A 72089-nucleotide genomic window follows, 5' to 3' on the forward strand; every position below is an offset into this window, starting at 1 on the left:
TTTGAGAAATACATTTCAGTAATATCTCATACCCTATTCAGACCTTTCACATTCACCTCACAAAGACATTAGAGAGAAGCCTGTTTAATTTTTCATAATGTTTTAAACAGGTTTATTGGGAAAGGCATTCTCAGTTCCACAGAGCTGCTCTTTAGTCTTCACTGCCCAGAACCTTGCTTCAGAGGGAAATTAAATCAGAGATGCTAAGGAGTAAGTGGATTACTGAGTTGCCTTTATGATGTCTACTGAAGATTATAAAATATTATCTAAGGCCTACTATGATTTTCTTCAATTTTGTCGTGACCCAGTAAATCATTATATGTGCAGTTGCCTTGGATTCTCAGCAAAGAAAAACTCCATTTAAACAGACATTTTTGTTTTATACTTCAAGTAGGCATCTTCATTTAACAATAAGAAATTAATGTCATAAAGGTAGACTTTTACAAACAAAGAAGAAAACAGTAGTATTTCACTCTAATTCCTTATGTAATCCATTTTAATATAGCAGAACATTCATTATTCTTTGGAGAGTGTTCTCCCAATGCTTATGATAATTCATTGGATACAACATTTATCTTTTATCTACTCATAATAAAAATCCTTCTAGGTGAAAACCAAATTAAATGAAAGAGATATTATGTCAAAAGAAAAATTTTCAGGCAATTTGAAACCATTATTTTTATTTTTACTTTTAAAGATTTTCACTACAATTAAATATGAATAAAGCATAATTAGATTACATTTAAATAAAATAGTTTGAGTTTAAATACAAGACAGATTAAGATGAAGCCCTGTCAAAATATTGATGTGAAAAGTATGCAGGGTTTTTTTTCTCTTTACAAGTACTGTTTTCATAAAGTGATATTTTCTGATGAAATTAATATTTTCCCCTGAAAAGAAGATCTTGCTAGGTCTAATTTCTTCTGAAATTACTTCTGCTGTATAAATCTGTGGTCCAACTTCAATTAAATTATCTCTTTACTGTCTCTCACAAACCAGAGGACAGATGGCATTATTATCATCTCTGTAGGACAAGCTTCAAACATTGCAACATCTTTATTAAAAAATAGTAATTAATTTCTCTATAAAATTTTCCAAGATCCAGTTAAATAATTAATTTGAACTATAAAATAAAAAATGCATGCAGAATATAATTTAAATATAAAAATACTTACTTTTATCTGTTTCCTTATAAGTTTGCAGAGAAAGTTGATATAATGCCATGTTGTAAGATAGACTCAAGTACCATAAAAATGATAAAATATCAGTGACCAAGCATAGGAGTCGTTCATGGGATATAACACCAGGAAAATGAAAGGTTAGAAATGTTCAAATTGACTTCTTTTATTTAAGTCAAGCAGCAAAAGCTTGTAAACACAGGTTAATGAAGACCTAAATTTCATCTTTTTACAAATATCAAACAATCAGAGCTTGTTTAAAATGTTATAAACATGACTGAATTTTAGAAACATAGCTGTCATTTTTGTCATATGTATTCTGTTCCAGCCTGAATGTACTTTTGGATTTGGACTGTCCTATTGGTATAATAAGTCTTGGGAAGAATTTATTACCATTATGAAAGCAGCAGTTGTTCTCTGTGCTTTGCTGCATAAGAGAGGCCCCTGCACTTCTGAAGAGCAATCCTCTCTCCTTCTTATGCCCAGTGTTTGCCAAGGTGGTTGTTGGGCTTAATGTGGGCTATTAGGATTGCCATGTGTATACTTCCTGCTAAATATTGGCTTAAAAAGCAGCTACAAACAGTTTTCAGCTATGCACAAACTCCCCAAATCTGTTATCAGCAGGTATTACTCTTATGCAGCAGTCATCCATTCCCTATTTTCCCAAAACTTCTTTTGAAGATTGGTTTTGCTCATCTCTCTAGTCCTGGTTTAATGGCTGTGTTGGGGTTATATAACCCCCATTTCCATTTCAGATTTAACAGAAGGGGAAAAAAATTCTGTCAAGAGCAGTGCAGGTTTACACTATTATCATGTGGATGACAAAGGCTGCAAGAAAAAAATGCAGAAGGTAAATAAGGAGAAACATGTCTGACAGCTGTATTCAGACAGGCTGCCATGTTCTCTATGCTCAGTGACACACAGAGGTTCTGGGAGGGGTTAGCAGGTGCCTCTTGTGGCAGAAATTTGGGGTTTGATAAAGAAAAATCTCCGATTTTCTTTATTGTAGCAAAATGTCCTTCTTTTTTCCTTGAGCAACCAGCCACGGGAGACATGTCAACCCCCACCTTCTTCACATCAGGGTCTGATTCTTTTCCCCAGTATACTGACAGTTTTCCAAGTTTTATAAAAGATCCACACTACTTTGGGGACTGCAGCCCCAGGAGTCATATGACAATGATGGGGCATTCATTTTCATTCTCTAATAAACTTGTGGAAGTAGGAAGTAACAGGACACATTAAGTGATCTCTACCTTCTTTACATCTTCGAGTTTGCAACAATTTAGGGCATGTTTGATTAATGCATAGCAACAGCATTATAGTCAGCTCAGGTTTTCTTTGTTCTTTGCATATAACACTTGTGGTTCTGAATCTTTATTGAGCATGAAATTGAGGAAATGGTAATATTTATTATTTCAGGCCTTCTCCAGTGTATTCTAGCTTTCTCTGCTACTTGAGACATATTGTCTTATTTCAAACTGAAACATATGCTGCTCTAAACACAGAGGTGCTGCACTGGAAGGACTTCCTACTACTAAAGATTGATCATAAATATTGTCTTCATGGCATTTAAATATAAAAGAACATGTAACCTGATAAACCAGCATACATTATGTTTATGGGGATATAAATTTGACTGCCTGAGCTAACTCTCTAGAGAGAGGTAGATTGAGTCCATAAACTAACTGATTTTGCTCGCTTTCTGCGTACTCCTTCCTTTAGCTGTGGATGAAACAGAGCTGATCTGAAAATGACATTAGAAATGCAGCAGAAGCTATGTCCTCAAGAGGCGGCTGACAGTCTGGGTAAGGAGACATCAGGGGCTTATGCACAGATATGGGGGAGAGGACACAAGCTGTGACAGCTGTCAGTCACTGTCTGGCTCCTTGTCATGGAGCCATTCCACCACACTAATGAAAGATAACTGTCAGTGACTCCAGAAAACCAGCACCATGAAGCTCTGTGAAGGGTCTTGCTCTGCTGCCCCTGCATTCTGATGCTGAAGGTCTTGTTTATCTAGACCCAAGTTATTATTACACTCTAAAAGATGCCCTCATATCTTACTAGTGCCGTGGGACTTACTGGTGGTAAAGCAAGTTAGTGGTGGTAAACCAACCGCTGGCGGTGTTGAAACAGATTTAGGATTTTAGTTATAGGCTAGCTGTGTTGAGATTAGTTGGAATAGGAAAGAACTTGGGCCCAGTGAGAGTTAATTAAAATAGTTAGGAGAGCTGGACCTGTAATGGGTTTTAAGACGTTAGCAACTGATTGCCAAATAACTCATGATCTGTCATTTGCATGTTTGCTTAGCTGTGCTTAGAACGAGGAGTAGAAACATTGATAAGTTGGTGTAGGGAACAAGGACAATTACCAATTTCCTCCCTTTGTGGGAACCAGTCCAAAAGTCATGCAAGGTGAAACTTAGAGGGCACTAAAGTAATTAGGATTGTTAAAGCCCAGAAAGGCAAAAAGGTCAAAATGAGGAAGATGAGTTACTTCATCTTTTTTAGGACCACTGACCCAGTTCAAGACCACCAACTCAATTCAGAGCACACACTACGCATGCTTAATGACATTTAAGCTCATTTCCATACGAAGCAGAGAATGGGAGGTGTTAACATTATGAATATGCATTTGTATTTTGGATATTCATAATATTTGGAAATAGAAGGTATTGTGTTTGTTTGTATAGGGGCCCTGCGTCTTAGGCAGCTATCCCACGCAGAGCCTGGCGCCAAATAAAACATATACTTTCTAACTCTAAACTGTTAGAGAGTTTTTGTCCATCTCAGTTGGATATTGATATTAGATTGATATTCAAATTTTGGTAAATCAGTGTGGTATATAAAAATTTGTTAAGAAGCTTCTATCTGGCCAGAAATTATAGCTCAGTATGAATGAATGGGCTTCCAGGCAGTCCACGGCCTGTCTTGCTAGTTCATGCCTTTAGACTCCTTCTACTTGGAACTGCCTGCAAATGTTTATTTTAACCTAAAGTATTTATGTTGATGATGACCTGCAGACCTTGATGTAGCTTCACATGAATTAGCATGGATAATTGCCTGGCTGATTGCTCAATAAATCTGCTATCTGAATGTCTGGACAAAAAGGCTCTGTTTTGTTTGGGTAGTATGGCTAGCCATAAGATTTCAGTGTTCACTACTGTTTTAAAGTATTATAATTCACTTTACTACTTTGGCTAATGGGCCTGAACCTTAAAGTTGGAACATCTAATAGAAGAAACTTTAATTACATATGGAATAGCTGTAAATTTATGCTTAAATAGACATTTAATCAGATGAAAACTGCATTGTTTAGAAGCCACTGAAATGCGTCTCTTATTAAGACACGTTAAAATGAGGAAAAAATTCTGCTGAAGTGGAATGTACAAGTGAGTGACTGCTTCCAGGCCCAAGGTAGAAAACTGAAAAGTGTTTTAGATAAAGAGATGAGATCAAAACAGAAACTTGCATAGGACTATGAAAGACTTAGAGAAGTGGAGTTTTTTCAGGAAATGCTTTTATAGCTGAAATTCAGAAAGATGCCATTTTTCTTCATTCAGTTGTTCTAGAAAGATAAAAGACTCAAATGAAGCCTCAAAATTTATTTTCCTTATTCAGAAAGAACATCAAGAATGTCAGTGGATTCAGCTTTTATTTCACCTCCTGTCAGTTCTTTACCACACCATGACATATCATGGGATGAGGTAATAAGCTGAGGAGAACCTGAATTTAGTGAATAGAAATTTCACAGATTCAGTTCAACAATTAATGAAGGTCTAGGAAGTCAGATGGATCTTTTGATTTAGTTCTGGTTACCAGGGGTGAAGGACATCACTTCAAACAGGGAATTTTTCTCTTATGGTTTTTCCATACTTTGAATATGAGAAGGCAAATGTGGCTCACTTCTTTTCAGGCTACATCAAATGTCTCATTCTTCTACAATAAGCTAACACTATTTTTCTGCTGACAGGAGTCCCTTGCATAATTTCTCCTGAAGAACTCAGAAATTAAAGTTCTCTAGAGAGAACAACATAGCTCAAAAGTTTAGTTATTAAAATTTGCCCCTACATTAGTCAAACAATCATAGAAAGTTGGAAAATGAGGCATCGGATTGTCAGGTCACAGACTTAGTTTTAGAGAAGTAATATATAAAATCTATTCCTTTTGAGTATGCTGTACTTGGTAAATTGAGCACCTCAGAAATTTGCCAGAGGTCTTTAAAAAAAGAAAAGAAAAAAAAGATGTTACTCTGTAGCATGATGATTAAGGAAATGCAAATTGGTCACAGCGATTCTGAGTCTTCCTCTGAAACTAAAATTGCAATGTGAGAAGAAAAAACTTTCAGACCATGTTGACCTGCAAGCATTCACTGAGCAGAGAAAACAACATATTAGCAAGCATCATTTGCCTTCTTTAAATAAAAAAAAGTCTAAATTGCAGGCAGCTATAGAGTGCTGGTGCCGTTCAAATCTAGTTCAGTTATCTGTCCCACTCACTGAACCCCTCTTTCATGGTCTATTTTCCCGTGTTTTGATCTCACAGAAACCATAGAAACATAGAATGGTTTGGGTTGGAAGAGACCAGATGGATCACCTAGTTTCAACCCCCAGTGCATTGGGCAGGAACACCTGTCACTAGACCAGGTGTCTCAAAGCCCCATCCAACCTGGCTTTGAACACTTCAAAGGATGGGGCATCTCCTGCTTCTCCAGACAACCTGTTACTTACCACCCCCACAGTAAAGAATTTCTTCCTAATACCTAATCTAAACCCACCCTCTTTTGGTTTAAAACCATCGCTCCTTGTCCTATTACTACATGCTTTGTAAAAAGTACCTCTCTGGGTTCCTTGTACCCTTTAGGTACTGGAAGGTGGATGTCAACTGCATCACACAGGCTGGTGTTGTCAGCAAACTTGCTGAGAGTGTGCTGCCCATGTCACCAATAAAGATGTTGAAAAGTGGTGGTCCGAGGAACACCATTCCTCACTGGACTTCACTTGGATATCAAGCCATTGACTGCAACTCTTTGAGTGTGACCACCCAGTCACTTCCTTATCCACTGACAGGTCTATTCTTCAAATCCATGTCTCTCTAAAGACAAGGATGCCATGTGGGACAATGCCACTGTAAATGGCCTTTTTACCATGAGGTTCAAGTGGAGTCAAATAAACAGTGATTTAGGGAAATTTTGAATTTGATGATGAAATATAAACAAGCCAAAAAGCTAACTTTTCATTTGGTATAAAGCCACAGTATGTTTTACAAATGCTATTCCAGCTGAAGGTTCAGCCAATTAACATGGCAGTTCATTAAAAAGATTGATTATTATTGGAGTGAGAGAAGACTGCTAAGTACCAGTTTCAAGCTACCTTTAAGAGCCTCATATCTGTAACAGATGCTGGTTGTCAATTCTCCTGGGAAATGCACAAAAAATATTCAACACAACAAATGGCCCTTTACAAAGTGTACTCTCCAGCCTCTGGAAATCGATACTGTGGAAAGTTTTTAATGGAGAATTTTCATTTGTGTTGTCAATTAGAGCTGATGCTTATGCCTCACTTAAAAAAAAGTAGTGCTTGCATGTAAGATTTAGAGATGGCAAAAAAAAAAAATTGTTTTTTTCTAGTTGCTATAACATTCAGCTCTAAAACTGAAGGAAAATACAGAGAAGGGAAGTGGAAAGAAGAGATTACTTAGAAAAAGCATGTTACACTGGAAGACTATAGTTTATATTATTATCCCACAATGAATCCCAGAAGACCCAACAGGGATCCAATGGGTGTGGAATGATATGAGGCATGTACAACATATTCTTCTCATGATGTGGGATTTATAAAATATACTAGCAGTCTTAGAAATTAAATAGATGATCAGGCATTCTGTTCGAGTTACATAGGAAGAACAAACGAAGGAATTAAAAAAAAAGGGTCAATCTGGAGATCTCTGAAGGACACACTGTGCTCATTATTATGAGTACAATTATTATTATTTCTTGTTATTTTCCCAGAAGACCAAATGCACAAAAGGAAGGAGGGTTAAAAGCAGAGTCCTCAAACACTGGCTGTAAGTCAAAACATCCTCAATAAATGAAAGCAAGGGGATGTGGGGATGACTGACAAAACAGCAAGGTGCAACACTAAAGAGGAAGAAGGAAACAAGCAGCAATGGAAGGATAAGGCTTTAAAGCATCTGCAGCAGTGAGAGAACCCAGTGAGCAAGAGGAGCAGCTCCCCAGGCTGGCGATGCCGCTCCAGGTGGGAACTGCAGTGCTGCTGAACAACTCCTGCCAATGCAGTGATGAACAGACCTAACAGAGGGCCTGAAAAAGAGATTCATTTCAGCCCACGTTATCCGTCAGATTTTAAAGTATTAATTTTGAGATGCAGTTTTCACTTTTGTGGTTGAGTGATTGTCCTCTGCATTATCAAGTCCCTGGATTTCCAGGCTCTCTGGTGCTCTTGTGACCTGCACTAAATCATGTCCATGAAACCTCTGGCTCACAGCTGGCTGTAGTGGTCCATGCAAGGCTCTCCTGGGGACCTGGGGCTAATGCTATCTTACTAAAGCCATCTGAGGGCAGGGAAGTTGCACGCTCTGGCAAGGATTAGGCAGCCCCCAGCATTTGCTGCTCTTCTTGGCTCTCTAAACGAGCCTTTCAACATTACCCATCAAATAATTTCAAATACAAACACAAATGAGAACTTAAGCTTTTCCACTTTTACTTCTCTTCAGTTTTATTTGAATTAAAATAATGGCTGAATTTTTTTGAAGTACGAAAACATTTACACCTTTAGAAGTGTTTAATGTCCAAGAGTTTTTTGCTTTCTCCAATTCTACCACTATTTCCACACAGATGAGCACCCCCAAAATCTTGTCTTACAAAATTCAGAATTATTTTGAGATCTCTGAAAGTCACTGAAGCATAAAACCAGTGGTTCAGGTTTCTTAATTGTTACACTATTCATTTTGACATCTTAAAATATGTTATTTGTAATATTGTTTACAAATTGTCTTATTTGTAATATTTCCAAAGTTATTTTCCTTACATTGAGTCTTACATTGCAACTTATTTCCTTCAGTCTTTTACTTAATATCCAGTGCGTTGTTTTAGAGAGAAAAAAAAATTTTTACATTTATAAATGAATATAGAAAATCATTTATACATTAATGAAAATGTATTTTTGGTGTTATTTCATTATATTACTTGTCTCTTTTTCCTTCTTTTCTATCATTCTCCTTCTTTCTTTCTACTGTGATTTCTTATCTCTGTTTCATCTCCAGTATTGCTTTCTTCTTCTCTGTCTTATTTATTTCTAGTCCTTCATGCTTTTTTTTTTGTTTAACTGCACAAAACTCAAACTATTTCATTAATGAAGAAAATGTTTGGACTGTTGTGAGTCATATGGACAAGTAGATTTGAGAAGCTTCATACTCTGCTTTTATGAATTTATGAAGTTTAGATTTAATCCAGCTAAAGATCAGATATCTGCTCCAAAATTTCTGCAGAGACAGACTGGGAGACATCCTGTTCTCTGAAGAAGATTGTGTCATTTTCCAGAAGCCTGGCTCCCATTCACATGTAAACAATGGGCTGCTTGCATAGAAAAGTAAATGATGTTTCTGCACAACAGAGCCATAAGCTCTCACCCCTGAAGACGAAGTGCAGTGAAATCATTCACTCAGCAACAGCCTTTGCCAAGACACGGGAAATCTTCATCCAGATTCTATACTTCTATATTTGTCTGCTTCCCTTCCAGCATTTTCCTGTTCAAAAAGAGATTATGGTGAGTTCAGGATGAACTGTAACACACACAGCAGAAGCTAAGACCAGTTCACCATAAGAAGTGATTTTATCAGGCTGCATTTCATTTGTGAAATGTATTAGCGTTGGTCACCACCCTTCATCATTTCATCAGTTCTATATCTGGAAAGAGAATGGTGAAGTGACTCATTTTAAAACAATTAGCTGATAAATGTTTTGGGCTGATTAATCATGAAAAATAGGCCTGGCAAATACAAACAAAGCTAATGATTTGCTATAGTAATTTTGCTATTTCAGTCTGGAATTTTTTGAGCAACAAATACAGTAGAATAAGAGGCAAGGCCTGTACTCCTGTTTACAGTTATGGCTATTATAATCCCTTTTTGGCCTTTTGCCATCCTTGCCTAAAAAGCTAAATGAAAAAACAGCCAAATTATAAATATTTGAGGGGGAAAATCCTTCCAATAGTGAGTCAGTGAAGGGATAGTAAGCTTGGACAAAGACTTTGTATTAACAAGAAGGATTTCCTTCCAGCCTTCAGCTCTCCATTGTTCTACTCGAGGTTGTGAAATGTGAACACGCATATCTAAGAGTGCATAAAATAATGATTGGATTGACCATATTTTGTACCTTTAATAAACAAGGAGTATCAGATGAAACTTCACACAGGTTCAAAAAAACCATAGTAAAACACCGCATTCTCAAATTCCATCTATGGATAGAAAAGTACAAAGAGCAACATCTTTCTATTTTTCCTTTGTTTTGTTTCCTAGATCAGTGAGAAAGAAACAATTAGAGACTCTTTTTATAGTGTGGTGACTATACAAACCACTTCTTCGGACATGACATCTCAAAATTATTTGTTCAATAAAACTACAAAACAGATGCTTGTAGGAGACTTCAAGAGACTCCATTCTCTAGCTGACAAATAAGACGAACTTCTAAGATCTCCTGTAGAAACTAAATGGTTATAAACCCCCAAAAAACCCAAAATATACATCACTGTTCTTCACTATTGCAAAACACAGACACAACTCCGAACAAATTATTTATATTACTAAACAGGATATTTACAGAAACCTCTGAAATGCAGTTGACCAAACATTGTTGTTAAATTCAACACCACTTTTAAAAGAACTAACTTATGCTTCAGTCATACTAAAAAACAACTGTGTCAGCAAGCTTTCAGTGTGATAACCTTACATGTACAGAGAACTTAAATATTCGGAGGTACAGAGAAATTTAAACTTAAAAGGTAACTGGAATGTTGACCAAATATTTTGATGAAGGATTTGATACAAATGAATATAAAACAAATCCCAGTCACTCAATATTTGATATGTGATGTTTAGAAAATTTGGAGTTTGGGGAATCAATACTGAACAATTTGAACATTTTAAACCATAAGAAGTTGTTTGAAGGTAAAAAGGATGACTGGAGTTTATAATAAAACCGGGAATTGCCTCATCTATGAAAGGATGGGTTTTGCCCTTTCGACCTTACAAGAAAATCACTGCAAGGCTGTTGATTTTATAATTCCAGGGAAGATAGGAAAACTCTCATAAATTGATATAGAATACTATAAATTATATGTATTATTCCATTTCCTATCAGTTCAACCACAGCAGTACTGATTTAAGAATGCCAGTTATTTACTCTGAGTTATAAAAATAAGTCAATTATATGGGCAGCCTTGGCTTGAAAAATAGGATAAGGAGGCAACTGCCCAAGGCAGAAGGCTGGGAACAAGGACCTACACACTAGCCTTGAAGAGATGACACTGGCTCTTCCAGACTAAATTATCACACTCAGTTTCTACCACCATTGCTCCTTACTGTGGTTGTTGCAGCTGAGGGAAGGCTTGATCTGCGCAGGACCTACACCATGGAGGGGAAAGAAGCGACTCCTCTCTGCAGAAGTCAATGGGTCCACTTGAATTACCATTTTTTGACTCACTTCATGAAGTGAGTCATGGAGTGCATGAACTGCATTTTTTTTTGGGTGACACTAAATGGTAAGCTTTGTTCCAAGAGCACAACTAATGCTCTCCAATTGCTAATGACAGTTAGTCCATGGGATGTGACTAGAATAAAAATAGGGAATGGAAGCCCAAATATAGAAGAAAAGAAAGAATCAAACATAAAATCCGAGTTCTGACTCACCAGAGTTTGTCCCACACTCTCCCTTATGCTTGCCAACGCACTTGCCAATGCAGACATAGCCATAGATCAAAAACTCTCACACTTGAAGGTGGGTCAGATCTCTGAAGTCGCTCTTTGGTTTCTCCAGTCAGAAAGCCATTCTTTCATACTCTTTTGGGTGATTAATAATGAGATTTCTCCTCAGAGTCATTACTCTCTACTAGGAGAAATCAGGATGCCAGTGGTTATTTAATTTGATTCCTACACCAAAGATGTCTATTTTGTAAGCTGAAAGAAACAGCTTTCTGCACATTACACTGAAAATAGAAAGTTCTAGCTTGGGAGAAAGATGAAAGGATCAGTAATTTATGTTTGATCCTTCCTTATATATGACAAAGGTGTGATCTTTTAACCATGGCACTTTCTCTTGCTGTGCTGCGTCAATGAAAAAATATGCTTCAGATGACAAAAGGTTTGGTTTCAAAGGAGTTTTTTTTGTTCTCCATGAAGTACATCTTTAAAAGTGAAGAATGGATGATTCATCTTACTGGGGATCCAAAGAATACTGTAACTCCAGGCTTATTTTAACTCCACAAGCAGTCAGCTTTGTTGGCTTTTTTTCATGTTGATGTGCTACACATCTCCAGGCTTCCAGCACATACAAGAGAGGGTTTGTTTAAAGCATAACAATGCAGAAGCCTCAAAAATCAATTTCATGATTGTGACTTCTTGAGGCACCTTCTTTTGGAAGTTTTGATTTGATTGAACAATTTTGTAAACCATCATCTTTAACTACAGCTATATAAATAATATTCTTTCATGATCTCCAGCTTTCTGAAGGAGATGTGGTCCCTGGATTAAAAAAAGATGGCAAATAATCAATCCCACTAGATTGGACACTCAGTTTTCTTAACTGAAGTCAAATGAATAACTCTTGCACCACTCCTTGATGCTTTTTCCTTTGCTGTTAGAAGGCCCAAGGATACAGCACCATCCACCTGCCAGCAAAGCTACTGTCAAAAGAAGGGCAGGGCCATTCACTCAAGGAGTCTGTTTATGAGCATAATGAAGCAAAATGGTACCTCTGGTGAAGCTCTCAGAACTAAGGCATTCACTTTGAGGTGTTTGATTGTACTTAGTCACCAGCTCTCATACATTTCCTCTTTGGGGGTTAGCAGTCTGGATGCTGCAAAACAGACTAATTACTGCAGTCAAGACAACATCTCCATAGTCAAGCACCTCTCACCTCTTAAAAATCAGGACAGGAGAGGTAGGGAAATAATAACAAAGCACAATAGTGTAATTAGGGCCTTCAGGATATTTCACCAACCAGTTGTTTCGCTGAGTCTCACACAACATGAAAAAGCCAAAGACTAAGCCAAACACGTATTTCCACCACTATCTCTGGCACAAGATAGTAATTTTTTTGAAACAAGTTACAGTCTCAAAACTGCCAAGTACTCCACAAATCTACAAGCTTACCTGATGTAAACTCTCAACTCTTCATAGTGACTTTTTTTTGTAAACCACCAGTACCCCTTCCTGCTCAATACACACCAACAGCTCTACCCCCTAGAGTTTTTACTTTTTATCTGTTTTCACCACTGCTGCAATCACCTTCATAGCAAATAAAATCTTGTGCTTTCACCCTGTTTAACACAGCTTGAGCCCTTCCATTACTGTAGCAACTCGCCTGTTCCCCTAGCCTCTGAAAGGTCTCTATTTTAAACCAACATTAAACACAGTTCAGGTTTTGCAGCATAGTCTCACGGTGCCAAAAAAGTCCAGCTGTGACAATCAAAGTTCTCATTTGCCTCACTTTTGGTGTCTCTAGCTTGGCCTCGCAGGGGCTTTCCCTGCTTTGTCCTGTGTTTAGAATAGAGATGTTTTACAAAAGTTATCTTCACTGATTGCCCAGGGTTCTTTCCATTGCCTGCTTAGATCTCTTTGTTTGTTACTCTTTCCAGCTTTTAAGAAAAATCTTCAAAAAAGACCAAAATTAAGTTACCTGAACTGATTTCCATTAGAAGCCTATGAATTTATGCTGGAGTGATTTTCTCAGTGCAACAAAGAACTAACTTGTCTACTGCAATTAGTAGTGACAACCCAATATATCTTAGCAGAGGGTGCTTTGTCATCTTTTATGCATATTTCATATGGGAAGTACAAAGCATTTGGGGAAGTTTACCTCAGAAGCACTGCATTGTCAGGCTTCAAAATCACTGAGAATCTTTAATGTTTCACAGAAAGCATGATTTCTTTTTCCTATGAATAATTTTTGTTTCATTATTTTTTTATAATTGCTCAACAGATGGATAAGGGTTTAGAATACCAAAATAATATCTTACTTTAGAACAGCACAAATTAAATGAATGTCACAATTTGAAAAATAAAAGTGTTTGAGATAGCCTGCAATTAGTGAAACTTTCCATGTTATGTCAACCTAATACTGAAATCAAGTACATTTTGGAGTACTTGATATTTTACTTTTTCTACTTATTTTTTTTTTAAATTATGCATTTTTGAAATTAAATTAGAAATACTGAATGTAAATCTATGTTCATAAACACATTTTATTAGAAAAGAATAAAAGGAAAAAGGAGTTGCCAGGGGAATTTATATACCATACAACACAACAAAGTAAAACTGGGCCAGCAGAATGAAAGAGACATTGCCTGAGTAAAATCAATATAATAAATCCCCTAAATGATTTCTGAACAAATTATGATGAATATTGTTTAAAAGCTAGCACTGTGGTGATCCTGACTGGGATACTATACTACATGGAAGAGTTAGTGGTCAGCAAAATAGATTACCTGAGTAAACCCAGTCCCACGCAGTCCTGTGCTGCACACCCAGGGTGCCCTCCCAGCCTGTGCTGGGCTGCACAAAACCCTTGGCTGAAGGATCACATCAGCTGACATTGCCACAGGCTGCTCCTGCTGGGTACCAGCAATTGCAACACCTTCCTGCTCTTGTCTTTATCCAGAAGTGCAGCAAAACTTTATGTGAGCATCCCTTTTTTCTGACAGCAGAAATAATGAAAAAATTATCCTCATTCAAGAAATTCCTATAGCAAAGGGGGCCACTCTTCTCATGGGCAGGGTCTGGACAATTTGTACAGAGTATGTATCAGAGATCTGTTCAAAGCTGCTCAGCTAAGGACTCTCAGCATCTGAAGGGACATAAGATTGTCTATATTCTTTCTTTCTCTCTTTCCAGTGTTACCTCTAATACATAGTATTTGAAAGGATACTTTATAGAGCTTTAGTGACTTTTTTACTGAGGTCATAACAGGCCTAAATGTCCTTGTGCAAAACAACTACTTAAAATTACTATTTGAAGACAGTAGGACCATGTAGACTGCAAATGGAAATCTGAGTTTCTCATAACAGCCTTATTTCTATTTTTCTTTTCTGTATTCATTGAAAGTACAAGGGCAACTCTTTGAGTAAAGGGTTGATGCCCAGCATGTGTACAGCTACTGCTGAACTTCTGATTGGCTCTGAAATACAATTTCCCTGCTCTCTCCCCAGGAGCACTTTCAAGAGGAATTGAGGAAATTATCTTAGACAACCTGCTCATTCCAGTTTTAGGAACCATTTTTGATGCAGTCAAATACATGCAAATGACATACAAAAATATTCTTTGTGAATCTTAAACATTCCAGACGTTTAGTCCAAAATGCCTCCGTAGCAATTACATATAGCCATTATGGGATGTAATACTGTCCTTAGGGCCCCTCAGTGTAAGCCCTAAAGCTCAAATTGACAATAGCATTAGCAAAATTCTCCAACTACTTGATTAAGTGACCGTCAGATAAGACTTAGAACTTGTACTAATTTTTTTTCTTCCTTTGGCTGTTGCCTATATGTATACCCATTATGACAAATGTTCAAATAATCGTTTGCTACAGAGAAAATATACCCTGCCTGTTACTGCATCTCTAATTGGCTCCAAATTAATACACCAACTTACAGCCTTCCAATTTTGTATCATTTGCAAATTTGCTGTGAATACTCTCTGTCCCCTCACCAGGATATAACAAAGATGCTAAGCAGTATGAGTCTCTCTAGAGTCAAGCCCTGCAGCACACCAGTAGTTCCTTGTCTCCAGCTGGACTTTGTGTAGTGACAACCATCTGAGCGCAGCTCCACTTTTTAGTCCACCTCATCCTCCACTTAGTCAATGTTTCATTAATTTGTCTATGAGGATGTTATGGGAGAAAAAAAGCCTTGCTAAAGTCAATACAAGGAGTACCTCCTGTTCTCTTCACATCCATCAAGACAGTCATCTCATCATAGAAGGTCCTCAGGTTAGCTAACTTGCTTTCCTCTCCATCAATCTACGCTGACTATGACCATTTACTTTCCTAATTTTCATGTATTTGCAAATGTTTTCCAGGCTTATTTGCTTCATAACATGGAAGTTGCACTTCCTTGGGGTCAAGGTGAAACTGACTGCCTTATAACTTCCCAGATCCTCTGTCTTGTCCTTTGTGAAGACAAAAGCGCTGTTTGCTTTTTTCGAGCCCTCAGCTGTCTCTCCTGGTCACCACGATCTTTCAAACATAAGAACAGGTAAACAAGGACTCATGAACTTTCAGCCTCTAGTTACAATAAAACGTTGGAAGTCCCACTGGTTGAGAGTACACATCGTAACAACTGAAGTTCTTTAGGCACCAGCAAAGAATAATGATGTAATATGGTCAAATATCAGCAGAACAGATTTGATCAGCAAACCTGAAAAACTGAATGAAAGCAACTGAATATGAGGAAATGGTTTGTGAAGTTTATAGCTTTCAAATATGTAACTGCAGTGGTTTTCATGAAGAAAAATCTCTGCAATGACCGCCAAATATAAATGGATACAGGAGCACTGAAGAGCATCACTGGATATCACTGATGCAACAACAAGGTCAAAAACAGTTATAAGGGTCAAGTGTGAGTTTACTTCAGAAAAATCTGTACAATAACTGTCTCTTCACTGATGCACTCAAGACAGGCCTGTGTCCCTCCACAGCTGTATTTGGTTTACTTGGCAAGGTTTTTGTAGCAGGGGGGCTCTAGAGGTGGTTTCTCTGAGAAGATGCTGGAAGCTTTCCCTGTGTCCCATGGAGCTAAGGTCAGCTGGCTCCAACACAGACACATCATCAAGAACTGAGTGTGTCAAGCTAAAGCAAGTAGAGTGCTGAGTTCCAGGCCTTTGACAAATTTTATGGATAACAAATTTTATCCAGAGCACATCTATGGCAACAATCACTGAGATGACCCTCTTAGCCTGGACATTCACAGCATTTTGTTATTGCTCCTTTCTCTTACTCAGTGTTCTTCAGAAAACTTCTTCCCCATGTGAGAACCATTTTGACAGGAAGGATAGCTTGTTTTACTGCTTTGTTTTGTTCGGGTTCCTTTTGTTTCTGAAAAAGATACCTCCATTTTCATCTGAATGCCTACAGTTTTCAATTTTTTTTTTTCATTTTAGGTGAAATTTAAATAGAGGCAGAGTTAGCAAAGAGACTCTCCTGGTACCTCGTCCTTGGAGAGCTCCTAAGAAAGTTCTTAGCCTACGAAAAGACATTCATTATGTCAGTGGTGGTGTGATTTATAAACCTGAGAGAAAAGTGGATGATGAAAACTTGATTAATGTCCTTTCTCTCCAGTCATGTTGCTTGAAACCTGAAAAGATAATAAATAATGAAATATCCTATATGGATGACACTATCTACTTTCAGCCTAAGGGATAGGATTTGCAATTTTTCCTGTACTAAAGTCCTCTAAGTTTTGGAGGAAAGCCTCCATGGAAAGAGAAGAAATTAAGAACTGCACAAGGGGGCAGAAAATTGCCATTAACAGAATCAGGTATTTATACTGCCTGGCTTTATAAAATCTGTAATCCTTGTTTCCAGAAGCCTCAAATGCAATGTCCCTGTTGGGACGATGTGGGACAAAGTTATTTCTGTTGATTGCTACTGCTGTCATTTCCATAACAGTCACAGTTAGAGAGGCACAGTTATCTCTTTGAAGATATTCACTGTCTCGAAGGACCAGAATTCTAAGGGAGTGATTCAATTGCCCAAACACACACATTTATTTTTATTTCAGATGACCTGACTATCAAAAGACAGCTGTGAGGGCAGCTGTAAACAGATGCTATATAAGACACTTAGGAAAAGGCTGCTGGAGGCTGGATACAATATGTTTGAGTTTCTAAAATAGTGTCTGATTCTTGTGGTTAGGCAGCTGACCAATCCATTTTCATTCTTCACCATGTTCCTTTAAAGCTGATACCTCTGAAAAATGTTCTCCCTATCTTAACTTAGATTGCATTTTTTTTTTCCAGCTATCAAAACAGATGAGATTCATGAAATTGTGCTTTTCATGGGTTTTTATATGCAAACATACTTCTCTGTCTAGCCGCATTTTCCATTTAACTCATTTTGGACAATTCCAGCCGATTTGACAGATGGACAGTGGCTTCAAAGGCATAAACAACCTACAAGTGTCATGAAAATAGTCTGGATGAATGACCCTATTAGTGCCTTGACACAAAAAAAAGCATGGTAGGAATTTTATTATAGACATTGAAGAGCCATATAAGAGAGAGCTAGTTTGAGCACTCCAGCAGCATGAAAACTCCATGTGGCATTAGCAGCTCCATAAACAGCAATAATTCCACTGCTCACAGAATAATCATACTTACTATCACAATTCCACAACCATCTACATTAGCAAGTGACACCCAAGTGGTGAAGAAGCTGAACATTGTATAAGAAGCAAGAAATAAAATTTAAAAATAAGAGAGAGAGCTAAAACAAATGCAAAAACAAACATATGAAAGGTCAGAGAAAGACTCAAGGTTTTATTCTTATATATTCAAGGCAGAAAAATAACAAAAAAGAAAAATAATGTGAGAAATTTGTAGCAACACATTTGTATCTGAACTGAAAGAAACTTTCACAAGTACTCATACATATATGATGAATACACTATTAAGTATGTCAGTAGCTGGCACTTCCAAATCTTGTGGAAACAATTCTGCCATGTCTAACTGGTTGGCCCACACGTGGTTTTACGGTTATTGCAATTCTCTTCAGTGCCCAACAAGTAAGCACTGGGCACTCTAACTTATTTTTACAAGTAAATTCCATGCAAATGAAAATTAATTGATTCCTTAGTGTTTCTGCTAGGTTTGTTATTTTTTGTTTGTTTGCTTGAGTTATACCAATATAAGCCATCCATGTCCTTGTATGCTTTAGGAAGTACTTGCATATTGTCTTTGCTCTGCACAGGAAACAGACAACTGCTTGCACGTCTAGGGAATAAACAGAAACATTTGCTTAGAGATTAATAGCTAATAGAATCACAGAAGTTAGAAGATGGAAAAATTATACTGTCTGTGAAATTTTCTCTGTGCATTATGGTGCCATGTTTAATGGAATGCTTTAGCTTTTCATTTTATTCCAGTGGAAACCATCTTGCCCACTAACTAGCATTGACTTTGTTTCAGATATCTCTGTGACTGTAGTTTCCTTTGCATCAGCATAAGGATTTTATCACAACTACTTAGACTGTCTGATTAGCAATTTAATGGGATTTAGTTGACCCTAAATGAAAGGACAGACAGCCCTAATGCCTGGAAGGCCGTCAGATTTATGTAAGCCTTCCTACTAAATGTGTTGCCCACAGCAACCATTTCCTGGATTTTGAGCTAAAATGGATACATACTTCTGCTTATACTGGAATTTAAGGAGGTGACAGACAGAAGGCTTTAATTGGATTAGTCCACCAGTATGGTGTAAATTTTGTATAGTAGTAAGTTATAGTATCCAATATAAAGATTTTCTTGGGCTTGAAGACTTAAAACTGTCCTACATGTCGCAGTTCCACTTTAACTGCAGTGATGTAGGTTCAGATATAATTAAGGGAACACACTGACTTAGTACAGATAAAAGACTTATATAGCCTTGTACACCCTAATTGAGAACAAGCTTTCGCAAAGTGCAACAATAGGATGATGCATAGAGGGAAAGGAATGCAGTGAGCAGAATGATGTGATCTAAAGCACATGTAAATGTTCTCATTACAAAGCATTGGTCAGATTTTTTGTTTTATCTCTTATACTGGAATACTATATTTGATCTTTACCCATTTTTGCCACTCAATTTGAGGTATGGAGGAGAAGACATGCTGAAAAACCCACTTCTTTCTGATGTATTGTCTGATTAGTCATCCATGTACTGGCCTCGTTCTAATAGAGACTCCTCAAAGTAATTCAAAAGAAATTTTGAATTGTTCAAAGGTATAGGGTACCCAAAGGTATCCCAAACGGATTTATTCATGCTTGAGATGAATGAGGCAATGGATTTAAGTCTCCTGATTTTTCTATCTCCTGATAGAAAAATACCATAAAAATACAGTTTCTTTTCTATTAGTTTACTATTTCAAGCTGATAGAAATTTAATCTGAATGCTTACTCACGTATAAATAGATGGTCTGCAGTAAAAATTACCTACTCCTTACCATTAAATTACCTGTGCATTAGAACCAAAGGACATAATTCTTCACTGTCCTACTGTCAATATAAAGCATAGTACATGTAAAAACGTACTATGAAAATACAGTGGACAAAATGTTGATGTCTTGGAGAGTTCTCATCAAGGCTTTCAGACAGATGTGAACTATTTTAAAGAGTGCTAGGCAGTAAAGAAGGAAGCCTGATTCCTCCTAACCCTTAGTAACATGACATTAGAAGAGCCCATTGAATTCTCATTTAACTGGCCTGGAGCTGAAAGTAGCCTGAGCAACAAGTATCCTCGGGCGATCTGGTGAAAATGTCGGCTAAAGGTTTGGAAGTAAACAGTCATGCTGAGTTTTCTTCAGAAAGGGCTAAACCCTCCTGACATTTCATTTTCAGGGTCTTTGTATATCACTGCTGAACCGAACAGGTAGAACAGAGAAATTTTTGTTTCCAGCTGAAGTATCAGGAATTATCTGAATTATCTGTTTCTGAAAGCATGATCAAGGGCTTAATTGTTCTACCCTGTCATGGTAAACCCTGCAGTGAATTCTTGTACTGAGTCTGACTGACACTGTAGGCATAGCTTGCCTACTCTGTTAGTCATCTCTTGAAAAGAAATGGCTGTATCTCTTGTGGCTACCTTGACAATCCACAATTTAGGATATTTTTTAATGCAAGTTTAACACAAAGGTGCATGCTGTACATTGCAATCCAATGGCTCCCATAGTCTGGTAGTATAAACTACACTGTCACTAAGGTAGAATAGGCAATACAGATGCAAAACACTATGGAAATGTTCTTATCATTCAGCAAAACCATACGTAGAAGTTATATGAATATGCATGCATTTCTCTCACTGCTTTAGATTCCTGCTGTCCCTGTGTCTTCATTTGCAACACCAGCCAGTCTCATCAAATCTCACATAATTAAACTGAACAGAATGGCAAGGGTAATTGTTCATATGTTGCCCCTGTGTAATGAGTCACCATAAACTAAAGGATGAGTTAATAAGTTTGCACAGCTGGCATTTTGGGTTGGATTCTGGCTAAATAGGGACATCTTAGCAAAACATTCCAAGCATTGTGCTGTTTCACCCCACAAAATATCCTCAATTAGGAAGGAGATTTTTCCACTGCAATGTTAATCTTCCCTTGAATTTTCAGCATCAGCAGCTGAGAATTTAAACACTCAGAAGTCTACACTACTGCTGGAATGTGAAACAGGCTCTTCTTCACAGACTTTTAAGGAAAACATATCTTCTCCTAGTGTTTCTCATGAGGAAACTGAATACTCCCCCAGTACTAGCTGGGCTCTTCTAAAACCTAACACACTTCATGCACATACCTATTGGTAGATGGATTTTTGTTAGGTTTATTGACCTGAGAGAAAACTTAACCACTGCTTTGCTCTATCTGCTGCAGTTACTCAAACAATATTTTTAATTTTATATAGCAAGTTAACAGAAATGTAGCAGGAATGATAAAAAAATAAATGATTTTGTAGTATCGAGGTCTTAAAATTATTGTGAAAGTCAAGGTTGCAAACACCTCGTGTATTGACAAAATGATATTTGGAGGAGAAAGGAAAATAAACACAGAAAAACATAGAATATTTGGGAGGGTATTTTCTGAAGTTTAGACTAAATACACTGATAAGCTTCATTTCCTACTTGAAAAAATACATCTTGAACTCTAACATGGGCATCAGACGGCACAAAGCTACAGACAGGGCTGAAGAAACTGTACTTTTCAGGAAGACATATTCTCCTCATTAAGTGACATGAAGCACTTTCCCAGATGAGTGTCGCGGTTGACAGAAATCAGCTGGAAGTGTACTGTTGGGATTTAACAGACAGTAATTATTGGGAATTCAGGATATCTACTGCCTTCTAGAAGAAGCCCATCTGATTAAAGGCTACTTTAAAGAAAGATTTTGAAAGTGTTTCAGTCATGACCTGTTTGACATTAATGAAATAACTCGTCAGCACCTGTAATGTGCAACTCAGCAACTGAAATGTCATTCAACAAAAAACTGAGCCAGGAGCTCCTGAGTCTGCAGTAAAAATTTGTGGCCATGTGTATAAGTGCAAATGCTGTGGAAAAAATAGTCAGAAAAAGTATGACATAAGGTAAATCTTTTGCCATTACAGTGTTTGAGTGAAGAATGGGAAACAGTAGATATAAAAGGCAGTTAGCTGTCTGCAGTGGCACTGCCACTCAGCTGGGAGGTTGTTACTGTAAAAGTCTTAATCCAGTAGGAAGAATGAGGCTAAGCTTCAGCTTAATTCAGAAAAGGAGCAGAATAAAAAGGAAATGAATAGTGAATATCCAGGTTCTGAAACGGAAGACACTGCAGGTAATAAATGGCTCACATATAGCTCCAGGATGAACTAACCATCACACAGAAGTATGAAGGTAGAAAACACTAGATGATGGGGATTGGGATGTTTCCATATTCCAAGTGCTACTGATCAGTCATATGCTGAAGAAAAATACATCCAGCCACAAAATGCTGCAAGCAAACATTTTGAAGTATTCTTGGGGAAATATTTTAGGCAGATAATCATATTTGTGTTTAGCATCACAGGCTTCTTCCTTTAATATCTGTTGGCTTACCATGTCCTTATGAAACACTAGTTTGTGCAAAGTGTTCTGTAACATTCTCCTCTCATGAGCATGAAGATTTCATACTGAAAGAAGCCTGGGATAGTAAGCAGCAAGCCAGGATGCCTTGATGTGGAAGCGGTACAAGGCAGCCAGCTGTCAGGTGCATAACCTACTTCTGCACTGACCATGCCCCCCTGATATTTCCTTGCCAAAAAGCATCTTAGTGACCTCAAACCCACACCCAACTCACATCAAAGTACAACTGAAAACAAAGAAGTCAGCCAAAACTAAGGCAGGGAATCTTCTGAAAACACAGTTTTCATGGGAACATAGGCGACATGGGCTCAGACACCTAACTCAAACTTTGCTTACCGTGTGCCCAAGTGTGGCTTATAAGGGACTATTGATTTACACTAAACTTAACTCTAAAATTATGTGTCTTAAAAGACAAAGTCTAATATTTTTTCTCCTTCTGCGCATATTGGCAGGCATCTTCAGTATTATATTATACAATGGGTATAATTCAAACCAGGACAACCAGGATTTTTTTATATCAGCTGATCTAAGAATCATAGCTATCTGCAGTGTGGCTATTTTAAACCATAGCTGTCATTCAGATATAGTGGTCATGGCCACTTGACTAGACCTACAAGCCTGTCTGAGAGCTGACACTCCAGTGGCCTCAGGAGATGTGGGATCTGCCTTCCATCTCCATGAACATGTATCCTTATGTAAGCTGGAAAAGTTACAGGTTTTAACAAGACCTAAAACAGTGCACTGTCCCCTCTCTGGGTAATCTTAGGACATGCCATGAGGCCTGTGAGTTGGAGATTTTGAGGCAGGGCATGATGTGATTATGAAAGGGAATCAAAAGTATCAGTGCTTGCTGAATCTTCCATCACCCTAAGTCCAGCAAGTAGTGCACAGCTGATTTAGTCAGACCTCATGTCTTGCCTCTTGAAATCACACTGCTGGTGTCTCCCCAGCTGTCTCAATACCCCCTGTATATCAAGGCCGTCTGGTGACTACAGTCCATACAAAACCCAGCAGAGCACATACTCATGCATGTATTGGAGTTTGAAACTTACTCTATCAGCCAAACTTCATCACAGGAAATGGGGCCAATTTGATAGCACTCAATGCTAAAACAGCCCTAGGGAAATCCTCAACGCTATTTACTGATATGTCACCATTTTTCTTCCCTGTGTCCACTATATCTGCTTGTTAAGGCATGACCACCCCCTCAGATTTTAGGGAATGTGGAAACATTTACTGTTTCTTGGTACATTTTTCAACACATTTTCTCCCTCCCTGTATTTCAGCAGGCGTGTTGGCCTGCACGTTCCCCAAAAGTTTTCACAGGATTTTGCTCTGGATATATTTCTCCTCCTTCCTGTCATTGAGGTGTGCTCCTTTCCCTATGGCGGAGCCAGTTTGCTGCTGGTCTGGAGCGTGTAGAAGAAGGAAGGAAGACAAAATGAAAATATCCCACATGGAAGTGACCAGAGACTTTTTGCACCATTCAGCAAATCTTTTATCACCTGATGTTTGGGAGACACAGTAAATGGTCTGAGGAACAGGGTGGGAATCAGATGACAACATTTGTAAAGCATGTCATAAAGAATGTCATAAATCTTATTTCACTTCTTTTCAGCCCAGGATCTATCTGCTTAATGGCTAGAGAGTAATTTTTTTTTCTTTTCAGAATAAGATTTTGAAAAAAAACCTTCTGTAACTGGGGCACCGTGTCATGCTGTAAGAACAGGCCTTATGGATTTCCACACATTTCTACAGCTCTGAGTGCCTTTCTGTTGAGCCTCTCTGTTTGTAAGCTGCATAACTGTTCACTTGAAGAGGAACATATGCCCATATTTTCAACACTTGAAGCAAATGTTCATATAAGACACAGAGAAACAGATGGACCAGACACATTACATATTATATTTGTTATATGTGTGTGTTTGTGTCTATTATATGTGTTTATGTTGTTATTTGTCATACAACACCAATTCTTACAATATACAGATAAATATATGAACAATTCTTCATACACCTATTTTTTCTCATGATCTCTTAGTGGATGTGTTTTTAGCTTATGTTGTACAAGAAAGACAGGGATAGACAAATATTTGTGGACATCATAGATTTGCAGCTCATTGAAGTAGATCTTTTTTCTTACATCCTTCAGTCTACAAAGAAGAGACAGAACAATCTCCTACCTCAAATACTGAAATGCAGAAGACTTGGGTTTATACAACACACATAGAATTGGTAAGTGATGGAAATGTACACAGGGAGCTCAGCTCATTATCAAACTAATCTTCCTTCTCCAGCAAGCTCATAATCTTTTCTGTCTTAAAAGTTTGAGTTCTGCCTGTTTTAGCTGTGTGGTGCCTCTGGTCAAACCCAAGGAATTACTGCATTTCATCATCAAAATTAAATTATATCTCTTAGACCTCTTTCTCAGTTCACTTAGTGTAGATCTTTGACAAATGCCATGGAAATGCCTGCTGGCTGTGGGTTCTGTTAACAGAACAGCATACTTACACTCATTCATCACCTTTAGGACATTTAAAATATCTGAAATTCATTTGCATGGCCAGTCTTATGCAATGCTCATTATGAATCTCACCAACATTCTTAATTCTTTCTCTTAGATGTTATGCTGCAGCTTCTAGGGAAGTAGTAATACTGGTATCCTGATTAGCAAGATTATAAACTGGTATTGTGCATTTTTTGTGTGTTTCTTTAATTATAACATCATCTGCATTTCCTCTGGGCAGGACATCTCCTTACAAAGGTAATTTTCTCATGTGAATTCAGCAGGGACACAATGACAACTTACTTTCTTTGCAGTTATGGCAACCTTTTTTTACTTTCTAATTTCTGCTTCTCTGCATTCTACATTGCATACACATTTCCTGGCTCCTTTACATACTTTTATCCCCTCAGATGGTTAGAATTCAGGTTTGTAAAATAGTGCACTGCAATGTCAATGAAATCCATTATAATTTCAGACTATGTAGCTCATGAAACAAGAAATCAGTGGTCAAGGAGATCTCATTTTCTTTAAAGGCACTATGTCCCACCTGAAATAGAGGTTCCCTTTTTTCAGCTGGATACTTTATTTAGATTTATTTCAGCATGTCTCCTGAAAGAACCAGGCATTCACTTGTGATAGCTGGAAGCATTCCAGGAGAATGGAATCAATCACCATCATTTGAACCAAAAAGGCACTGATATACTGAAATGGCTCTTATCTTTTGACATAAAATGCCATCTCTTGAGTTGTACATTAATCATTGCATTCAAGATTATCAGAGGTATTTCTGGCCATGGTCTAACACTGATTCACTACAGAGATTTACAGTGAGATTTTTTTCCTTCCTAGCATCTAATTGGATGGAAACCATTCATTTCAGAGACTGTATCTGTGATAATCTTAAATTAAAATTCCATTCAGTCCTGTATTTGAATTTTTAAAATATTAATAATTTCCTGAATTCCTGGGATTGAACACAAATGAGCTTACAGTTTTTCACTCCCTCTGACAGGGCACCGTAGGTACCACAAATCTGTAACAGGGGTGGTCTGGCTTACCCAGTTCATTTTCCAATGCTTATTTCCTACCTTTTAAGAGGCGTTTCATCAATAAGTATTATGGACAGACACTAGCAAAAATTAAAACATAGAATCACAGCAAGAGATTATTTTCATTCTTGCAAACAAGATACTTTTACGAATAAAGAAAATATTTTGAAAATCTGCCATCTACTTACCCCTCTCCTCATATCTCTAGAACTTTTCCTTCTTTTCCTCTCATGGTTCCTCTTTGAGTGTCACTGAAGTTTTAAAGGAATAGAATAACCACAGCACACAGTACATTTAGATTAATGAAGAAGGTTCCCATAGAACAAAGAAACTGCAACAGACTGAGAACAAATGGGAAGCTGGGACCAACAAATGCCAAGCTTTGGTAGAATATTAGGGAAAAATGGCACTGTTTAATACAAACTACTGAAGTGACATAAATGATATTATAAAAATCTTCTTGCATTATTAACACACAGATAGAAAATGAGAAAGTATTCTATACTGACAGACAGGAGGATTAACTAGCAAAATATAACCTAATGACATCTAATAGCAAATTGCCAAATTCCAGTTTATCACACTCTGAAGACCCTGTCTTATGTGCTCTGACAGAAACAGGAGAGATTTCATCCTAAATACAAATCCTTCAAATACATTTTCTTGTCAGCAGATTAAACTTTATCCTCTATTGTAAAACAAAGGCAGTAAAAAACTGTATGTTAAGAGCAGCAGGGATACATTCCACTGGGAATTATGTCAGAGCTGCACCACCAAGTTCCTGATATTCAGCTTTCCATCTGGTACCTCTAGACATTGTGGAGAGCAGACTGCACCTGTGTGGCTGCAACAGCTAGATCTTGTTCAGAACAACAGGTGTAACCATACAAATTACTTTAAAAACACATGATGACATGATGCCTCCATAACATAGACCTCACCTATTTTGAGAAGTAGTTTCAGCATATTCAGTAGCTTCCTTGAGAGAGTGTGATCCAAAGTCAACAGCAGAGCAGTAAGCAATCAGTTTATTCAGGTTCTACTAAATGCAAATAAATAATTTAATTTCAGTTGGCCTGAACTGAGACACTATGCAAACCCAGTGACTTCAGTAGCTCTGCCTTCAAGAGAACACAGCATAGAGGAAAAAACCACAGGTTCTTTGTTAATTTTAATCTAAATAAAATTTTTCCATCCATTCTAATAGCATAGAGCAAGAGAAGAACTGTAACATTCAGAGTCCTGAAAGTTTACTGAAAGAATGAATATAAAGAGATTTACAGCATTATGTCAGTACTAGTTGGCAGTAAATTATAAGGATCAATTTCACTCTGTCTGTAAGGCCAAGAAATACAAAGCCCAGCCTTTTTTGTCAAAATAAATAATATTGGTCTTGCCACAACAAGCAAATCAATTTTTTTTTTAATTTTAATAATTAAAAGTTATAATCCGTCTCTGAAAGTATTGGGTTATTTGGAAAGCTATTATTGACTTAAAAATTAGAAACATTTGATATTTTACCTAATAGCCACAATACTAGAACAGACTACTGATTACAGAATTTGTAAAATTGGGATTCCAAGCTTTGGATGTAATGTGTGAGTATATTCATAGAGAGATAGATAAGCCACTACAGGATGTGTTCCATCATCTCTGCATTTTTCATCATTGCACTTCACCTGCCATTTTATCAGACAGCGATTTAAGAAACTTATGCCTCTCCATTATCTGCTTCAGATGGACTATCTGAAAAAGTGTTATATTACCTACAAATGGGGTCATGACACTCTTCTTGTGCATTTCAAGACAATTTGAAAATATATTTATAAATAGATTTAATATCGATTTTAGGGGCTCCAGCTGGTAACTTATTACCACTGTGAAAACTGTCTTTAACGAGATGGATAGAAGGTAGTCTTATGTCCACTTCAATTTGTACCTTAGTTCCAAGGGTTTAAAGACATTTTTGTACAATCATAAATGGACCAGGATGAATATGCACACAAAGGAGGCCCTCACTAAGTGATGATGTCCCCTAAGGGGCCCTTTTGCCATCCTTAGGTTGACCTAGATGGTACAAAGGATGTGCAACACAAGGATAGTGGGGTTCAGTGCTGTTACAAGTACATGACCTATGAAAGTTTCTGTAATTGTAGTAACAAAATCTGCAAGCAAAAGAGGTTGCACACAAATGTGGCAGCACCCTTCATCTTGCACTTTTAACAGGGTTTGTTCTTAGGGAACTCAGTGCAAAGGAAGACAGACACAAAGTTCAACACACTATCATTTTGAAAAGATAAGAAAAGTTATTAACAGGAGAGAGGAAAGTAAACAGCACATTTAATAATGTTTGTGCAGAGACTGTAAGGGAAAAGTGGTAGTGGAAGGAGCTGAGTACGGTCAAACAGATTGATGGAAACTAGAAGACTTCATGGAGCTGCTGAACTTTATCATGACACACACTTGACCCCAGAGGCATTTAAATAAAACCTCTGTTAAGCCTAGATGAGATTTTATCCTTGCAGGCAAACAAGCTGAATGCTTCAATACAGTAATAAAACAGCTAAAGATGGACATTTGTGACTATTGTCACATGCTTCACAGCGTTTTATTGGTCTGTCCAACATAACACTTGCCCCAGCTACCTAGTAATATGCATGTCAGTGTGGCTGATCTGTAGAAAAGCAGGATTAGGAGACCTAAATTTATAATACGTATTTATAATATTTAAATTTATAATAGCACATTGGGTGGTGAAAAAAAGCAGTCATCCTTTTCCACAAAGGCATGTGAAAGGTTAAGCAGATGCTGTCTCTGGAACTTTTCCACACTCTTAAAAAGATAGATCTGGATCTGATTCACATCAGTGCAGAAGCTTCACCTGACTTAAAAAAGTCAAATGATTTAAAAATTCAACTGAGGAAATATTATAACACATTTTCAAAACAGATGTAGCTAATTTCTCTGGCTAAGAACACAGATGGAGTCCATCCATCCATAGACGGCCATAGATGGACAAGCCTTCCCACAGTAAACTTTGCTATTCTTGAATTGCAACACTGTTTACGGCAGAAATCCCTCTCTCTCCCTTTTCTTTACTGGAAGAGTAATACTGCAGAGCAGCTATTAAAAGGACACTGATTAAACCTGACAAGTGTTAACTCCCATGTTTGAAGAGTAATGTAAGAGCCTAAAGTAAACCTTTCAAAAGTAACGTTTTCTTTCATAGCTATCATCCTCCATTCCTTCTTTTTGCTACCTATTCTCAAGTCTGCCAAAACAGGAGACATGTCCTGATGTACATGTCCAGATGTCCTGAACTAAGTGACCTTCATGCACAGGATGATCAATGTACCTCCAGTGTATGCATCTTCTCTAACAATGGCAAATACACTGAATTAGGAAGTATTCTTAAGCTTCAATAATTCCATGCAAAGCTGACAAAAAAGGGGATTCATAAGCTCCTGTGAATTATGACATTTTCTGCCTACATACAGAATGCAATTCACTGCCCCCCTTCATATCCCTCCTCCCTCCAAAGAACATTTTTTAAAAAAAAATACTCTAATCTTCTCCCTGAACTACAGTTCTTTCTGATTAACCACGACACTCTGAAAAAAGAGCATGTAGACACTGCACTACCATCTCCACTTCTTTACTTATTGCCTTTGTCTTCTTTTTAAATTATATATATTTTCTTTTAATGGGTTTTTATTACCAACTCATCTCTTATAAATAGAAAAGTTGCTGTATGCAGAAAAGACTTAATCAGTAAAGGTCCCAACAGAGTGCTTGATATATAGAAAAATAGCATTCTTTTAGCTGCTGTCTCATTTAATTGCAAATAAAATTAGTATTCATCACCTCTTGAAACATTTGATTTACTTGAACATGCACAGTCTCGATAACTAACAGTTAAAGTAATTTTTATATTCTTTTGCTGTCCTTATTCATTACTTTTTGTATTACAGTTGGCACAGCTTCTCCTGAACCAACATGAGCTTTATCTGGCAGTCACTTATCAAGAACTGGCACTCTTATTACCCAGGAGGCCCTGGCACAGTAGCAGATAGAATTTGGATGATTAGTCAGTGTCGTAAAAATGAGAGTAAAATTAAGAAATAATAAGTACAACATTAACATTGTTAGGCTTAGATAGAAAGAAAAAAAATATTACCGAAGCTCCTGGGAACAAATGACATTGTTCTTAATCAAACTGGAAGTTATAAAATTAATTAGTTTTGATTCTCAATGAGCAAAGGCTTTTTGTGTTCAAGGACTTTTTTAAAGAGGCTTCTTCTGTGTTTACTTACCAGGAAATAAATTCTGTCCTTTGTTTTACTTAAAATTTCTAAGATGTTAAGGTCACTGGTGCTTGTTATCCTGCCCACTGACTTTTTGAAATTTGAGGCTGATTCTATATTTAAATGGCTCAAATCCATGCCTGACCCACAAGAGGACAATCAACTCAGTTTGGAGAGTTCACCCCGCGTCAAGTTCACTTTCAGACAAGTGTATTGCACAAAGTTATGCAATTAATTTCATATCAGAGTACCACAGAGATTTCATTATATTGATCAGGCTAACAAGCATGGATTCTGTACCAGCATACTGAATTTCACAGAGATATTATGATCATTCATGTTGATCCAGCACAGATTATTAAAAGTAGAAGTAAGATCTTAGATTATTTGTAAAAGTTTCATGGTAGAATCAAATGGTTAGTGTGTCAATCTGCAAAAGATCTTATAAATTTGTATACATATAAAAATAAACAGGTGAATGAGAGGGAAAGATTAGAAAATATCATATTCTGAAAATTATATCTGATTGGCATAGCAGCAACTTCATAAGATTATTCACACAGTGTAACACAAAAGATCAAATCTCCACAGGAGAAGGAGAGGTCAGTAAGGGAGGAAATACATGACAAGAAAATGTCTCCACTCAATTACAAAGTGCAGAAATTGTAAGAGTAATGATAATGCATGAGAAAGGCATAAGTGTTGCCATGACTACAAGATTATATATATATATATGTGAGGTTTTATTAGAAACTTGAAGAATCCCCCTACAAAGAGAACATACCAAGGAGAAAGAACTTTCAGTCGTACTTGTAGAGTAGGCAGAACCAGAAAGAGACTGTCACTCGGTGTCCTAAGCAGTGAAGAAACCAAGTAGATGGAAGACTCTTTGAGGCTTGAACCTCTTCACAAATTACAGTAATTTAGGACAAATAACCAAAAAATGGCAGAGCTCCAAGTCCTTAAAGATAAAGAGAACAAAACATTTATTGCAAAATAAAACTCAGGGAATTTTAGGCCAATCTAATGAAGAAAGAGATTAAGGAAAGCTAGCTATTCCTCAAAGGAACAAACCAAGAATGAAAGGAAACCTATGCTACTGCAGGGAAGAATTGGGATGTGTAGTCAGAACCAGATCTTCTTCCATGATTTCAACTTCAAGGAGGAATACAGAAAGTGGAAAGTAGAGTAGGTCACATAAAACTTACAGATAAATTCTGTGTGCCTACAGAGAATAATCAAACAGGGCAAAGGACAAACTGATGCATGTCTCACAGGTGGTATTTAGGATAACAAGAGATAGTCATATAAACTAAGGAAAAGGTTACCTAAAACAGAAGAAAATCTATAAAAATGTGTCATGCAAAATGGAACCTTTAAAATAAATTTTAGACAGTTCCTTAAAGAGAATTCTTGGCTTAGGGTAAATAAACATAGGTTGGAGAATTCAGATGAAGTGAAATGTTTCAGACTTGTTGGGTGCAATATCAGGAAAATTAAAGGAGTGAACAAATCTCAGAACTGTGCAAAGTTACCATTAAAATAATGGAAGAAAGGTGAGGTAACAAGCAGCTAGCAAAGAGGGCTTTGCAATTGCCTAAAAAAAATAAAGTTAGGACAAAAGTAGATAAGAACTACAAATCAGTCAATTTACTTAAACTCAGAGAAAGATACAAATAATGAAAGAGAATGACTGTCACTAACTAAAATAAAACTGGAGGACTTAGAATCAAGACAGATGCCAAAAAGAAATTGCTTCAGATAAAACTGATCTTTTTTTTGTCAACAGAAAAACTGCCTTTTTGGAAGGAGTAACAGGAATGTTATATATTTTGCCTTTAATACCTTTGGCACAATCCTTATTATTCCAGTATCAAGCTAGGATAATGTGCACTAGATCCCATATTTACAGAAATTATACAGGTTTCATAGTTACATTGTAAAAAGGTTTATACATAATTATTTAGCAAAATTGAAGGACAGATTAGTTGAGCATGTACAGGTGTTCTGTTCACTCCAGAATCTACCACATTTTCATTAACAGCCTAAAGAATAAATATTGTGCTTACTGATTTAGCAGATGACATGATTCTGGAAAATGTGAGAGGTATATTCGAGGGTAATTTGGTCATAAGAAAATGAAAAAGTAACCTAAATACTATGCTACTTGCCAGGTGCAAGTAAAGTATCTTTGCATGTATAGTCAGCAACACAAATAAAAGAAAAGTAAATAAGAAAGCAAACATTTCAAAGGCAAAAGATCTTGGTAATTTCAGACCACAAGTTAGACACATCAATAATGACCTAGCAAGAAAGGTAAATATCATTTCAAAGAGTGCAAAGAGAAGTGTAATTTACAATTACATGGAGCAATACCCCTTCACTTGGTTTAATATTGGTAAGGTCTCAGCTTGAGAACCATGTTCTGCACTTTAAAAGCATTCACCATTTGGAGAGTGCCTAGGAGAGAGCAATAAGAATGATCTGGAGCTTCTAAACATGACCTAGGGACAATGACTGAAGCAAGGACCAGGTAAATCTAAGCAAGGGAAGGAGACTCCTTGAGTGAACACAAAATACCAGTAAAGATAAATATCTGCTGCAAACAGGAAGAAAAATATCTGTTTTCACTGTGCAGTGTGAATGTAGCCTGAAGTGGCAGAGAAAAACACAAGAGAAACATTTCTAATTGTGCCAGTGATAGAATATTTCAGTAAATAAGCGATGGGTCATGTGGAGTCATAAGCACTGCAAAGCTTTAAAAGCAGGTCAGGCAAGCAACTGCCAGAAACAAAAGGTAATGTTTATTCTGCCTTGCAACTAGAGAAAAAGAGTAGTTGAAACTCCAAAGTTCCTTTACTAACAAATGTTCTGTGATGTCATGAATACATATAATATGGAGTACTTAAATAGAGGAAGATGAACTCTCTCATGTTGGTTTGAATGGTATATTAGCCATTTCAGACACTGAAATAACTTTTGCAAGCCATTTGTGATTTCTCTTGACCTACTCAATATATCAAAAAGCTGTGAGTTTACAACTAAAAGCAAGGGCTTGTATTTTTGTCTTTTTGCGATCAAGTGGAACATAACATAGCTTTAACAGCTGTGATGTTTTCTCAGTCTTAAACATGTATTTAACCTCCAAGACAGGAGAAGTTTCACATTTTTTGTCTCAATATATTATACATATAGTGGTAAATTTCTTTCTGTGCTCACCTAAACATGTAAGATTCAAACCATTTTTCATCAACTGGAGCTAACTGTGGCAGAGGATGTGCCAGTAACATTATACAGCAAACTATTACTGTGATTAAGTGGAACATTCTCATACCTCAGCTAAATTACTGATGAAAAATGGACTTGTAGTATCCATTGTATCAGAAGATGTTAAAAGAATCTAAGAGGAGTGGAAGTTATATTCAGGTTGTAAAAGCAATGCTAAGAGTAGTTTGTACAGACACAAATATGTAATACCTTTGGTGAGCTTCTGGAGACACAAGTCAAGGTTTGTGCCGTTTTTCATGCACTTTGAAGACAAATTAGGCTTTGTGATTTTGACAACTATACGAGGGGGAATAAAAGCTTTCTGAAAATAATGCAAATATTTGCAAATACACTAGGAGTTTAAAATATGACCTGCGAGTTTGTCGCCATTCTTTAATTCCCAATTTGTAAGCTCTTTTAAACACTGGAAATCATTATTTATAAAAGTAAATAAACGTATGTAACCTAAAATTTGCTGCTTTTGACACTACTGCTGAAAATATGGACTTCCATGGGATCCCATGAAGAGAATAGGAATAAAAACCTTGCTTCTAAGAAAAATGTGTTCTGCAAACTAATAGGAAGTGTTTGGATGTCATTCTTGTTAGTCTGAACAGCAATTACACGTATGACACAGAGGGTAGAGACTTAACACCACCAGTATTTTTGTTCAGCACACACAGTACCAATTTATCTTACACTGGTCATTACCTTCTTTTGATGCTGGAAGTTCTATTAGAAACACAGGCAATTCATTGTGTATTCAGCAATTTGATGTGATACATTAAATAGTGACTCAGACTTTCTCAGGGAAACGACATGAATGGAATTAATGATCCTTGTGGGTCCCTTCCAACTCAGCATATTCTGTGATATTCAGTTACGTGGGATATTCTGTGAAAATTGCTGCAGTGAAATTAATAATCTGAGACCACACCTTAGTTTCTCAGTCATCATCTTCTAAGGATGATGAAATTATGATCAGTTAAATTGGTAAATTGATATATAGATTAAGATGTTTACTTTTATTAAAACATTCAATCATATTTCAAGGATTTAAATTCAACCTAAAAAATGATAAATATGTTCTTTGGGTTTCTTCAGTATTTCAAATGCAATAAAATTCAATGAATGAGTTTTTCCATTACATATGGAAAGACAGCATCCTCTGATGTGCTTCTGGATACAAGCCAGCTCTTTGTTTCCTCCTGTCATTCCCTCCTGTCACTTTGTGGAGTACTGCTGAAGAAGTCATCCAGTCCTGGATGAGCATCAAGTCCTTATCAATTCTCCAGCCACCACCTGTTCACATTGACGAAATAACATGTCATTGAGGAAGTGAGGAAGAATGTACACCATAATGCATTTTTAATGCAGTTTCAGCTGTCTGTGGCGGTCTGAAAGAATAGCATCGAGAATTCTTAATAAAAATCATGCAAAACCACAGACAGGTAGTGGATATTGCATTTTTCACAGCTAGAAAACCTCCACATGCTTGGATAGTACTGCATTTAAATTCTGTACCGTGTAGTACAGTATGTAAGTCTCTCAAGAGCAAAACTAAAAACAAAGAAACAAAACATGAAAAACATCCCCATGTGCTGGGGATCATTTTCACTGGTTTCTTTACTCACACTGAAACAGTACTGAACACCTAACTGTGCCTCAAGCTGTACAATAAACAACCTGGCTGAAGCTTTGTGGTTTTTTACATAAGCAAGCATTCATTACATTGCAGCATCTTTTCATTACGTTGGACATAATAAATAGCATTGCAAACCATAATTTTGAAAAAAGTTGTTTCATTTTGTGTAACTGCCATCTCATGGAGATAAAAGTTTATAAAATCACATAACTATGTTAATTTCCAGCTCTGGTTAAAATTCTTGACTCAATGAATCTGGAGGTTAAATAAAAATATACTCTTAATCCACATTGCCCCCATGTTGCTATGGAAATTAATTTCTATTGGAGAGTAACTTCAGAACAAGTGCACTTTTGGTTTTGTTGTTGTTTCCAAATAGGCAAGGATTTTTAGTGGTTTAGTCACCATCTAAATAGGTCAGTTTCAATTATCTGTACACCAAGCAATTACAATCATAAAAATATCCCTCAAAATTGTAAGGTACATATGCACTTGATTAGCTGGTAATTTATGGATACAGTATATGGATATGATTTTAGAAAGCAGTAACCAGAGAGAAAGACCGGTGTGGAAGAGTGAGTACATGCTATTGAGTCAAGCACTGCCATGCTTCACAAGAGTGTCCTGTGTATCACAAGTTTCTGGTCACTGTAGGCGAGCATGCTATGGCCTGGCAAGGAAATCAGAAATCCTGTGCAGCTGTAGTAAAAACATCTATGTGCAGGCTATGACATAGGCTGTTTCCCTCATAGAAAGAGTCAGCAGATAAATTTTGGAAAACAAAACAAATAATTTGAACCAGACAGGTTTCTGAATAGCACATGACTGAAACAAGGCTGCAAACCCTCTTTATTCAGTCAGATGTCTGTCTATCTGATTAGTTCTAAGCACATGCTTGACTCCTACTGAAGTAAACAGGACATGAAAACAATCCAAAGTATGTTACTGAAGAGGAACTGAGTGGTGAACTGAGCCAGAACAAATACCTTGAGTATACGAGGCACTTATGGAAGAGAGATGGAACATCTGTGTGCAGTTCACTGATAAGCAGATCTTTAATTATATCTAGGGAAAGGCATGGAGAAATCCAAGATTCTTGATTCCAGCAAATCACAATGTTACTTCAAGTGCACTCATCATCCTGGGCTACCTTTCCAAGACAACAAAGAGAAGCCAATCTGTTGAAAGTTCTCTGTAGAAAAAAGCCTAACAGCAATAGCAAATCCTGGATATAACAGCAGCAGCATTTCCTCCCCTTATGAAGCTATGCAGCCTGCAATGCTGCAATTCCCCCTTGCTATGTATGATTGTATCTTATGTAATAATGGCATCTGGTGGATTGGATTGGGGCAATATGTCACTCAAGAGCACTAATTTATTTGCCAAATATCTTAGCTCTCTGTGTAGCATTGCAAGGAGTATGGGGAATAAACAAGCAGAGGAAAACTCTGATTTAATTGGTATAACAGATGATGGCATATGTAGCAGTTTTTGGAATATTAATAGATTGTCCAAGAAGGGCTGCCTAGGGAATGAATAAGAGATGTAGAATTCTCTCACATATTAAAGATGCAAACACCTCATATGAAGGATGAAAGCTAAGAGTTAAACCTGCTGCGTGGTGAAAAAGAGAGAAAGAACACTATTCAGATGGAGCTATATACAGATCAGTTTCCCTCAAGCATCATTTGGATGGGGGTTTTTTTGGTTAGTTGGGGTTTTTTTCCTGAACACGTCAAGGAATCATCTAAAGCACAGGACTGGGCATTAACAAAACATTTAAAAAGGCAAATGACAGACCAAAATGTCTGCCTAATGTTTGGGATGCACACAAAATACTTAGATAGAAAAATGTAGAAAGCAGCTAGGAGGGCTGTTCCTGTGGGTCTGAGTCTTACCAGCAGGGAAAAAGTCAGGGCAGAATGCAGCTTCAGTAAGGGTGACCATGAACTGAAAAAGTGCCTGGTTAAAAGAAAGAATATGAAGGAGAACACAAAACACACCCAATTTTTTTTAAGAGTGAATTCAGAATTTTTTTTATGTAGGTTCTCAAGGGAGAAGTCCTAGAAAAGTCTTGGAAGAAAAAGTCTTAGAGAAGAGGTGACATTTCCCCAAGGAAATAAACGACACAGCAGGTACGAGATGTCCCTGTGCAGAACAAAGCATGGAGACTCTGGCTGAACTGTGAGTTTAGCTACAGAAAGGGAGGATATAAAAGTGGAAGTTAGGGTAGATTATGAGACTGGTACAAAAAAGTAGATTGTATAGACAGTAAGTCAGAAATAATAAAATACAACCTGAAAGAGAAAATAAAGAACATGAAAAGTATAATGTGTTAAGATACAAAAGAATTTAATCCATTAGGGATATTAGTACAGCAGGGATGGAGAACTAACTACAGATGATGGTGGACCAAAGTGTTAAGGACAATTTTCAATTTTCTTTAATGGATCATTTACAACTCAGTGGAACAGCACAATTTAGTATCAGTATCAAAGGCATAAAATCTCATAGCACAATTGGGAAAGAGCATGTCAGGGAGAATTTGAAATAAACATATATTTTATTAAATTGTTCATTCTTGATTAATTTCTTTCTAAGCAGCTTAAAAATTATCCAAATTACTCTTAGGGCCATTATATATGTCTGAATTCATAAAGAAAATAGAAGTAGCAGAGGACAGAAGGGGACAAGATGGTGTCTGTATTTTAAATGAAGAAAAAATGAGGATATGAAAGAAAGGAAAACAATGGAAATTAGTACGGATCTCTGAAAAACACTTTCTTCAAAGTAGTTTGCTTCTATCATGGAGTAGCATGACTTGTGGTTAGAGAAGAAACTGTAACCATTACATGGCTTTTAATGCAGTGGGAGATGACATTTTCACAAGCAGTTCAGTGAAATACAATATAGATGAAAGGTGAGTGACCAATCAGATGAATAATCGGACCAAAACAAATATTAATCAATGGCTCTCTTTCAAGCAGAAGGATGCAGAATGGGGCTCTGCAGAGTCCATTCTGGATACAATTTTGTTCATTACTTTCATTTAAATTAAGACATAGGAAAAGAGAACACACACATATAAATATGCATATGCATATGTATATATAGATATGTAATTTGTAGATTGCATGGAGCTGAAGAGTGCAATAAGCTTCCTGAGAAACATAATTAAAATTCAAATAGGAAAGAAAGACATGAAAGAATTTTTTATTCAGTAGGCGGCAGGAGAAAGTTGTGGTAGAAGATTTCATTTACAAATTGAGCAGGAGGAATAAACTATGAAAATACAGGGTGGGTTAATGGAGAGTATGTAGTAAAACATCGAAAAAATCTGATATGTGAGGTGAACTGTAAACTGCACAGAAGTGAAAAATGTCATTGAGCCATTAAGAAAAAGGCAAAACTCATTTGAGGAAGTTAAGAGAGATGTTGAAATAAGACAAAGGAAATAATTCTCCCAAAGCACTTGGAACTCTTGCTGTCAATTTTGCAGCTGTGTCACTGTATTCTTTAAGAAAATACAGCAAAACTATGATAGTGAAAAGTAGTGAGAACATGGATACACATGAAGAGTGTTTGGATCAGCGTAGGTAATTTAGTCTAAAGAACATTTTCAGGGGATAATATGGCACAGTATTGATACTGATTTTTGAAGCATCAGAATAGATCATGCGAATAGCTGTGAAAGCTCCATCACTGCATGCCTCTAAGACTAGATTAGAGAAGCCACTGATTACTCATTCTTGATTAGCTACCTCAATTTAAAGTTATTTGAAAAAGTTCTGCCCAGCAGCAGCACTTTGCAGCTCAATTATTGTAGGAAATGACAGAGTTCAAATCCTGGAGAAAGGAATTGAGATATTTAGAGATTCACAGATGCTTATACAACTCCGCCAGATAGTGCAACAAATGTCGTCATGGACCATCCAGACATCCTTATTAAGAGATCTGTCCCTCTGATGTCCTCTCAGTGATCCATCAGTTCCTGGGGATACACATGTTTAAAGCAGCTACATCATGATTATCTCACCAGGGAATTGCTAATACCTTTCACATGTCTCAAATGCTCGCTTGAAGCCTAACTGCTTGGACCATGTCAAACAAACCTCAGTTAATTTCCTTCTCCTTCTTTTATAGTCTCCTTTGACATTTTTTTATATCCCATATTATCCCTTTTTTTGGTTCCTTTACCTTCTCTACTTCTTTCATCTACTCCGTTTCCATTTAGTATATGTAAAAGAAAAAAGCTATTTCAATCTTCTGCCCACACTTTCAACATTTCCTATGATTCTTATAACACCCAGGTGCTGAATGAATGACCAGTGACAATCAAATACGAAGTACAGCTAGAAATTGACATTTAACTTTTATCTGCACCTCATGGTTAAGGGAAGAGGAAATGAAAGGTGGGAGAGACAGAGAAAAGTGTAAGAGGACTGAGTTAGCATATGACGCTGCCAGCTGCTGTGGCAACTTTGACTGGCCATTCTAGCCCTTGCACGTCTGCATTCTGTAGTATAGGTGTTAATGGAATATTGATTTATTTCAGAAGAGTTGTCTTCCCCACTCTAATTCCCTTAGAAAGCTCCTTACAAAGCTCACATGTGCATTTGAGTACTGAAGCAGGGCCCTTCCACAAAGACACAGAGATAACCAAATCTATTTTGTTTTAAACTTTAAACCCAGTCTCAGAATCAAAAAGCAGGATTGTACTTATATCCAGAAATTACACCACTGACCTGTTTCTAAAGATACTCAAGGATGTTTGAAAGAGAGGGTTTGAAAAAGAATCTCTGACAAAAATTTGACACACCACATATCCAATGATATATTTTACTCTTGTGGCTTATAACAAGAGTTTTTTGAGGGGCAGACTCACAAGGACATCAGTCAGGAGTGTTCATAGCAATAACAAACCCAAGGGGCTTCCATATGAAAGAGTCAGTCACAGAATTATTATAGAAATATACTGCTAAAATTATAGTTATCTTTCCTCCACTCAGCAGTAACAAGCAGACAGGGAGCACTTCAGCAAATTAACCAAATGGCAAATGATTGTGGTGGTTCTTGTCCCTGAGCCAACAGTGGGGATATGTCCCACTAACCCTTAGTCAATCCTTACTGAACAGTCAGTGGCTTTTACTTGGGTGCTCCTTCATTTGCTTTTGGTAAGAATTAAAACTAAAATTATGAGTGTCATTTGACAATATGAAAATCAAGTCAAATGTGGCTGCTGAAAAGCCCTTTTGAAAGCACCATGCTGGACCTCCATGAGCATTTGTCATGGGTTAGCAAAGCATAGTCCCGGAAGTGATGTTCTTGCAAAGGGATGCTTACAGCTCCTCTATAACCTGACAGAACCTATCAGCTGGCCAGTTTGAATATGGACGATTTTTTAAGCCACTTAAAATTTTGACTGCCTCTGTGATCCACACTTAAGAACAGACAAACCCCAGGCAGACTCTCTCTCTCGTTTCCGGTGCTGGGACAGGTGGCTGTGGGCCCAGTGCAGGGGCCAGCGGGCCTGGCCCAGGCCCTGCTTGGGCCAGGCCGGGCCGGGCCACGGCCATCCTGGAGCCGATGGGCCCTGTTCCACCCGTGGCCCCCCCCACAGCCCGGCTCTGTGCAGACGGAGCGGCTCAGCTCCCCCTCTCCAGTGCGGCCAAGATTCAGCTGAAGCTGCCCTGCTGCCCAGCAAAGATCATGTGACCAACAGCAATAATTGACAGTCCAGCTGCAAGGCCTAGGTGAGATTAACACTTTTAGTGCTGTGAAGAGCTGAAACCCTGAGGGAGGAGAAAGAGGAGATGCTTAAAGTTGAAATTCTGTTGTAAAGCTATGAGGTATCAGAGTACCCGTTGTAATTTCATGAAGGCATGGGGGGTGGAGCGTTCAGCTTGTACTTGTGAGCAAAAGCACCTGTGCTGAGATAGGCAGATGCTGAAGCAGCTGTAATTTGATGAGAAGTTTGAACAGGGAGAGATGGGAGCAATGAGGACTTTTGCTCCAAAAGGAAAAGGAGAAGACCTCAGTTCCTAGAGATGCTCCCAGAGATAGTCCTAGAGATGAAGATGAGGAGGACCCTTTGCTCCCAGGGAAGGAGGAGGGCCTCTATTCTTAGAGATGAAATGCTCCCAGAGATGGGTGAAGAAAACTTTTGTTTCTGAATGGCTCAACCTTAAAATTGTACCCCAGTAGCTCGAGATTGGACCCTCGAAAGCAGTTGTGGGAAAAGCTGCAAGTCGTGGGAGGAGGACTCTCACATGATGTGAGCAGAGAACCAACCCGGGCGGCTGTCTCGCTGTGATAATTTCTCCATAGCATGGGCAAGAGAGACTCCTCTTCCTAAATGGACTGAACAAGGCTATTACAGAAGTGGTAAACAGACTGAACATCTCAAGGGCTGTCTTTTTACACTGTCAGTAGGAGAAGGGAGAAAGGTGGGGGGAGGAGAAGTGTTCTGAAGGTGTGGTATGATTTTATTTTTTTTTCCTTTTCTTTTTCCTTATTTTAGGTCTATTAATAAACTTCTTTATATTCTTTCAAGTTTTGTGCCTGCTTTGCTTTTGTCCTAATTCTTATCTCAGAGAAGGTAAACAGTAATGAGTATTTTGGACCAAATCACTACAACATCACGTCTTGTGGGGACAGATCAGGCATTCTCTAACTGCTCAAAGACAGGGTCTTCCTCATCATTGCATCTGATGATCAAAATTATTAGTGCAAGAATGTGGTTATCAGAAACAAGTCAAACAATGCTGGATCATTTGGGGGGAAATTCACTAAATGGTTTTGACAAAAACAGGAGGTTGAGTCATCCCAGAACTGTTTGTAAGTTCGTCTAAATTTATTCCATCTTTAAGTCTTTGACCTTTTTTCTATACTATAGATGCAGGCACTGCTAAGTATCAAGATTGTAAATTTTATTTTTCCTTCCAGCTGTGGCTGAAATTTTCATGCTTAGAAGAAAGAAATCAATGACATTTTCTAACATTTCCTGAGTCACTATTATAATAACAGGAAACCCCCATTTCCTAGATCATTGCTTTCGCATAAAAGCATTCTCTGCTTGAAAGGTCATGCTCTCTAAATAATATATACATAAAAATGAATCAATATTCATGAATTTAAACTTTTACAAACTTTAAGGCAATGCACTAAACTTCTGCCTTTATTTTAATTTAGCTCAGTCAGTGTTAAAATGTTGGACATTACTGCCTGTAAAACCATCTGTAGATCAGCATGATGCAGCTTCTTAAAAAGGCAGTGATCTAGTCCATGAAATCATTTGCTGCTCCAAGTCTCATTTTAACATCTACTTCTTCATCTAAGCATCAGCAGTTTGCTCTTAGACACTATTTCTTCCCCATAGAAAGCTGGAAATCTCCCCAAGAAACAAGTTATAAAAAATGGACTATGAGTCTCCTATTAGTCAGGGTTACTGCCTTTAACTGATTGCCTACCACCTTTAGCATGGTATGACAACTATATTTTTTTTTTCCCAGGAGAATGAATCTCAAGCCTTTTGTAGAGCAGCTGGCACCAGCCTTTTAATGTCTGCAGAGATATTTTCATAATGAAATAATGCATTAATGAAATTTATGAATCCTATTCATACCATGCTTTACACAATCAAATTGAATTTCTATTGACTTCCAAAAGTGAGTAAACAAATAATATTTTTGTGGTTTTATCAAATGCACCATTTGTCTGATAATTTTAGGAAGATTCTCTTAACTTAGAAACTTTTATTTTGTGGATTTTCCATCAATCTTGAAGAAGTGTAAGGATTTGTCTGAGAGAGAGCAATCCTCATAGCAATCCTCAAAAATTACCTTTTCTAACATGGATTGAGGAGGCATTTCATATTATAGAGTTTGAAGTGCATTTCTAGAAAGTAGCAAGAAGTTTTAAACTATTTAAAACAACAATGTATTTAATGTATTAAATGCATTGGCAAAGATCAAACAAATATCAAACCAATTTTTGTACAGAAAAAATATAGCCTCATTAGAAGCAGAAAGGTGAGCTGTAGAGAAAATACAAGCACAAGAGAATATTGTGTGCAGAAACTGTGTAAGAAAAAATTATTTCTCATTTTACAAATGTTTCTATTATATCATCCCCTAAAATTTGCCCTCTAAAACCTTTTTTTTTCTCTTTTTAAGTGCCATGGCAGGCTTTAATATAGCACGGTTGGGAAAGATAAAAAAGATTATTTGCAGTATGTTATGGAATTTTGCAGACATTCTCACAGCAACTGCGAGTAAAATGCACTCTTTAATAGACCACCTTAATTTAAAAGCTTTGCAGTTACTCTCATTCATCTGATTTTGATCCAGGCAAATAACTGAAGTTGTCATTATGTCTTGGAGGTGTAAGAATGCAGAATATTAATATCAGGTTTGGAGAGCACTGCATTCATGCCCTGCCCAAATGCTTTCCTGCTGGAAGAGAAAACATTCACTTTTGCCAGCTTCTAGCACACAGCTACTGAAGTGAAATGATCATACTGTTCTGACTTTGATAACCATATAAAAAATTTTGTATGCTATCTCTCATACTCTGGATTCAATAGCCACAAGTTAATATTAAATTTTAAAACCCTCTAATATATTCATGGGTTTCAGAGTTGCTGAGTCTTGATAGCAACACAGCATGATCAGGGCTCAATTAAATGCATTTTCAAATATCAAAGACATTTTAACTATAAACTTGCTTCTTTGTTTTTAAGAAGTAAGATTTTAAGAAGGCAAGAGATTGATCATTATTAATTTCTGATGCTCAAAAATCTATACAACAAGCTAAAAACAGAAGCTGCAGGGTTAATCTGACTATTGTACTTTATGTATCACAAATAATCAAAGAGCTGAGAGGCATTTTTTAGCTTAAAGAGAACTGTAATTACTTGAGAAAAAAGTAATTTCACCTTGTCACTGATTTTTTAATTTTCTTGTTCTGAAGGTCTTTGTTTCAAGGTTTTTCTTCTACAGAGTGTACTGGCAGTTCCCCTAGGTAGCTCCTCCCACTGGCTTTTATGAACTTACACACTATTATTATTTTCTTTTATTTTATTTGGTTTGTTTTCTTCTTTTTCTGTTTATCATGTCTTTCTCATGAAGGCCTCACACTGTGAAGCCCAGAACTGGACACAGTAAGACAGGTGTGGCTTCACCACTGTCAAGTCAAGAGGATGTGTCACCGCCTCGCCCCGGTGGCAGCTCTCCTAACACAGCCCAGGATACCATTGGCCTTCTTTATCACATGGGCCCATTGCTGGTGTTTCAACACAGCATCCACCAGCACTCCCAGGCCCTCTTATGACAGGCCCCTCAACTGGACCTGCCACTGCAATACTTGCAGAAGCCAACAGGATGTTACTTCCTCCAGGGATTACTGAGTTAATAAGAATATTCTTATTCTCAGAATAAGAAATAAACCACAGTGACTACTTAATTTCAGTGCTGACCTAGTCCTGCCATTCCAGAATATAACCAGGGCATGAAGGAGAGCTGACAGCTGGCACGGAACAGAAAATAACGAGTGTCATCTACAGGCTGACAGAAATGTAGGTAACTGATGTGGGTTGCCGCTGCTGTGGACATACACCATTTGATATTGTGAAAAACTGAAAGCATTTTGCTCCAGAACATCTGAAATAGTAAAGAACAGGATTCCTGACTACTTACACAAGCTATTGAAACCTCAGGTGTTCTATATACCAACTTTGTTTTTCACAAAAATCTAAATATTCATTAATCAAAACAGGAACCACCTTACCATACTGGTAAGCTGATGGGCACATGCAGCATACTCCTGGTCTCATACTCATGTTACAATACCATCATGAAAACATTTTCAAGTCTAGAAATCTGGCAGGCTGTATTTTGGATTTATTAATTAATCAATTCATTGAAAAATTCATAAAAACAGCCTTTTTCCTTCCTAAAGTGATGTCGATCCAAGAACTGTGGTCAGCAAATGACTCCTAGAGATGCTGCAGATTAAGGTCTTTGTTATTTCTGGGATTGATTATTTCAACTATTTATTTTGGGGTTTCATTGATTGCACTATTCAAACTCCACAGTCTATGACAGATGCTACAAGTGAGATCATATGTAGAATTTTGAGGAATGTGAAAAAATAACCCTATATATTTAACTCATCATACATTTCCTCAGCACTTTTAAAGAATTGCTTCCTTTTTGAAGGCTCCTAAGAATTAGTAAGTTACTTGAGCAGCAAGTAACTAGAAATAAAAACTGAACTTCTTAGGAGCCAGTCAAGGGAAAAACACTTCAGGATTTAATCTTGCTTAAGATTATTCACAAATGTTAGTGGGAGTAGGAGCAAAACAAGTATTTATTAACAACAGAGAAGTCACTCCCCTAAACCGCATCCTTGTGCACAAAATCACCAACAAATTAAGCTATGTCTCTTCTGCAGTACATTTTCTCATCACTTTGGTTGCATCACTTTGATGAACCCTCTAAACTCTGTTGTGTTTGGCCCACTGACACAGAGCAAAACGAAAGATTTAGAAATGTTCTCTTCTATGAAGACTCAAGAGACACAGAGGCATTGTGAAGCACCCCTGACTTTTCACCTCATGAGAGACTCCTAAATAACACAGGAAAGGCCTAAGTCTAACTTTATACAAAACTTTCCCTTGGCACAGAGAGATAGAGAAAGAGAAAGCTAATAAGCTTTGGCTAAAAAGTTGTTTATAAAAAACTAGCTCCAAGCTGCTCTTGGTTTTGCTTCAAAAATCTTTGCACACAATTCACCTCTACAATTTTTTCTCTCCTAATGATAAACACAAATTCAGTGAAAGTACCTTAAATTCTGGTAAGAAGAGTTCTGGAGATTTACTGTAAGGGAAAGGGGAGGAGAGATAAACCACAGGTTATAGGTGTAAAACACAGAGCATATGTCTGAAGACTTAATTGCTTTACCTGAGCTAAAACTCTGTTTTGGTCCTGGCTCACATTAAGTTCCCATCTACAATATTATAACAGGCAGAATGAAGACAACTTCTACATTCTGTGGCTCACAGACCAACTGGCCTGTGAAGCTCCAGAGGAAGCTGTGAACTTTACTGCCTTTTCTTCAGGCACAGGAACATGGGACCAGCCCATGTTTTGCATCTGTTACAGATGTACCACCTGTTTTAAGACATTCACAGATTCTTGGTTTTACACTTTTTAAAAAGCTTTTTAAAAAGTTGACAAAGGTATCATATCACTACGGAAAAAGTGATAATACCCGTATACTGTAATTTTTCTCTTGACCTACAAAATATTCAGAAGGATTGTGGAGGAACTGAGCCAGCAAACAACTTCAAACATTCCATACTACATTCGCTTCATTTTCATTTAATTTTCATTCCCTGTTCTGAAGAAGCAAGTATAATTTAAAACCTCACTTGTTTGCAAGAAACCATATGCATAGCATGTGGACCTGCAACATTGTTTCAAAAATGGAGGAATTATTATGTAGAAAATTCAAAATTGCAAGTGTAATATAAATAGGGTTATGTAAAGATAAATAGCTTCTTCCAGCTGGTGCAGGACCACAGGGAAGACTGATGAATGATTAATACTTGATATTTATTTGACCTGCAGATTGTTTCAGCTAATTCCTGGCTAGTATAACAGAACTATTTCTAAATAAAGAGAAGCAGTATATAAAGACACTAAAAATTGAAATTAAAATATGTTTGTTTGGTTTTTTTAATATTCACTTCCCATGAACATTTATAGACTCCATTTATCAAAAGCTCAGTGTTTAAGACTGGGACTGCCAATGAGAGAGATGGAAAGGGAAGTTATCCTGACATGTTTGTGTTCAACAAAGAGAAAATCCTCTTGCATGATACAAGCATAACAGTGAAAAGGCAGAACAGTACTGGCTGTAGGTAGGAGTCCACACTTTGATACACTACTTGTGAATGCTTTTTTTCCCAGGAGATTAATCTTGTAATTTTTTACTGTTCATTTTATTGTTTTTATTAATTTTGTTGTCTTTAATTTCAGCAATGAATTACTCTATTGCCCCAGAGAGGATGTTGGCACACAGTTAACCCCTACCCTGAGCACACACACTTTGACAGTGAATGTACCACAGTTCCAGTGAAGGCAAGCTCTGAGCAAAAAATGCCATGTGCAGGGTAAGGTGCCGTGGGGAAGGCAAGCAAGGGCCACCCAGCCCATGGGGTCACCTGCACCAGAACCTGCATGCTGGGGACAGCATGCTTTCAAGCAAGAGACCTAACGCTTCCCCTCCTTATGTCTGCCCCTTCTACAAAGGAGGCAGTTACAGAAAATAGAGACAACCTTTTCCTTGCCTCAGCCACTCCGTTAGCATTTCTACTGCCTCAGAAACACAGAAAAACGAGGCATTTTTTATCTCATAGAAAAGTAATATTATGAAAACAGGACTGCCATCCAGAGATGCCAATAATTAATCAGTTGGAAATGGACTTGAGTAGCTGTATTTACATGCTAATGACTTTCAATATCTAAAACACCTATTAGGTGTTACATTTATGTACTTAATCTCAGAATATGAAATATCTCTTCCTGGGCCTTGTTCACCTTCCAAGTAAGGAGAGATCATTAAAAGAAAGCATTAGGTAATTCTTCATTCCTGGGTCTTGTTCACCTTCCAAGTAAGGAGAGATCACTAAAAAATAGCATTAGGTAATTCTTCATTTAGTTGAAAGCAGGAGATTGAATTTCTATTAATCAGCAGTAGCACATATTTTGTAAACATCACACAGTGATATCCAAGTGGTACCATACATACAGATACTACCTCCATTATGGAAAAAATAATTTTTTCCACAAGTCTTTTCGAGCTCATTGCTATAATAAATATCTGGAGTCAGCTAATGCTTGTACCCACTAAAATTGGTAAAATCTTCAGTGAGCTATTGTCTCCTTATTAATCCTGTTCCTGCACTGAAAAGTGTGATGAATGTGCAAAAAGATGTTAGCAATTATGATAAACACAGAAACTAAACAATTCTGCTAGGATCTTCTGATGTTACCTCATGAGAAACTGATGGCTGGCCCTTTGGGGAGGTTGGTCACTGTACTGACTTGGTAGGGAAGCCCTGAACCTGTCATTCTCTTCTCTGGCCTGTGTGCAAGAATGGCACATCAGCTCAGGTAATCTCAGCACCCATAATGCAGGTCATTGTGGAAACAGCTGGCTGGACAAATAAAAAAATCAAACCAGACAATCAAAGGATACCATTATTTATGGTTTCTGCAAACATTGCATTACACGTTAGACAGACGTGTCTTTAAAATACAAGTTCTTATGGTAGTTGATATACTTAAGATATGCCCCCATATTACAATCTCTAGAGTTGATAATCTTTACAAGTCACACAGAGAAACACATGTTGCTTTCTAGATATTAAAAACCTGTGGATTACAGCCTGAGAGGGCAGTATGACCAGGCATTATGAGTACAATTAATCCCTTTCAAAGAATGATAGACACCACTATGATCAAGTTTCCTACATCCTTGCCTGTGCCTTTAAAGTTCCAGGGAAATCCATAGATTTTCACTGAATGAGCTGCTAAAATGGCCAACTGCAAAGTTATTCTAGATCTAATTGGGGAAAAAAAAAAAATAAAAAGAAAGACACAAAGACAGGAAAAAGTTACAGTGCTCTGCAGCAGGAAGCTGCAAATATTTGGAGGAGAGACACGTGTTAGGGACCCCACCCAACAAAGCTTCACAAGGCCGATGTTAAACACATATGTTAGTTTATTAGAAGAAAACCAGGAATTTTCAGGCAGCACTAAGGTACCAGCACTACTGCAGCCTTTGTCAAGGATTCAGAAGATCAATAGTTTATGAGGACTACTAGCCTGGGCACAGATATGCAAGGCAAATTAATCAAATTAGTAAATTTATGCTGCAAGAGCAACCAGTGTTTGAAGCAGCTGGGAAAGACAGTTCAATACAAAGGAAAAAATTAAAAATAATAAAATCAAAACACTCTAGATTTTGTGCTAATCAAAAATTCGGGTTCTTGCTCTTAAGGAACAAGTCTATCATTCCTATCTTTCATCATAAATCCATGCCTGAACAAGAGACAGTTGTTAGATTTAGAACGACTTTAGATTTAGGTTTAGTTGTTAGATTTTCCCTCTACAGTTTTATCCAGAAAGAGCTAGGCAAAACATTATCTGTTAATATGAAACCCAAAACTGCTGATACAGCCCTGAGGTCAAATAGTTTGCTGACCATACATAATATATAGATCTCTAAACAATAAAAACAGTAACAAGAAATTTTTTTTTAAATTGGAGACTGGAAAAAATGTTTGTTTTAACAGGGAGAATGAAAAACATCCTGGAGAGCAAATTGTAGTATCCTCTGGGGTGCAAAACAGTTGAATTTATTGGGAATGCAATCACAGAAGTTGGATATCTTCAACTTACAGAGATAAAAGTCTTCAAGGGAAAGAGACACTAACGGCTTACACTGAAGAGATGCCAGGGATCTCATGTTACTGATACGTAGAGGGACATGCTTCCATCCCAGGCTCTGTTTAAGGACACAGGGAAACAGCCAGTCTCAGAAGGAAATCCCACTGGTTTCACCTATGAACAAATGAAGCATGGACTGATGGCTCATTTACCATCTGTACACTTGTCTATGTGTACATGTAACCACTTCACAACCTTGGAAATCAATATCATGAAAGCACTAAAACTGTACTCTTTTTCTCTTTATGAAAATAAACAACATATGCATGAACATCTGTTAATGTAAATAATTCTGAACTATATTGTCAATTATAGCTTCAATAACTGCCTCACTGTGACATTTGTTGCCATAAATATGAAATGTGTTGAATTTCAGAATGCAAGCAACGTATAATGAAAATGTGTGGAATGATTTCCCTCTATCTTCAGACTTCAAAAACCAATTTTCAAACAGCTCTGCAATGAGCCAAAACCAGTTTATGATTTAACTTTACTACCTCAGTAGTGAAGTTAAATTAAAACAGGATGAATTGGTTTGTTTGACAGGAATTGAACAAATATTTAGCTGGTAACTAAATTTGTCCCTTTTCCTTCCCAGTGTAGAATTTTACTGACTGTGATTTTTTCATAGTAAAACTAAATTATTAACTCACAGCAAGCTATATATTAATTTAACATCACTTCTCATCTGTTCTTAGGCACTACCTGTGCATACAAGATTTTTATCAGGTTATTTTTGTTTCTTGTCATAGTGCAGTGGCTCTTCTGTGATTTTAACACCTGGCTGAAAAGCTGAATCCAGAATCTCTGCAGCCAACAGTATTTCATGAATGCGTTTCCCCTTCTGCAGCAAGGTATCTCATAAATATTTTAGGACAGATAGTCATAATTTGACATTCAAGCTGTGCTGGTTAATTAGGATTGATTGCATAAATTGCAGAATATTGAAAGACTGAAAAATACTGTGCAAAAGAAAAAGCTAAAAAAACTGCAAGGCTTTCAATTTTTGAGGGGAAGTTAACAGAAACAGTGGCACTGCAGATCCTTGCCAGTACTTCCTTTCTTGGGGAAAAATATACCTTGCCTGTGGCAGAGCTGTTGGAAGGATGAATTTTTACCTTGGTGTGCCCTTAAATTGTTATTGTTTTGCACAGACAGAAGACTGATGTATGAATCCAGGAATAAATTAGCATGTTGCCATTCCATTTTTCATCAGGAGGTGGTGTAACCACAGTTTATCTGTGTTGGATTGATCTGGATGGATGCATGTTGGCTGGGTTTTCTGTTATCCCAGCTTTGGTGAGGTTATCACAAGCAAAAGCTGATATCAAAATTGCCACAATCACAACAAAACTCTTTTTTCTAGTAAAAGCAGTGAATTAAGCCCATTTAATGAAGTAAATCTTATCACTTCTAATCAGGTTGATTTTAGCCCATATCAAATAAACTCAGTTCAAAAGCACACATTCATTCAATTTTCAAAAGTATATATACACTATTTAAGTGACATTTTTCTATCTAAGATAATCCCACAGATAAGTCTTATGCAAACATTCACTATATTTAAAAATTTCTGCAAATTCTTGAAAAGAAGACACCTCAGAAGTTACTAATGATTGTTGTCTAATGACACTACGAATCTGATAAATGAAATAGTATTCATTGACAAAGAGATTACAAAAGCAATGTCCACTGTGCTATTTCTCACAGCCCACCACAGGTCCAGAGGTTAGCAAAACCTCTGGATAAATAAGAGAATAAATATATAACAGAAAAGAACAGAATGAAGCTGATTGTTTGAATAAATTTGACTCCTGTGATATTGTAAGGTTTGGATTACATCCAAGTCTGGTGCTCCTTCGCATCCTTCCAATGTAAATTATTAGGGTTTTTTCCATTAAAGACAACGAACTCACAGAGGTCTTGAGTTACTGAAAACAGAAGGGAAAGAAATATGTGACAGGAGCTCATAAAATCACAGCTTGGAGAAAGTGTATATAAAAAATGACTGTTCACCATGAAAAGAGAAATTAGGGGCCACTTAAATGATCAAGAAACAGTTTAACACAATCAAAACAAAAGAGACTTTCTCACACCATGGGATGGTAAATTATGTAACACATTGCCATAAATAGCACAGATGTCAAAAGTCCATGGTTTAAAAGTTACAAGGGTATCACAGAAAAATGTAGAGACAAATAGCTAAAAACCACTGAAACAAAGCAAAACAATAGAATTACAGAATAGTTTGGATTAAAAGGGGCCTTAAATATCATCAATCCCCCTACCATGAGCAATGCCACCTACTAGATCAGGTTTCCCAGGGCCCCCAAAACTGGAAGTTTTAGCAAGATGTTTGTCATGCTCTTTTACTCTTCCCTGAGAATGTACTGTGGGCCACTAGCATGGCATTTGAAGCCATGTCCACTTGATCTGGACAAATTTAACTATTACAATGCTCCTGTGAGCCTCAGGTCAAAGTACACAGTGTTGAGGATAAAACAATAATAATAATAAAGAAAAAAAAAAAAAAAAAAAAAAAAAAAAAAAAAAAAACCACGTGATTTTCAATAAATTTTATAATCCCTGGTTCCTTGAAATTTATATTAATGGCCTATATATGTTAATGTATCCAGTGTGGAAATAATAACCCCTTTCAGAAGCAAATCGTTCTTACTGCTCTTTAGAAGCAATGATTACACCATGTGTTACCAATTTAATGGCAAGAGTACATTTGGCAGAAACATATTTAGGAGAAAAATGTGAGCAAAATTAAAGTACAGGTATTAAGCAGATTTGACAGTAGGGTGCAAGAGCAGCATGAAATTAAGTTATGCTAAGAGGTGATGTTTAAAATGATTGATCTCCACCAGAGGACTACTTCATTCATGTCAAATATTCTGTGCTCTCAAAAGCATAACAAAGAGCATACCAGGCTCCAGAGGCAGCAGAAAAGATTAATAAAGTGGAAATGCTGAACATGGGGAGCTGAATACAATTTTGATTAAAATACCAACCAGTTTTATAAGGTCAAATCACATAACTCTTTAACACATAAAGTCACCCTTAATATAGGAGCAACAGATTGAAAACTGATCTTTGACTTGGGAAGCAGACAGAGCTTACAACACCACCACAACATGGTGACATTTAAAATTTCTTAGCCAAGTTAAAGGTGATCTCCAGGGTTTTAATTCTGAATGTACTGTCTTCCACTCCTCTGTACCAAAAGGCTTTCTACTAGAGTCTACACTGAGTCATGTCAGCATCTCACAGGAGGAAGAATAATTTGAATTAAGTGACAAATCTGGACAAGAGACATCACTCTGTTCAGAACCCAGCTTACCTCAAATTCCTACTTTTCTAGGAAATATTTAATTTGTAGGTTTTACATGGACGAAAACTAATATTTTTGCTGTTTTCCTCTTCCTTTTACTACTGCTTGAAGATAGCAGAAAAATAAAAGAAGTTAACATAAATATGTCACAAAGATGGGCACCAATGTAGAATATAGAGCAGGAAATGGTCTGAGCTAACAGATCCACCACAGCACAGCGCAATGCCATGAAGCAATGCTGGCACCCATCTGGAAGCAGCATCATTATGTTCATGTGCTGTAAAGAGTCTCACCCAGAGATGCTTCTGGCTATCTTGGTGAAAAGAACCAGAGAAACCACTAAAAGCCTTCTGATCTCTCTGCAGAGGATAGTTGTGCCTGTAAATTAAGCCCTCTGAAGTGGTAGGGCTGAATCAAGATATTCTCATACAGTTTAGATTCTGTGAATTTTCTCTGGGTTCCAGTGAGGCCTCTCAGCTCAAACACAGGTAGTCCACGATGATCTTTCAGGCTGCTGTAGTAAAGGAATGGCTCTGACTTACGAAGTCCTGTTGAGCAGCAGCTGCTGAACCTCCACACACCAATAAGAAAATTTGTGGTCCTAGTGGAAGTGAATTAAAATTTTTCTGCTTACACATCAATTCTCCTGTTATGGTCTGTTTCAGGGTTTGATGAAATTTGTTGGTACAAAGTTTGTCCATTTCCGTTGGTAGCGCTGGCTTAATGAGATTCATTTTTATGGTAATGGTTCATTATTTTTATTACTTTGAACTAACTTCTAGACAACTAAGTGTTATAAGCAGCAACAAACAGCAATCAAGGTTTCTCATCTAGTGTCTCATTGCCATTTACTTAACCTCTTCTTCACTGCAATGCCTTGCGAAGGTTCATAAATTTACACTTAGGCTCAAAGCAGTCATCAGATGAATTCTGCACTGAACTGCAATGATGTAACCCCAGAGTGTTTATGTTTTGACATATGAATGCATAAAGCCTGTAACTCTAATAACAGACCCTTCCAAGCCTTTTCATGCACTCTAGTATGTGTTTTCCACATAAGCCTTTTACTCCTAATGTAATTTCTATCCACAATACTAAAACCAACATTAGAGAAGAAACAGAAACTTCAGAAGTTCTAGAATAAACTGCTTTATGGTGTAACTGATACTTGTTTAACCATGGAGTTACAAGCACTCCATGCTCCAGGAGGGGCAGCACTGCAGAAGACTGCCTCAGTGCTTTCAACTATGGTAGAAATTAGTCTGGGTTTTTCTAAACAGGATTAACATGTACAAATTTTGTCATAAGCAAGGCCCAGAACATGAAGAAAAAAAATTACAGCAAGTATGTGAATAAATTCTGTTACCAACAAAACAAATTTTAGCCACAATTATCCCACAGAAGTAACTTTGGGTAATTTTGTATAGTCCTTTGCATTTGCAAATTCTCAGCCAATTCTTAGATAGCCATTAGGCTCACAAGTCCCCCTGTTTCCGAAACATCCCTATCACAAGTTTAGAGAGAGAATTTTCTCACTAAACAGAGCAATTTGTGCAGGGACATACAATTAAACAATACAATTCAAAAGCTAAACTCCTTGCCTCTCTTCAAATTAATTTATCATTTTCCACTTTCAGTCTGTAAACAAGGCTACACACTGAACTAAATGGATTGTCCCCTGAGGGAATATTGTGGGAAATAAGAGAGTAATAGAAATCTTTCAAAATAATAAATGTTGTTCTTCACCGATTATGCAATGTAGATGAAAAATGCAAAAGCAATAAGAGGAAAGAAAAAAGTAACATCAGAAGATTCTTCAAATGCTACCACACAGGCAATAAGACACATGTCAAAGTAGCCTTCACCAAAGATTGGTTAAATAACCTAGCACAGGCCCCACACAGGAAGGGGATATCCAAACAGGAATTCATGCATTTTGATATCTGGTACAATAACCTAATTGGATACCTAACTCCATAAATCAAATTCACAAGGCTGCAATAAATGCTTAAACTCTCTGTTCATTGAAATATAGGGAGCTGGATGTGATTCTGAATTCCAGCCAGCTAAGCAGTGGGATGCTGCTATTAATCAATACAAAATGATGAATGGAGGAACGGATGTGCCTGAAATTCACCGCTGTGATCCCTTGTCCATTTAGCTGCCTATACCCCAACATCTCTGAGAAATCAGTATTCAAAACCATTCTTTTATACACTGATTTTTTTTTTCTCAAACAACTGATCCCTTTCTTTCTTTAGAAAAGCAGTGACAGATTCTCTTCCTCCCATGAGAGCCCGACAGCTAGGCAGGACCACAGCTGGCCAGACAGCTTGGGTCCTAAGCCCTCTATATCCATATGTATCTAAAACCATAGCTTATGCATCCCAAGAATGGGCATATAATCAATCAATAAGCCCAGGAATAAGCTGCAGGATAGCTGGAGAAGAACCTTGCTCAGTCTCATAAAACAGAAACATTTAATTACTCTGTAAACATGTCCAGGTACGAACCAGACAGGAAAAAAATTGTTTAGAATAGCAATCAACACCACTGCAAATGTGTATTTACAACATTGGCAGCTGAACAACTGACTGTACCAGTTTGGCCAAATTTAGAAATATAGCCTCTGAGAGAAGGCAGGTCACCACCCCTCCCCTCACCAGGTTCGGGAAAGAATAAATTTTCCTCAAAGGAAAGTGAAAGAGATAAGAACTATTTATTTGACAAACACATGGGAAAAGGAAAATAATGCTAAATAATAAAAATCTCTTGCTGTGGAGAAAAAACCTGGGAAAGTGTTAGAGTCCTCCCTTTGGTCTCCTCGGAGCTGGAGTTTGGCCCATGGCCAGGCCCTCTGCGCTCAGTGGAAAGTCGTCCTGATGTGCTCTGATATTGAAGCAGTCCAGTGAAAAAAGGGAGAAAATCTGAAATTCAAGGGAAGGAAAAAAAGTTCAACCCTCAGTCTCTCTCCAGAGAAAAAGAAACTGAACAACTGGCCAAAAACTGACCCCGGAGCAGCAAGCCGGGTGCTTCCTCACTCCCCCATCGCAGCTGGAAAAAAAATGTCGCTATCTCTGTGTGACCTTGAACAAGCTGCAAACTGCTTTGAAAAAGTTTTGCTCAGTTTTTCCTTCCCCCTCTCAGGCCCAGTTTAAAGGCATAAAAAGGCAACAAAATTAATTTCTGGGCATAGGGCAGCAATATGGGATACACATCATAAAGTCACCCCAAGACACTGACTATAAATAATTTCCAACTGGCAATTAAAAGCATAACTTTTCAAACACAACATTTTGTTACAGCTTCCTAATAGAATAAATAAGAACAAGAAAACCTATCCAGGCTATAAGACAGAGCCTGAAAATTTTCTAGGGGGATTTCAGGAGGTGCTGGCAGGTGACTTGAGTTACTGACCCAGAGATCTTCTCATTCTCAATTCCTATGCTGCTTCTGCATAGCAGGCTACCAAGTGATGTGGCCTCTGGCTTTGTAAATGACTGGAAGAGCCATTGAGAATGTACATATTAGAGCTGGGAAAGTAGATATTGCCTAATTGACATTAAAGCATTTAATTAGACACTGAAAAAGCATGCCGTCATCTCAGCCTATTTGACAGAAACTGCTGAGTACAAACAAATGCACAGTTATCACTGTGAATCTGGGAGGGCATCTAAGGGAAGAACCTCCTAGCCCTATGGGTCTGCATTCTCAAGCTAAAAGAGAAAGTTGTCTCAGCCACAGCTTAAAGGAGTGAAAGCAGATGTTAAAAAACAGGGAGAGAAATTTAAACTCCTGAAGTTATACTTAGGCACCATACGATTGTATTTTCAAAAACACATGGATGATTTAAGAGCAAAAGCCCTGCTCGAAGCCACTGGGTCATGGACACTTTAGAAACTGCTGCCCAGCTGAGGGTGCATCTCTTTGAGAATTAGGGTTTATGCAACTTCATACAATCATAGTTCTGCAAAATGACAAATAATCTCTAAACAGCTGTTGACATTCTCAAAAGCTGTATTTTAACTCCTGCCAAATGGCACCACATGGCAAAAGTGACTCGTTGCTTTTGCTGTATGCCTGAATGGTGGCAGTTAGCTTGCTAAAATGTACCCTGCTGGCTTGAATGCAGAACCTGTGCCTCACTTTTAAAATAAAATTGACATGCAGGGAAGGTATAACCAACCTCAGCCCTACATCAGCAGCTACCAGCAAGTAGTAAAGCCAGTCCTTCACTGGCTATCAAAAGTCTGCAGAAGCACATACTGAGATACTTTAAAAAATGCCAGTTTTGAGGTTTAGATTAGAAATTTCCATTAATTTTCATAAGAATCCAGCCCACCCATGACTCAGGCAACTGAGGACCTTTAAGGCAAATTGTCTTCCACTGGTATTTTCCATTCAGTTAATACCACCTCCAGCCTCATTGCATCTGGATCTGATGATTTTACACAGCCTTAACTTGCTTCCTGGTTTCAAAACAAACATCACAACTAAAAAAACCCAAGCAAATATGGGAGCTGTATGCCCGTTTTGTTTTTCTGAGAAATATTCCCTTCACATTAAGTTTATGATAAACAGCTTTGGGAAACAATAGACTGCTCATGGATCTGTTGGTCCTTCGGAAGTGATCCGGTCTGCAAACTCACTCTGAAATTTTGAATCTTCCTTCTTGTCCCCTTTCATAACCTCTCCAGTTCTGTGTTTTAGGATTGAGATTCTAGTCCTTTCCACCGTGTTCCACACAAGTAGTTTTCATTAGAATAAATTTTATGATTCTTTGAACCTTTCCTAAGAAGAAAAACTTACAGCTAAAGAAATGGATCTAAAAAATTATTCAAAAACTATTTCAAAAAGTGATTATCTCATGCCATCAGATCATCTTAGCATGGAAGTTGGCTAGAAAAACATCAAATATGAATATAAATAATATAAATCTTGTTCTAGTTATGTGATGGACTACTTTTGCATGATGAATTACCTTTCCATTAAAGGTTTTCCTCTTTATACCGGCTGGACACATGTACAACTAGCTTGCCTTGTGGGAACCTAAAAAACTTACTTAAACACTAGGAAAGCAAATTGCACATGATAGTATATTTAACAGCTGTTAGAGGATTTGGACAATTCTAGTTTGCCACTGCTATCACAGTGTGAATTTCCAGAATAATAGTTTTTCCAATGTATTAATTTTACTTGCTGTAAGAGCTTGTTTAGCTTTCATTAGAAATGCTTCATTTATTTTTGTTCAGGAACAAAAATGTGTAAACATACCCTTGTTTATGGTGAGTAACCTTTCATTCCATTTTTCTTTTAGCTCTTGCTGACTTGAAAAAAAAGCTAAATAAAATATAACACCTGAAAGTTTAAGTACGTATACAATCTCTCTAAACTCAGGCAAGTTGTGCAATATTAACAACTGCAAAACTCAAGCCACACCATTGCTACTCCACTTCAAACTTTCTCCAGTTTTAACCCAGGCCTGCTTTATGCCATATTCATTCAGTAAGGGTGAAAACAGTCCACATAACCTACTCTTTATGAGATATTCTCAGATTTAAAACTGTTGACAAACTAAGAAAGATGTCTTAATAAAAACCCAGTGGATAAAGCTTATTACATTGATTCATCTAGCCCCAGGCTAGGCTGTAGTAGTAATTAACTTACACAGTAAATTCTGCAAGAAAACCTGTAGTTATTTGCTCTGTTATATGGTAAAATAATGACCACAGAAGCACTTGGTACAATTTTACTAGGACAGATTGAAGGTAAGGATGGAGTAAGAAAGCAATAAGAGAGAACATATGACACGCTGCTACCTGGGATGGCTTTCAGGAAGGATCAATGCAGTCTGACAGTGTAAGAAGAAATTTTTTTTTTTTTTTTTTTTTTTTTTTTTTTTGTCCCCAGAAACTTCTTCACAAAGAAGACAAGGAAAAATGTAGCACACACACGAAAAAAAAGTTATGAAAGTTATAGAGAACCTGTACCTTTTCTCATGTCACCTGAGGAGGGTAAACAGCCATATTTGTACAGAATTGTAATTGTGATTTTAGTGCAAATCAGATAATTCTCTGTATGAGAAGCCAGAAATAACATTTTTGTATTCTTTTACAGAATCTGGGAATCTAGGTATGATATCGGCACATATTGAGTAATACGGACAGATGCAATTTTGTATATAAGACTTTGTACATAGGTCTAAAGACTCCATTTTTAAAAATATTATCAAACTAAGATAGATATAAAAGCAAAGCCCTTCTTGCTATTAAAGCCTAAACCAAAGGTGGGATCCTTTAACTGAATCCCAGCTGTTTCACCTTTCTGTTTACCTATATTAGAATAGAATACACTTCCCAACCACTTCGGTACTGACCAAAAGCTAAAGCATGTTATTAAGGCATTAAGGGTATTGTCCAAACACCTCTTAAATGCTGGCAGGCTTGGGGCATCTCTAGGAAGCATGTTCCGGCATTTGGCAATCCTCTTGGTAATGAAATGCTTCCTAATGTCCACTCTAAACCTCACCTGGAACTGCGTTGAACCATTCTCACACATCCTATCACTGGATCCTAGGGAGAAGAGCTCAGCATCTCCCTCTTCACATCTCTTTCAGTTCATGGTCAATATTTTTGCAATGAATAAAAGGAGTCCCAAATAGCTAAGCTGTGGAAGAGTGCTTCCAGGTATTTTTTAATTAGTAGCCAACATAATGCCCCTATAAATTTTTTAGTCAATAAATTCAGCTACAGAAATTAAGATGTTTTAAAATTCAACTTGCAAAATTATTACCCATATGAAAATATAATCAAGAAAATAAATCATTTCTTAAAACCATAATTATTCTGACCTTAAGTATTCCTATAGCAATTTTTCATGGGTAATGGGAATGACACAAAATTATTTACTCACCCTAATATATGCTTTTAATCAAAGAAAAAAATTCATAGGCCAATTAAAATTCACAGACTTTCACAGTGGAAGAAAAAAAGGAATACAAACAGAGCATTCTATTTAATTCAATCACCAGTTAATTTGATTCTTCATATAATCTTATAAAATCTTAAAATTGCATGGACTTAGAGGACTTTCCTTCATACATCTTTCACTCTTGCAATCAGCTGGGTAAGTAAGAATAATAAATTATTAACATTAAATTTGTGCAAACCCTTTTTAAGACAGTACCATGACTGTGCTTCCCACGTATTTTCTAATACACATGAAATTCAAGGATTTTTCCAGAATTTGCTGAAGCACCTTGTACCTTATTAACTTATGCAAGGAAAATTTTATATTTTGGGCTCATCAAATTTTCTGCATCTCATTTGTAGGCAACATAGAAGCACTTTTTGGATTCTGCATGTTTCAGTGAAAATCTGTCTGTGTGGCAGAATTCACACTTTTTGCACAGCTACTTTATTCACTAGTATCTGCCAAACTGAGTTTTCCTAAATGGCAATTCAAGTCCCTCTTTAAATTCCACCTGGTCATCTCCATTTCCTTCAAGGATGAGCTGTATTTAATTAGAGGAACCTCCCTTTGTCCTTTTGCTGGGCACCCTTTGGGACAGGCATTTTTGGTTTCAACAGTGAATTTGGGACAACATGTAAACAAATGACATCACCAACCAATAACATTGACATAGTTCACTGTGCCCATTATCACAGACCTTAACCAATGCTCACCAAGCTTGTTTACACCCAATCTCCCAGCTCCAAGGCAGAGAGCCTTTTCAGCTTACTGGTTGTTCAAAAGTATTGGTAGCAAGCATTGCATTCTGCATATAAGATGGTAAGGATCTTTAATCATCTCTGGGACTTAAATCTCAGCTCAAAAGACAGTGGAGGGATGCCCTTACTTTTCCCCTTGGGCCCATCAGAAGTGTTTGCATTTTCAAATGCATAGACAATGTAGAGCACTAACATGTCTGAATATATGTAAAAAATTATTTAAGCAAGCTGGAGTGCTGGTACCTAAAACACAACTGTGAAAAACAGGAACCATAAGCACTATTTTCACCTGCCATATGCTTCTCCAGGGATATTTATGCTTACAAGTTTTCATTTTTTATGGCTATAGAAGATGGATATTCCCTCCTGTTTAAAAGTAATAGGATACTTACTTAATTTCTGTAAATATTGGAAGAACCTGAAAAACAATTCCATACAAGCAAAACTATATTCGTTTTCCTAAACTAATGGTAAGCAGCAGATAAGCCACAGGAAAAGAAGTCAATATGTAAAAGTCAATATAAAAGTTTCTTTCCTGCTTCTTGAGAGGGATAAAGTAGTAAACTGGAAAGTTCAAAGTACTTTCTAGATTTACAAGACTAAATATATAAATGTTGATGTTCTTTAAATGAATTAAAATTATTCATTTAACAGGTTGAAATAGGTACAGGATGATTTCTGAAATCAGTTAGCATGTTATGTCTAGAAGTCAAACTGATCTGTCATTATGCTGAGAACCAGAGACAGAATAACCAATGCAAGATACCAAGTTCGGCAGGCATATGGGAGTTTTGGTTAATATTTAGACAGGGATTACTCAAACTTTAAAAAAAAAGTGAAAATTCAGCAAATTCAGCTGTTGGCTGGCCACTGGCATGGTCCCAGAGTGGGAAGAACGTTGGTTCATGGCGGGTGGGACCAGCAGACAAAGCTGTACTCTGTGGCAAGAGAAAGTCTTGCCCAGCTGCAGACTGTACTGAATATCTTCGTCTAAAATAACTTCCTTTTTCCTTTTATTTCCAGTAATAAGACTTTTTGCCCCTCTCACTACTTTCCTCATTGGTGTTCAATCACTACTCTCAGCATCCACGTATCCCACCAGCAGGCTCCCATATTCATCAAGTGTTTTCTTCAGGATTTAGGTGTGAAATGGGTAATAATTTCTCCTGAAAATGTAACTGGTTGTCTGACAACCTACAAGTTGAAGCTCTCCTACAGTCTTTCTTCTGAAGGTGAATGCTTCACAACAGCAAAACAGACACAACTGAAAAGACACAGTAGATTCATGCAATTAAAATTTTTCAACAACTCATTAAAATAATTACTACATTTATTTGCCAGGAAAGTATTCATTACCTACCCTACACCCATTAATAATATGAGGAATGCATCTTCCTTATGCTCTGGTACGTTATTGCTAGTTTGATAAATGCAACAGCTCACATTCAAGGAAGAGCAGTGCCTATTGCACTATGGCATCTTTTTCTTTTGTTTACAAGGATCCGATTTTCAGCAGATTGTTACTCTTTCTCATCTTGTTTTTATGGTTTATTCATTAAGTTAGAAGAGCTGAGGCCTAATAATTTGAAGCATTTGTCTTTGACTTCAACAACATACCTCTGCAAAACATAAATTCCCCTTATTCTTCAAAAAATATGCACATCTTCTTCTGGAAGACAATAAAATACAATATTACAGTAAATTATAGCCAGTGGCTAATGAGAAAATGAGGATGAAGACATTAAATTTTTGTTTAATGCATCTATTTTTCTGACTTGACTTGTATTTCACTGAAATTACTCAGAAGTACTCTAGTCACAGCTACACCGTGAAATCCTTGACTTCAGTAAGACTATTAACCAGAGTGTCTATCAATAAGAAGGTCAAAGTTTGGTGTTTCCAATTAATGTTTGAACATTTATGCAGGTTGAGGTTTACACCAAATTCAAATAATTGTACTGCATTACCTACAGAGGGTGGAAGAGAACAAGTTTTTAAATTTCTGTCCTATGTTTGAATTAGTCAGGCACTCCACAGGACAATATTCTGGTATTGGCTTAAGACACACATATAAATTTAGAAAAATTTGCAGAGTTTAGACTTTAAAGAAAAAATAAATGTGAACACTCAGTTTGCTCTCTTCTGACTCTTCACTTTTTTTCCCCCCATCAGTGTGATTCTTATTGTTCTACCTTTTAACAAAATTACGTCAGTCACTCCAGAGTAGAAGTGACAAGTGAACATTTGATATTTTATCAGATTCAACATCTTTATATAAAGCTTAGCTTACAGGGTCCAGACAGGCCACACCATGTTTGAGACTGACCTGTGCTGTAGCAGGTCATTGGCCAACACACTTTTCTAAGCAGCTTTTGCCCTGAAACAGACACCAAGACCTTGAATAATGCCACAACGTCTTCACCCCAAATGGGGCATCACCCTCCTTTCTCCTTTCCTTTGTACAAAGTTGATCAGACAGCCTGGTAGTACCAGTAAAGTACATCTCACCTGTGCTAATGAAGGAACTTGCAGGGTATTGCAAATTGCTCTGCATGCTGTATTGCAGTAGGATTGAAATACCCTCTGTCAGAGAATGGGCATCTAGAACTGGCCATCACTTTCTTAAAAGTTCAACTATGCTTGACTCCAGAGATCTGAAACTATCTTGGGGAAGATAAGCTGTAAGGCACAAACCTATGGGCCCAGTGATGGTCCCCACTATAGGCAGTTCCTCTCGCATCTGCCACCCTGGTCCACAGAACTCTACCCAGCTTTGGAAGTTCCTACACATTCTTCAAATTATAAACCCCTATTTTTAAATCCAGAGATTTCTGATTTATTGCAGTCTTCTTTCATAACTAAGATTTCTGCTGTGTTTGTACTAAGTAAAATAGTTCTGAGCTTTTCTGGTCTTGAAGAAATTAAAACAAAATGGAGAACAAAAATTATTTTTCTCAGTGCATGCACAAAATCACCTTTAATAGCCCTTTACCCCTGTTACCCCTCCACAACAAACATTTAATCCATCTTAAATTCCCTCTGAGAAATCATTTGCAATTCAGTACTACACATTACCTGTGAATTGAGGAATTGAGCACAAAGCTAGAGTTTGCTTGCATAGCCTGCCCTGTGGAAGGACAAACACTTGGTAAATTACATGCAAACCTGATAAAATCATCATGGTTGGGCTGCTGTAAAAGATGTCAGTGAGGTAAAAGATGTCTGTTCTGGATCTTTAGATACACTTTAGAGGAGACCAGCACCACTTTTTCCACTACCAGAGCAGAGCAATTCTAAACTGATGATCTCCTGTGATATTTTAATTTTTTTTTAATTCTGGCACACTGAAAGAACTTCATCACATAGATTTCAGCAAATTGCGCCTTTTCTGGAAAATACACAGTAACTCTGGGGACCTCAACAAATCTAAATTGTACCTGAATAAGGCCTTAAAGAAAATGTTTTTCCATATCAGATCAGGAGAACATGTTATAGATTAATCATTTGTAATAGATATTCTCTTACATCTCCTGTAACCTAATCTACCGAAGGGCTGAGTAAATGGGATGTGCCTGGATAAAAGGCACAGAGTGCTGCCAGAGTTGGAGCACAAATCTCCAGCAAAATCTTCTCTCCTTTTAGTCAAAAGAATTCCATGGAAGCAACAAGGGCAATTATTAAAGTTTTAAAAAGTGCTGAGTGTGAAAAATGCAGAAGACATCTATGCCTTGAAGAGCTCACAATTGAAACAGCCAGCAAAAATAGGCAGTTACCAGATGAGGGCTAGCAGATGCGGTATGTCACGGACTAGTGTTTGAGCCAAGAAGATCAGCATGCACTGTATTAGTTCCACCATTTTGTATTCATCCATCATTGTGTTCTTCAGTTTCAGAGAGATTAGAGTTCCATACAGGCAGCTTTACAGACAGAGATTTTTGGGAGCACAGCTGGCCAGAAATTTTCCAGTGAAGAAAAATTTCATTCCAGACAAAACCAACTTGGTAACCCTTTGATGAATGCAAAAGGAGTTTCAGGGAAACCCTGCCCAGAGAAAGAACACCTGGATATCTTGAAGTCTTGAAAACACTTTGGAAAGAAGACTGAGAAAAGCTAGGCTTTGTGCTATGAAAACAGGGGGGAAGAGCTTTGTGTCAGGGGTTTGTATCTCTAGGAGGGTTCACATGAAATGGTGGTGCAGTCGCCACCTACATGGAGAATACACTTGTAGCTAAGGGTCTTATCTATCCACTTTCCAAAATAAAATTTCATGTCAAATGGTGTCTCACCCTGTGGTTAGGAGTTGCTTACCCAAGCAATTAAAAAATCCCCATCTCTGCAGGAATGTTAGGACCTGGCTGCAGGCTCAGTCTTTCAGATAGTACTTGCTGAGAGAAATGCTTCTGTGATAAAACATTGGCATTCATTCAACTGCAGAAAACTTATACCAGCAGTTCCTTTTATTTTTGCAATATCTGCAATTCCAACTTCAAAAATTAAGGAAGATAAAGAAATTACAATGCAGTAGAGGCAATGCCAAGTCATTTTGTGTTTAACTAAACAGATACCAATTTGCAAGAAATTTCAGGTGGTATTGACCTGGATCAGATTCAAGTAAGTGGCCTAGAAATAAAAATGGATCTCCTATGTATCTCCTTACTGCTTCCCTCATCCATCTTGTCCTGTGGCACTCCCTCATTGAGCTTGAGTCAACAAAAGAAATTATATTTCCTTTTCTCTTAAAGACCATTATAGTTTTTTTGCTCCATGACTAAAAAAAAACCCTGAAAACAAACGAAAACCACAAAACAAACAAACCAGTTCAGATTTCATCACTATCTGCCAAAAGACATGCTTTTTTAATTATGTGTGCAACTCTAAAAAATAAAAATCATGATCTACAGAGAAAGGCACATAATTGCTATGTGCTCTACTGTTACAGAGTTATTATATTTTTCTTCAAGGAAAAACTTTCAGAAACCTGTTTACTTCAGGAGTCATACTGCTTTACATTTCAGCTTACTGCAGTATAAGCATTAATGCTTATCAAAAGCTGTAATGCATCACAGATTTGGCATGCCCTTTGCCTACAACACTCATTAGCATGTTTTAGCTGCTTGCATTCATCATGCAGGGATAGAAAGAGAAAAATCTAAACTGGAGTCCCAATCTCTAAGCAGAGCTTCTGCAAAAGAACCATATTTAGAAAAAATGTCTCTGCTGTAACAAATGAGACAGTACTGGGGTGACATTAAGAGATTCAAGATTTAGTTGAGATGTAAACTCTACCCATTGCATGAGTAGTGGGATATGCAAGTTAAGGTAAAACACAGGAAAAGAGAGGCGAGAAAAACATTACCAAGGGGGCAGAAATAAAAAGGAGAAAAGACAGATCAAAGGAGGAGGAAACAAGACAAATGCTTTGACAGAGATAGTAAGAATGCTAGAAAGGATTCTTATTTGCAAACACAGAGTAAAGCTTCATTTTGTTTACCTTTGACTTTTTTTCAAATCTGTGTATTAATTTTTTACTCTGATTCCTTAATACATGATAAACAAGCATTTGTTTAGTTTACAGGGAAGACTGCTTGGCGCTGTAGAGCAAAGACCACCACTGTGAAACCAGCATATGAAGTATTTATTCGTTCCTCAGAGATGGTAGATTGTACTAACACAGAGGAACTCTCACAATGCAATAAGATTAGGAGGCTCATGTGCTGGAGAATACCTCCTGACAGGCTTCAGAAAATAAATACAAATCTATTGGCAGTTACTGGCTCCTGGGAATTCAGCCTACTCAAATCAGTTTGTTGTTGTTGAGTAGACATCAATACCAGCCCACAGCTGTGGTCACCATCTTTCCCAAGACATCACACACACACATATACAGATATTTATATAAAGAACAGACTAGAACAACTTAGCCTGGAGCAAAGATGGTTGATAAGCTAGATAAAACAGAGATCTGCAAAACCACATTATGGGAAAGGTAAATAGTCACCCAAGGAAAATGGTACCAAAACCAGATGCCATTTAGTGAAATTTCAGATACTGTGTCCAAAACATCCAGAAGGTGATTCTCTGTGCAATAAGGTGTAAAGCATCACTCTAGGAAACTGTGAATGCTAAAGTTTTACATGAGTTCAGAAAGTGACTGAACACACATAAGAAAAACAAACTTTTAAGACAGCGCTTCTGCATCAAGCGATGATACCCTCCCAGCATCCTGCAGGCACTTGTCCTCATATTCTTGTTATTTGCCACTTTCAGTACAGCAGTGCATAGCTAGATAGCAGTCATTTGTCAGTCATTACAATGACTTTCAGATTCTTTAACCAGAAAAACAAACGTTTTAAATACTTTTCCCCATTCCAAGGAACTGTCACTGACTCTTTTGTTACAACAGAAAGTTGCACTATAATAAAATTAATTACTTGCTCTTTACAAAGGAAAGCTTTAGTACATTAATAAATAGGACATTTTTCAGATGTTAGAGAGTATTTAAAGAAAGGAGTTCCATTACTTTTTTCAGGTAAATTATTGTAACTTTCTCATACTTGACTCTTTATTAGCAATTACAGAACTAAGCAGATTGTAAGGGAACTTCCTTCATTCATTCAATCCAATCTTCTGCTCATAACGGGTATAATAAAAGCAGGACGTCTAATAAAAGCAGGTTGCACAAGATATTCTACAGTTGCATTTTGAAAAGACCTGAAGATGGAGTATCTCATTCCTGGGCAAAGGGGAGATAAATAATCCTATATCCAAGGTTGTATCCACTCCCTCTTGTCCTTCAAATACAAAGCTCCAAGAGTCTGGCTTTGCCTTCATTGCTGTCTATCCAGAAGATAAATGTCTGTTACTGAAAAAGAGCAGGTGGTGTACATAGGCCCTGTGTATGCTACCAACTTGAATAGCAGGTTAAGTTGACTAGTTAATACAGGAGAAAAGCAGTTCCCTTGTGATTGCAGCTATGATAAAAAACTTCATCTGGATTTCAATTTCCTTTTTTTTTTTTTTTTTTGAGATCCAGACGTCTTAACTGAAATCTCTTTAGAGAAGTACCTGAAGCCTACATGCTTTATATAAAATCTGATTAATTTATAAACAACCCAGATGAAGCAGCTATGAAAAGTATTTATAGGAAACAAATCCATATACATAGCATTGTTCATCAGATAGGAACCCTTCCTGTTTACAACTGCATGAGTGTCCTATTTCATCATTTCACTTAAAGACAACACTCCAAATATAAGCATGTGTGCATGTCAGTCCTCACACCTGCCAGTGTCTTACTTACAGATTTTTTCCCTCCTTTATAAATAGTTAAGAGGCAGTAGAAATTCACAGTCTCCATGCTATTTATTAATAAATACTACTTATTAAGAGGAATAAATTTTAAAGGGATGTGTTTCTCAGTGAATCTAAATCACGTCTCAAAACGTCACCCTTTCTTCCTCTCTGAAAAGAGCTGTGATCTTTAAGATACCCTCTGAAGCTCTCCCTTCAGTATTGATATGCACCAGGAGCTCTTTTCTGACTTGACTTGGAAGGCAAATTATAAACACCCTTCATCCCTTCCCTTTGGTACTGCAGAACATCTGCTTGCTTACTTTATGCCTCTTGATTTTTCCATTGTTCTTACTGCGGAATCACACATTACAAGCATCCATCTCCCTCAGACACTTGGAGATCTTTGTGAAAATACTTGTTTTATTTATCTTCAGTTTGGCATTTCATCGATTTGTCTTGTTCGCGGAAGCACATTTTCTTCTGGGTGACACAACACCCCCCCATCCTCAGACATTTTCAGATCAACATGATGAAGTGTTATAAATTGCTTGCTTCTTCATATTTCAGTTTTACTCCCATGCAAGAAGTGCAAAAGAGCATTTTTCTTTCTTTCCAAATATGTGAGATTTTATTGGAATAGATTTTCAAACAGTTATTTATAGTTGTGATTACAGCTGCAACTCAAGACACGTTAGACTGCTCTTTCTCTAAGGCTCAAAAAAACTTTTCAGTATGAGAGGATCTTGGAAAAAAACCTGTTATGCACTTACTTTTGCCTTTTTCCTCCACAAACTTTTTCTAGTGACATAATAAGAGAAGCTCAGTTTGACTTTTTGTTTACCATTTCTCCTTCCCTGAAAATTGTGTTCAATGTGCAGTTTCTATGTGTATCCTGACAAAGTGCAAAGTGAGGTGGTGTGAATGACAGCAAAGATTCTGGGCTGCTGAGGGTCAGAGAGCACAAGGACTAAGCTGCTGTTAAGTTTCCACTTCTTACAGGAACAGAGAGGGATGACATTAAGTCACCAAGCACAAGCTTAACAGTGAGCAGAGAAGCTTAGGTATGTACTAATATTTTGTGGGAAGAAAAGCTAAAACTGAATCTATTTTGTAGATCCACAGAGAAAACAAGGCTTTTTAGTAATTTGGAAACATGCACAACTCCTTTTAACAGGGAAAACAGGCTTATGGAACGTTGTTACTTTCAATCTGGAAATATTTGTCAGGCAAAGATGACAAAGTGACACAATTCACCCGACCAGCATATACCTGTCACTCAAAAATATGATCAGCTGTGGGACTCATGAGACTTTTTATTCTGCACAACCTCAGGCTCAACTTTTGAACTTGCCACTGCCCCATTGTGATGAGGGAGTTCCAACACTACTGCCTGCTGCACACGCATATTGAAAGCCCCAGGAGAGAGGGTTTCCACTGCCTGCCCAGCTGTGTCCTTATTTACAGCACGGTCTAAAAGGGAAATGCACAGGGAGCATAACATCACAGGCACACAGAGATTTGGACTCCTCCATGGAAGACAGGGCCAGTGGGTCAAGGCACACCAGAACAAGTTGTGTCTCTCCAAACAACTGTCATTAGATAATGAGAAGTTGAGTACCAAAATGTGTTGGGATTTACATTTTATTAAAAATTAAGGGTTTTTTTAACTGAATACAGCATGTTACAGCTGTAGTCCTCTGTTCCCTCCTTCATTTATAGCTCTGACTTTTGGGTATTTCCCAGCTTCAGGGGCCTGGATGCATGCCTGACTCCCCCTCATCTCACACTTGGGCAAAATCCCACTGCATAATAATTCTCCCTCCTGTACCTTCATTTCCACAGAAAACGGAACAGGAAAAAAACGCCCATGGTCCCAGAGATCTGCAGTCTCCATACAGAGGACTGTGGGCAAGGGTATCCTACAAAGCACATGCTAGACTCAGACTAACTATTGTTGCTCAAAACTGTCTTCTGCCTTCGTTGCACAAGCTGAATTCTGCAGGTCTCCTGTCTAGTCTGCTTGCTACATTATGGCAACCACCGTGTCAAAAGCACTCACTGAACAGCATTCAAGTAATTGCAAGTTCTCCCTCTGGGTGCTGTGGATAATGGAGTGGATTGAATACTCCTGTGTAGTTAGGCATAACAGTAAAAAGCAAAGCGTAAGCAAAAGCCAACACTTTTAAACCTCAAAAGTTAAGGAAAGAGAATTTCCCTTCTTAGACAATGGATAAAAAGATAGACATTTTAGTAAGAGCAGGGACTAACACCCGGAAATCTCCTCTCCCAGAGGAGCATGTGATGCAGTCTTCTTTTACCGTGCTTCCTCTGTCCCAAACAATGTCATGTTCCCAGAAGACTTACAAAGGAAAAATAGATTTTGTTCTTATCCATGCTAACAGATACACTGCTGTCTTGAATGCAAAAGAAATGGGGTTCAAATTTTCCAGATGTTTCAAATTTTACAGCATTCTGAAGGAAATGGGCACCATTTCTGCTTTTTTAAAGGACTGCTGCCTTTGGAGTCTTGCACTGACTCTGGAACCCATGCAGATATGGACACATATGAAGATGCCACAGTCTTCAAACACACATGCAAGGGAACACTTCCACACACACACAGAGCAAGCAGACCTGTTTATGAACACACAGCTGTTCTGTACCTCTGCAACAAGCCTAAAGAATATGCCAGTGCACGCTCTTGCTATGTAGAGGCAGAAAAAGGACTCAGAACACAGGCCTGACCTGTAAAGTCAAGTGCTACCTTTCTTTAGCCCTGAATCCATCATATGCAGCTGGAAAAAAAACAATTTCAAACAAATCCTAAGAAGTTTATGTTTCCTGGTTCCATTGCCATGCTCCACGTGACATATCGCACCATACAGGCTCTACACAACATTGTTGTTGAAAGCCTTAGTTAAACTAGGAATGATAAAGACATCAAAGAAATGCATTTGGGGTAAACCAGGAAGCTGGGAGTCATCAGTGAATTCATTTAGAGTTATTAAAGAAATTTCGAACAAATAGAAAAATAAATTTCTAGGTAGATAGTAAGAGAGGTTTTGACTGTTTGATTCCAGGACTGGTCACTGAAATAATCAGCTAAAGAAGGTGAAGCAAGTGAAGTAAGGCAGAAATTCTGAAGAAACAGCATCAAAAAAACCCAAACCAGTCATAACAAAAAAAAAGGAAATGGACTTTAGACATAAATGAACAAGTCAAAGCAAGAAATATCTCCAAGTCAATGACAGCATAATGGGGTAATTCAGGATAAGACAGATGGAGCTTTGCAGAGGGAAAATAAAGTTAGTTTTGAATAATGCCTTTGATGATACCTGCTAACACTATTTAGTCTGGAAAGACTGAAAAAGTTATGGCAATATAAAACAAGTATTTCATATAAATAAGGAGATCAGGTCTTCTGATGTACAGCAACCTTTTTTGTCATTTAATCGTCTCGTTCTTTATGGCAGTCTTCCATTGAGATACATACATGCTTCAATCTCCAAAATCCTTTGTAAGAAAACACAGTCTTTCAGGTTAAAAGCTAAGAAATGTATATAGGTCCCAGAACCTATTATGAACAGATTCTTTATGTCTATAGCTTACCTGCTTACTAAGAGCAAAGTGGAATATTTATCATATAATGTTGCACATATTTTTATTTCATATATTATTGCAGTGCATATATTGCACCAACAATGGACATAATTGCAACATCAACTTTAAGGCTTCAGCCCTACTGATTAAACACTCTGACCTTACTTTACTCTGAATCCATCATTTATCCTGTTTTAACCAAAGTATTTTTTTTCATTTCTTAACACATTTGGAGGCTGTTTTTTATTTTCCAGGCAAGCAGATAATTTTGGAATTGACAGAATAGAGACATTTTCTGCACTGTCCCACACAGTCCTTAAAGGAGCTGATCATCACCCTTGAGTTACCAGAACTAAAAGCTATTTATCCTTCAGGTGTTTGAGGGTTCTAAAAGGAGAGGTTTTGATTTAGCTGAGCTGGGAACATACTTAATCTTTCAAAACAAAAAAAATCAAGTAAAGCCTGAGGAGTGCTTGGACATAAGACTAGGGTGTTTATAGACATTTGTGCATAGAAACTGAGATGCTGAATATACCACAGCCTTGCTGACTTAAATGAGATCTGCCCCTCATTTTTACTAGAATCAGCTGTGGGTTC

This window comes from Corvus hawaiiensis, chromosome 3, assembly GCF_020740725.1.
Source record: "Corvus hawaiiensis isolate bCorHaw1 chromosome 3, bCorHaw1.pri.cur, whole genome shotgun sequence".
Classification (NCBI taxonomy): domain Eukaryota; kingdom Metazoa; phylum Chordata; class Aves; order Passeriformes; family Corvidae; genus Corvus; species Corvus hawaiiensis.